The 72089-nt window shown below is 40.1% G+C and overlaps 1 protein-coding gene across 1 annotated transcript; it reads left to right on the forward strand.

Annotated features, from left to right (window-relative positions):
- The first annotated feature begins 7952 nt into the window (after positions 1-7952).
- On the forward strand, positions 7953-33629 carry LOC108717492 (40S ribosomal protein S14-like). The gene is made up of 3 exons (XM_041564139.1): positions 7953-8052; positions 32960-33004; positions 33190-33629. The coding sequence occupies exons 1-3, from the start codon at positions 7953-7955 to the stop codon at positions 33585-33587; spliced, it is 543 nt and encodes a 180-aa protein (XP_041420073.1). The 3' UTR covers positions 33588-33629.
- The last annotated feature ends 38460 nt before the right edge of the window (positions 33630-72089 follow it).

The raw sequence follows: 72089 nt of genomic DNA on the forward strand, positions 1-72089 counted from the left end.
TAAAAAATTGTTGCGCGTCAAAATTATTCGGACGCCCATTGACTTTAATGCATTTGTACAAAATAGGCGCGTGTATAAAAATGGTCGCGGGCGTCAAAATTGACGCGCGTCAAAATAATTTTGACGCCCATTGACTTCAATGCGTTTCCGGCAAAGCCAAATGGGACAATTTTGCCCATAACTACTGGGCTGCTGTTGAGAAGCTAAACTTAGGGGTCGTCGGAAAACATTAACGAGAAACTGAGGTTCACATGTTATTGAAGCTGGTTGTTATTTAATTATTATTTAATTCTGAGGCAGAATGCACTGGTTTCTGAACTGCCACGTACAGGGTCGGACTGGGGGGTTGGACTGCTGTCCAAGGCCCCCTCTGGCCCCCTCTGGCCCCCCGCCCCCCTACGGTGACGTGAAGGCGCCACTCGTCGCCACTCGAAAATACGAATATTGGGAAAGGGGGTCTGGCTCGGCAGGGCTCGGGGCTCACCGGCTTTTTCCGGTGTCCCGTCGGGCCAGTCCAACCCTGGCCATGTAATGTAAATCTGCATAAAATACTAATAAGCTTTGTACTATATATATATTCTAGGTATAAAGTATATTATGAGGCGGTCCCTAAGCTCAAGTAAGTGACAGCAGCACAGAGCATGTGCAATAAATCAGCAGAAAAGAAGATGGGGAGCTACTGGGGCATCTTTGGAGACACAGATCTTTACTGCTAAAGGGCTGTGGTTGCCTTGGGCTGATACAGAGGCACAAAACATAATGTGGAACATTTAAATGTCCGGTATGAGTGTAATTCAGTCTAATCTTGAGATTCTGGTGTACTGAGGATTATAACCTCTGCCTTGGTCGCCTGAAAAGAATTAAAGAGGATCCACAGCTTTTCAATTCTTGCTGTTTAGATCATTTCGCTGGGTTGGTCTGAGTGAATGGAACAATATAAAGGAGCATGGCCCACTATACAACATCAATTCATCCAGCCTAAGAGCCAATTGGTCGAATAATAGCTGTCAGCTAGAAAATTTCAGCTCATTTATGAACAATGCAAAAACAATACTCAAATTTAACTTGGGGATCCCATCTCCTCTGCCATGGAGCAGCACCAGACAAGGGGCAGTCAACAATAGGTCATCATACCCCCCATTATATCAAGAGGACTTCTCCTTCCAATAGACCTGTATAGACAGTACCATGCTGAAGTCCATGAATGACAACCCAGCATTTGCTTTAGACAAATTTGCAGTTAATAAAATACCAAACAGAAAAACAAAATGTGTAGAGGATATAAAACTAAAGAACATAAACATATGGACTGGCAAACGACAGCATCGAATCGTATCTTTATTCCTGAAACCAGTCAAAAAGTGGAGAAAAAAAAATGACATTCTTCAAAGAATCCAATTTTCTCCAGGGTCACCTCTGCATCAAGAACTCAATACCAACAAGGCCAAGTGCTTAAATTCTAATTTACCTTTCATCTTTTTTTCTCTTTTCCATCGAAGTCCTCCAATCAGGGTTGATCTCATCATAGCCAGGCTTAAACATAAAAATAATACAATAAGTCAAATGAAAGAAGCTGAAAAAAAATACTACTCCAACTATGATGAACATGTCATGATATTGGATATGAAATTGTGGCCTTTCAATGGAAATCTGCTGAAATAGACGTAATAACTAGAGCTTACATTACTGTATTTGCCTTTAAACAGACTGTAATATACAGAACTACAATAAAAAATGACTTTGCAGGAGCAAACCAGAAAATGTCTTTATATGTAATAAAATCAACAATAGACATCATTTCTGATTTTCAAGTTTTTTCGTGAAAATGTCCAATTTTCATTATTTTTTCCATGAAAATTTCAGATTTTCAAGTTTTTTTGTGCAAATGTCGAATTTCGCAATTTTTTCGTTAAACTTCACGATTTTTTCCGAATTTTTTCGCCATTTAGCAAATTTTCCAGATTTTTCGGGAAACGGAAGAAATTGCTCATCACTAGTTGCATGCATTTAAAGAAGAAGGAAAACTATTAACCCTGGGGACTGATGCCATAATTGCTTACATTAGATCATGGTCCAGTGCTTCTATTCGCTGAAAACTGCAACGGGCCAGGGTACCATTATAAGAGAACCACATCCCCATCTTCTTTTACTTCATTGGTCAGAAAAGCCAAACTTGGAGGCAAAAAGATGGCGTTTCACTCTGCACGTGAACACCCAGCCTCCAGCTGCAGAAAACATCCAAGAAGTAGAAGAAGCTTGCAACAATATGCTCCTAAATTAGTAGCCTAAAGTGGTGCAGTTTTCTGGCCTGGGGTATTATAATCACTGGCACCACCCAGTGATTACACCTTTCCTTCTCCTTTAAAAGAGAAGGAAGGCTACCGAGGTAGTTTATTGCCAATAGATTAGCCACAATAGTGCAAGCTATAACACTATATTTATTCTACAGTATACTTTACCATACCTGAGTAAACAGCTCTAGAAGCTCTCTGTTTGTTTAGGATAGCAGCTGCCATATTAGCTTGGTGTGACATCACTTCCTGCCTGAGTCTCTCCCTGCTCACTCATAGCCCTGGGCTAAGATTACAGCAGGGAGGGGAAGAGAGAAGCAAACTGAGCATGCTCAAGCCCTAGCCCTGGAGGTTTAAGCTGAAAACAGGAAGTCTGATACAGAAGCCCATGTGTACACAATAGAAGGAAAGAAATGCAGTTTTTCTTTTGACAGAGGACTCAAAGCAACATTATTTTTAGGGTTTACTGGTGTATTTATATAGATCTTTCTGATAAAGCTTACTTAGTTCAAACATTGCCTTCTCCTTTATTATTTATAAACTGTTTATTATGAACAGGTAAAAGAAAATGGCCCAAAGGGACTGAGCAACCTGCAAGACCAGAGAGGTTTAAATCAGGGTTAGGTTTCCTAGAACCCACCAGAGAACCTGACACCCTGGGCTCACTCTCGCAGCACTTAGATATAAATGGTGACAAATGGTATAGGGTTTTATATAGGCCCACTGTGGAAATAAGCATGTGTGTATAAAAACTGGCCCACTGGGGCTTTTGTCTACTGAGAGATCTTCTGATTGGCCGATCGAACCTTGAAACCGAAGGCCCTGTTTACATAAAAGAGACATACTCAGTGATGGTGCTCACTTCCAAAACATGACTTTGCAGGAGAATGCATCACTAGGCATGGTATTCAGTATATTAACTCATTTTGTAACCTTCCAGAGCTCTCTGGAGTAACAAACGATGGATGAGAGCAATATACATATTACAATAATGTGAATAAAGTGAGTGTACTATCTATATAATATTCATAAATGTGTCTCTACTTGCCTAAACGTGGCTTTGTGCTGATGTTACAGATGACAAATGAGCAAAAACAAAAAAAAGCCAGGCAAGTCATTATGGGTAATCAAAAAAATGAATGGGTTTGGAGTACACTCCACATTTATCTGATAAATCTCAGGACAGTAGCATAACCCAATAACGTCCCATTTATTTACAGACAGAGCCACGGGTCATCAATCTTTACGGAAGCCTATATTAATTTATGAAGAGACTCCAGAATGCATCATCTGCTGGATTTCCTCAAACAACTAAAAGCTTTCATCGAAAATATTAATCACACCGGAACAGACACAAGCTGAATAGGACTAAGTGAGGTCATTAAAATCATTTTAAAGGACAAGAAAATCCTCTGGAAAACAGATTCTTCATTCCACGCACTTGTGCCACAGACACGGGGAGAGGAGCCATCTCTGGGCTATAAGATTTCTATCATTGAGGCTGAAGGTGGAGGTAATTCCAACAAGTATAGCAGGCTTGCGCTTTATGAATCACACACAGACGTCAGTTTATCAAAGAGTGCCAGAAATCACAAAACCCCCATTTTTAAGAAAATTTAGAGTGCGACTGCATCAGATTCAGCAAAAATCGTGAACTTAATTGCACCGGTTTTAAAGGAATTGTTCAGTATTAAAACTGGGTACATAGATAGGCTGTGCAAAATAAAAAATGTTTCTAATAGTTAGCTAAAAATGTAATGTATAAAGGCTGGAGTGACTGGATATCTAACATAACATAACAGAACACTACTTCCTGCTTTGCAGCTCTCTAACTCTGTGTTAGTCAGTGACTTTAAGGGAGGCCACATGGGACATAACTGTTCAGTGAGTTTGTAATTGATGCAGATCACATTCAAAAGCAGCAGTTATGACCCATGTGCCCTCCTTCAAGTCACTAATTGGTTACTGCCTGATAACCAATCAGTGGAAACCAAGAGAGCTGAAAAGCAGGAAGTAGTGTTCTGGCTATTATGTTACACATCCAGTCACTCCAGCCTTTATACATTACATTTTTGGCTAACTAACTATAGTATAAACATTTTTTTTAATTTGCACAGCCTATTTATTTACCCAGTTTTTATTTTTATACTGAAGAATTCCTTTAAGCTGTGCATCTAAAAATATTTTGTACATTAAAGGGGACCCGTCACCCAAAAAAAATATTCAAAATCCTATATTAGTCAAGCAAATAAACTTTAATTACACTATATAAATTATTTGAATCATGTTTTCTTGAGTCTGGGAATTCATAATTATAGCAAGCAGGGAGGAGCCATTTTGTGGACACCGTTATTAAGACAAGTCTTGTATCATCTCAGAATCTTGTTTGTGCACCAGAACGGGGGACCTGATGTCCATCCCCATGCCCTGGTTACACAATTAAATAGTGAAGAGAACAGGGGAATGTGGGGAGAGCAGTGACATGTAGGAAGTGCTGAATGGAAAGTGAAAGTAATTGCTTAAAGCATAGAGGAGGGGTAGGCAATATTTGATTGACTGCTGAGAATTTTAAATGAGATTAAAACAGCTATTAATGCTTAAATAAAAAAATAAATTGGATTTCATGTTTAATTTGAAAAGGACTGTTATTATACAGATTTTTGTGTCTTGGTGACAGGTCCCCTTTAATGATGGATATATGCAGCTTGTATATATATGGCCATCCAGACATCCAGTCACTCCAGCCTTTATACATTACATTTTTGACTAACTAACTATATTAGAAACATTTTTATTTTGCACAGCCTATCTATTAACCCAGTTTTTATTTTTAAACTCAACTCAGTTCCTTTAAGTCCCAGAATCCTTTCAGGGGGAAGGAGACTTTACATCACTCTGTGAGTCTAAAGGTCCCTATACAGGGGTTGATATAAACTGCCAACAGATTAAGTTGCCATCTTATTAGGCAGTGTATGGGGCCCTCCAATGGGCTTCCCAATCAGTATCTGGTTGAAAAACGGACAGATGCTGATTGGGCAGGTTTAAAACTCCTGTTGGATCGTGGACAGCATTGGTTCATTGATGCGGCTGTCGATCCAACCACCACTAGGGACCACAATCGGATCGGGCCGATAAAGCCCACCTCAAGGTGGACATATTGGGGAGAGATCCGCTCATTTGTTGGCCTCGCCAAAGAGCAGATCTCAGTATGTAGGGCCGCCTTAAGGGGTAGTAAAACTGTCCCTGCACAAACAGATTATCATGATTTTCTTTCAATCTGTGTAATCAGGTATGACTGTGCTTAAAAAAACTGTTCACATAGTGGCAGATTTACTAAAGGGTGAAGTGGCCATAACTAGCGAAAATTCTCCAGAAATCCCATCCGCAGGGACATCACCAATTTACGAACAGAACAATCCGCTAGTGAAAGCGATTGTCACTAGCGCAGTTTTGTGCCCTATCACCAGGTGAATTTTCGCTTAGCCGTTACTCCACAAATTCACTAAAAGTGCAAGTTTTACAGAACGTTACCTCTATCACCATAGTTTCCTATGCCAGCTTGACCTGGTGAACTGATCAGATGAAGCTATATCCTCCATAATCTCATGTCAGTGACATTATATCCTATATGCTGAAAAGTCATAAAAGTTCTAAAAAATGCTGGTGTTATTTCATATTTTAAAGTGGGATTGCCATCAAAAGTCCTAACTATTAAAGATTTTGCATTCATTTTTTCAACCAATTTGAGGGGCATGTTTTTAGGGTCATTTGTTTTAGGGTGGGCTCATGTCTAGGACATTAGAGGATCTCTTTTGTCTTTATTTTGTTTCCTTGGACATGTGTAATAATAAGTAGGGATGTCGCAGACTGTTCGCCGGCGAACTTGTTCGCGCGAACATCGGGTGTTCGCGCTCGCCGAATGTTCGCGAACGTCGCGCGACGTTCGCCATTTTGGGTTCGCCTTACCTGGCGCTTTTTTTTGCCCTCTCACCCCAGACCAGCAGATACATGGCAGCCAATCAGGAAGCTCTCCCTCCTGGACCACCCCCACACCCCCTGGACCACTCCCCTTCCATATATAAACTGAAGCCCTGCAGCGTTTTTTCATTCTGCCTGTGTGTGCTTGGAAGAGCTAGTGTAGGGAGAGAGCTGTTTAGTGATTTGAGGGACAGTTGATAGTAAGTTTGCTGGCTAGTAATCTACTTGATACTGCTCTGTATTGGAGGGACAGAAGTCTGCAGGGATTTGAGGGACATTTTAGGTTAGGTAGCTTTGCTGGCTAGTAATCTACCTTCTACTGCAGTGCTCTGTATGTAGCTGCTGTGGGCACTGCTTCTGATCTCTCATCTGCTGACTGCTGTAATAACCCAATAGTCCTTGTAAGGACTGCTTTTATTTTCTTTTTTGTTTTTTTACTTTGCTAGTTGCTACTATAAGAGCCCAGTGCTATTAGTCTAGCAGTGTTGGGGAGTGGGACTGGTGTGCTACTGTGCTGCTCCTAGTAGTTCAGCAGCACCAACCCGAGAATTTTTTTTTTTTTAATATACATATAATTTTTTTTTTATTTTACTTATCTTACTGTTCTTTAACGTGTACAGTGCTGTTTGCTGTTCTTCATAGTAGTGCACCAATAGTAGTGCACTTGCAGGCATTATTTGCCCAGTGTGTTCTTCAAACAACGGCCATCTAGCTGTGTGAGCTTTTTCCGTATACGTTGACCTTGCAGGCATTGTTTCAATTTGTTTGCCCAGTGTGTTCTTCATTTTCAAACAACGGCCATCTAGCTGTGTGAGCTTTTTCACATTCTGTCTAAATATCAATAATAATACCGTCTCCAGAAACACCACCTGAGTGACGTAGTGTGATTTCTGCCCTTTACAGCACAAAACGCAGCGCTGTGTCAACAATGGATTTTTTAGAAACATATTTGCCCTTGATCCCCCTCTGGCATGCCACTGTCCAGGTCGTTGCACCCTTTAAACAACTTTAAAATCATTTTTCTGGCCAGAAATGTCTTTTCTAGCATTTAAAATTCGCCTTCCCATTGAAGTCTATGGGGTTCGCGACGTTCGCGAACCGTTCGCATTTTTGACGCAAGTTCGCGAATATGTTCGCGAACTTTTTTTCCGACGTTCGCTACATCCCTAATAATAAGTGGTCACTTCAAGCATTTGCACCAACATCTCTAATAAAGACATATTTATGACCTATATGTACCCCCCTATTCAAATTGACCTAAGCGTAAGAGTACTAACAAAGTTTCGCTAGGCAGAAATGAGCGCTAGCGAAAGATCACTATAAAATGCTTGCACAGACGAATTAACACTAGCGAAACTTCCCCAGCGTTCGGCTGCTGAGACGCAACTTTGTTTCTTAGTGAATTAGCATAGAGGTAATGAATTTGCACCTGATGAAGTGACGTGAAGTGTGGTGGATCGTTCGCTGGCAAAAACTCGCCTTTCAGTGAATTTGCCCCATAGTGTTTATGAACATTTTTACATAAGCCAAAATGAATGAGGGAGTAAATAAAGATATAAATCTCTCATGTGCTATTTGTTCTGCTAAAGGCAGGCTGCTATCAGTTACAACTAAATTATACCATGTATCACCCTGATGCCTTTAAATCTCACGCCGCAGCGCAATGACATCCTGATGCCGGCAATGTTGCACACATACAACCAGGAAGTGCGCGCCGACATGAGCGGCCGAACAGGGAAACACCATGCTGTGGGCATCCCTGCCAGCCCACTAGATTACCAGGGTGAGTGCTCTTTACAATTCAATTCATTTTCACCTAAATAATTCATATGCCTTGGTTTCTCTGTGGCCAACCCAAGATTACAAGACTTATCAGGCAGAAATCCTGAAATGAGCACATACTCCTGCTGCACAACCAATTCAGATAAAAATGAGATCTATGAATTAAAAACAAAAGTCCTCACGTGTTTCGTATCTAGAGATAATTAATTAGGCAGAACTCTTAATTTCTTTCTGCCTATAAAAATCTAGAATTTATTGGTCAGCAGAACACACTTGTCTGCCCATTGCTTCTCGCTTGTGCGTGCTTCTATAGCTGTATAAATAATAAATAGGCATATGCCAGGCAGGTTAACCATACTGCTTCCATTATTTGCTGTTTGCTTTGTCGGTTTCTATACATTTCACTACTAAATATTTGTCACAATGTACAAATATCAGTTTGTACATCATGAAACCAGAAGTCCTGGGTTGCCTTGGCAACAAGCAATAACTTCATAATTGATACAGTACATTTTCTTTAAAGACAGATTTTTTTTATTTTTATTAAAACCATAAAAATAAAAGGTCTTTCAATGCCAATTTGATTAGAAAATACATGTATGGGATGATTTCCTTTACCATGTAATAATAAAACAGCAACTTGTACTTGATCCCAACTAAGATATCATTAATCCTTATTGGAAGCAGAACCAGCCTGTTGGGGGTTAATGAACATAAATTGAATCCAACTGCAAGCCAAAAAATGTATGAAATGGAATAAAAACAAGAATACCCTTAAAATATTCATCTAAAATAAACATTTATTCTAAAGTTGCAGATACATGTTTCCTAATAATACAACTAATGATGCATGGTTCACACATGAGGAAATTCAAAAGAGACTAGAATATGTTAAGATAAATAAAGGTCCGGGGCCAGATGGTATTCATCCCAGGGTACTTAGTGAACTTAGCTCTGTGATTGCCAAAACTTTTTACTTAATTTTTCATGGTGCATAGAGACTGGCGAATTGGTAATGTGGTGCCTCTATTCAAAAAGGGATCCCGTTCTCAGCCTCAAAACTATAGGCCAGTTAGTCTGACGTCAGTGGTAGGAAAGCTTTTCGAAGGGTTAATAAAGGATAAGACTTCTTAGCAAATAACAATACTATGAGTTTGTGCCAGCATGGTTTTATGTGTAATAGATCTTGCCAGACTAACTTAATTTCTTTTTATGAGAAAGTAAACAGGGACCTCGATTCTGGGATGGGATTTAACTATGTAACTATGTAACTATGTATTGGGACCTGTTATCCAGAAGGCTGGGGACCTGGGGTTTTCCGGATAATGGATCTTTCCATAATTTGGATCTTCATAACTTAAGTCTACTAGAAAATCATGTAAACGTTAAATAAACCCAATAGGCTGGTTTTGTGTCCCTATAAGGATTAATTATATCTTAGTTGGGATCAAGTACAATGTACTGTTGTATTATTACAGAGAAAAAGGAAATAGTTTTAAAAAATTTACATTATTTATATAAAATGGATTCTATGGGAGACAAACTTTCCGTAATTCAGAGCTTTCTGGATAACGGGTTTCCGGATAACGGATCCCATACCTGTACCTAACAAAAAAATATAATAAAATGAATTAATAAGAACAGCTTCTAGTAACTAATAGTCAGGCTTTGGAGAGGAAAGTGATTTGATTTATTTATAACAGAGGTGCATTTCCAATGTATCCTTTAATTAAACATGTGCATTGATCAACCTTTTATAATGAACTCTTTTAAGATTATAAAAGTACACAATACAATGCTGCCTGCCAACCAAGAACTTCATTTACAGGGTCCAGCTCTAACTAAAAATAATACAAAATGGTTTTGGAGAAAAGTAGGATAAGTAACTGGGTCAGTTCTGATGGGAAAAGAGCATCTTTTGGCCCAGATTTTTAGCCTGTTGGAGATGCTGGGAATAGCAGTCCAACAAGTGCTACAGTTTTGCAGGTTGTACATCCCTGGTGCAGATCAGAGATGTCACTGTGCTTTCAGTGTGCCATGTACTGTGCTTAAAGGAGAAGGAAAGTTTGAAACTACAGTAAGTAAGCTTTATTAAAAAGGTCTATATATAAATACACCAGTAAACCCTCAAAGTAATGCTGCTCTGAGTCCTCTGTCGAAATAAACACAGCATTTCTTTCCTTCTATTGTGTACTCATGGGCTTCTGTATCAGACTTCCTGTTTTGAGCTTAAACCTCCAGGGCTAGGGCTTGAGCATGCTCAGTTTGCTCCTCTCTCCCCTCCCTCCTCCCCTCCCTGCAGTAATCTGAGCCCAGTGCTATGAGTGTGCAGGGAGAGCAGAGCCGGGCCACACCGTGCAGGCGCCCTAGGCAACCTGTCCTGCTGTGGCGCCGACTGAGCGTGCACATGCGCGTGTTTATCGCTGGCGCGCATGCGCACACGCGCAAATCGGCATGCGCACATGCGCAGAAAGGCCAAACACTGTGCAGGAAGACAGGGAGTGATGGGACCGGACATGGAGTAGGCGACAGAGCAGGTACGTGCCTGTCGCCCCCCCCCCCAGCTTTGCGCCCTAGGCACGTGCCTACTCTGCCTACCCCTAGTTCCGGCCCTGAGGGAGAGACTCAGGCAGGATGTTACTGTATGTCACACCAAGCTAATATGGCGCTGTTATCCTAAACAAACAGAGATGGTGTCTAGAGCTGTTTACTCAGGTATGGTAAAGCATTCTACAGAATAAATAGTGTTATAGCTTGCACTATTGTGGCTAATCTATTGGCAATAAACTGTCTTGGTAGCTTTCCTTCTCCTTTAAAGGCTCAGAGAAAATATAATATGGAAACAATGCTCTCCTGAGCCCTTTTGCAATTTACATTGAGGTTTTTTTAAATTAGCTTTTTATTTTTTTTTAAGAGAAAGAGGCTTCATAAGACTACATTTTCTCTAGCATCTCCTGCAACAGAAGCTGATGGCAAAAAAAGTAGTAAAGGGTTTAGTTCAACATGCATAAGTCCCCCTCTCCTGCTGTCATGTCATTGCACTGGATTCTAGAGGGCAGGAGCAGCACCTCCAAGTCCATCACAAAGATGCATCGCAGTCAAGCAAGAGGCAGGCAGATTAGTAATTACATATATTTAAAATACCCATCCAACAGTGAAAAGCTTTTCTTGTACAAAACTAGAAATAAAGAGAGAAAAGGAAGAGACAGTTCAAAATGCAATATACTGTAGATCATTGTGTCTGCACACAAACAGAGGTGTGCACACATAGATAACTTGGCTACTGACAGGTGGCCGAAAGTCCTTCCATATTCATTTCCTTAGATCAGTGATCCCCAACATGTTGCTCACGAATCCCTTGGATGATGCTCACAGTGGCCTCAAAGAAATTGCTTATTTTTCAATTCCAGGGTGGAGGCAAGTTGTAGTTGCATAAAACCAGCTGTACTGCCAAACAGAACCTCTGTATGAATACCTGGTGGTCTAGTGGGACGGGGGAACTGTCACTTCCGGGTTCTAGTGGCACGCAGCTAATTTCGGCTTTCTTCAGTGCACCTTGTGACATCAACGCGGTTGGATCGAAATTTAAATATTTAAAGGCACACATGCACTATTCCACTTGCCCAGCGTAAAAGTCTATTCCTATAGTTCCTGGATGCGCTTCTCGTAATCTGTTCTTGTTAGAATACCTGCGAGGAGTAAGTTGCAGTAATCAAGGTGGGAGATGATAAAAGACTGAATAAGTGTTTTGGTTGATTCAGAACTGAGATATGGTCGTATTCGGGCAATGTTGCGCAGTTGAATACGACAAGATTTTGCAAGTGTTTGGATGTGTGGTGAAAAAGACAGAGTGGGTTGAAAGGTGGTGTTGTTTACTGTGAGTGATATCTGAGGGACAGGGGAAGATCTTGGAGGAAATATTATGAGTTCTGTTTTTGAAAGGTTCAGTTTCAGGCGGCGCTGTGACATCCAGGAGAAGACAGCAGAGAGACAGTCTGTAACTTGGGAAAGGACAGAAGGAGAGAGGTCAGGAGTAAACAAGACAAGTAGAGTTGGGTGTCATCAACATATAGGTGATACTGAAACAACTGAATAAGTTTTCCTAGCAAAGTAATATAGAGTGAGAACAGCAGGGGGCCTAGAACAGAACCTTGAGGAACTCCAACAGAGGAACGGTCAGACAGATAAGATGTGAACCATGAAAGAGCAATGTCAAGAATGAGTATAGAATGTCTAGGAGGAGTGGGTGTCAAAGGCTGCAGAGAGAGATCTAGAAGGATGAGTATGGAATAGTGACCTTTAGACTTTGCCAGTAGAAGATCATTGGTTATTTTGGTGAGTGCAGTTTCACTTGAGTGTGTTTGGCAGAAGTCAGACTGCAAGGGGTCAAGAAGGGAGTTGTGAGTGAGATGCCGGATCAGGCTTTGTAAACAAGCCTTTCCAGTAATTTGTATGTGAATGGAAGACGGGAAAACGGACAATAGTTAGCAGGAGAGCTGGGATCAAGGGAAGGTTTTTTGAGGATAGGAGTGATTAGAGCTTATGTGTATAAGGATGGAAAAGTACCAGTAGAAAGTGAAAGTAAGGTAAGTGCAGGAGAGAGTGTATCAGAGATTGGATAAAGGAGGGGAGAGAGTATGGGGTCAAGGGAGCAGGTTGTGGGGTTTGAGCAGACTAGAAGTTTGTTAACTTCATCTAGTGTTGCGGGGGTGAAGGAGAACAAAGTGGATGTGTATGCTCAGTCTAATGAGATCGATTTTTTCATTAAGGAAATTAGAAAAATCGTGGGCAGTTACATTAATGAAGTCCCAATCAAATCTGGACATGTATGGTCAGTTGTAAGGTATGGTTCTGTTATTGTCTATAACGTATTTTCAAGGTTAATATTGCTAACACAAGGAATATAAGAGCACCTTGACATGTGAGTGTAGCCAAATGGGAATTAACAGAAAAAGTATGTCCTATTAAAAGCTGTGACCTCTTTCTTCATTATTTAGTTAAGAAAAATGCAAATGAAGATAAACATTATGTATAATAACAAGGCCAAGTATTACCTTTGAATTTTTAAATGTAGGCCGCGTACCGGGGCCTGCGGGGGGGGATCGAGGAGTCCCGTGTGGCCTTCATGTCAAAATCTTAATTTCTGGCTCAGTAGAATTTTTCAAAACCATTACATATTGTCTTTTATGTAAATTGCTTCTAGGCTCTTTTATTCAATTGAGCAGGGAGTATTTGGAAAAGGATTAAATTTAGATTAGACGATGGAATAATTATAACAGCACAGCGGTTTCGGATTTTGTTCTTCTTTTTCCCAGCTCCAGTAGCACGTGGCAAGGTTCTGTTTTGAAAGGTTACCTATTACCCTAAGAGCAATATATATATATATATATATATATATATATATATATATATATATATATATATATATATATATATATATCTATATATATATATATATATATCTATATATACTTAGACATCAAAAAAGAAGGACGGCACTCCGGTACATGGAATATGCTTTTATTCCAGGTTCATACAAGGATCCAACGCCCTACGCATTTCGGGAATCACTCCCTTAATCATAGGCCTATGAACCTGGAATAAAAGCATATTCCATGTCTTTCTTTTTTGATGTCTAAGTGAGTTTCAGCAGTGGACGCTGCGGACGGAGCACCCGACTGGAGCAGCAAATAGGGAGTGTGTGAACTTGGAGCGGTCCCCCTTTGTGAAGTCAAGTGTATATATATATATATATATATATATATATATATATATATATATATATATATATATATATATATATATATATATATATATATATATATATATATATATATATATATATATATATATATATATATATATATATAATATACCAAAAAATGACCAGCAACACCAGGATTTCAGTGAAAAAGAAATGTATTCATATGTGCATATTTAGCCAACGTGACGTTTCGGTCCTCTCAGGGACCTTTCTCAAGGCAACTATGCCTCCCATTACAACAAGTTTATATAGCCAATAGTGAACAAACAATTAAGGAAGTGACATCACCCTATTAAAGTGATCAGTGCAGTTTTAAGAACATTAAAAGCTTATGATATGATATACAAAAATTCCCACATATCATTAATAAGGGTGATTAAGATACAGTTATAATATTATATAAAATGTTAGAATACATAAAAAGCTCTAAATAACAGTTATTTGTTGTGAGTCCTGTGTATATAAAGTGCAGAGTGCAAAGTGCAAAAAGAATTTAAAATATTATAAATATTATAAACATCTGTATCTAGTCTGTCATGGCTCGAGACCCCTCAGTGAATTATGTTCATATTAATTTGATTTAGTTTACTTTTCTTTTATATTTTTATATTTTTATATTTTTATATTTCACTATATGTCTCCAATCCAACTGATCCATAATATATGATTATATGAACATGTCCACGGAGTATATAAGCCATACTGATCAATTACTATAGTCTATCTACTTATCCTGTGGCTACAAAACAATTTAACTGCAATGCCGTATTTAGGCCCCTTGGAGCCACGCAGTCCAGTTCATATGTCCAGAATGCCTCCCTCTGGAGCAACATACGGTCTGTGTTCCCTCCTCTTGGGGTATCCTGGATACAGTCGATAGGCATACATTTAAAAGAAGAGGCAGGATGTTTAGCTTGTAGCCAGTGTTGGGCTACTGGCACCCTTATTAATGATATGTGGGAATTTTTGTATATCATATCATAAGCTTTTAATGTTCTTAAAACTGCACTGATCACTTTAATAGGGTGATGTCACTTCCTTAATTGTTTGTTCACTATTGGCTATATAAACTTGTTGTAATGGGAGGCATAGTTGCCTTGAGAAAGGTCCCTGAGAGGACCGAAACGTCACGTTGGCTAAATATGCACATATGAATACATTTCTTTTTCACTGAAATCCTGGTGTTGCTGGTCATTTTTTGGTCTACATAAAATCCCTTACCGGGCACCCAGGTATAGAATCAGGAAGCGGTGTGCCACCCTACCGACTATATATATATATATATATATATATATATATATATATATATATATATATATACATGTTAAGAATCAATAACGAGAGATCCGACCGCTCCAGCTCCCCGATACTCCCCTCGTCCAGGTGCTCAGTCGACAGTGTCCCCACTGTAAGTACAACACACACTCCACAGACAGACGGCACTTCTGGGAAAATTTATTTGGAATAGCTGCTGTTTTCGCCTAACGCGTTTCGGGACTACGTCCCTTAGTCATAGGCTCTTATATATATATATGTTACCTGTTATCCAGAATGCTTGAGACTAGGGGTTTTGCGGATAACAGATCTTTCTGTAATTTGGATCTTCATACCTTAAGTCTACCAGAAAATCATTTAAACAATAAATAAACCCAATAGGCTTGGTTCCAATAAGGATTAATTATATCTTAGTTGGGATCAAGTACAAGCTACTGTTTTATTATTACACAGAAAAAGGAAATCATTTTTAAAAATTTGGATTATTTGATTAAAATGGAGTCTATGAGAGATGGCCTTTCTGTAATTCTGAGCTTTCTGGATAACTGGTTTCCGGATACCTGTATTCAGCATTGTAATACACATCCTATGTTGTTCTGCAGTGAAAAACCCGAGTTCTGCATGGTAACCCAGCCTCATTCTGAACAGAAACAATCATGCTTCATATCCTTCCATAAAGCCTAGATAATAGCATTATGTCTGTGTGCAGCGTGCCTGAATAATAATCGCACCTTCATTTGCGCTTGGGGACAATAATATGCTTGATTTACTCCAATCCAATAAGACTAAACATTTTAGCTAACGTCTCACTATTTGATCGTTCCATTTAAAGTTGTATTTTAGGTTGGTAACTTTTTATTCAAAGCAGATTTTAAAATATATTGATGCAACTGTTCAATTACTAGGAGGGTAGGGCCCCTTAACTGCTAGATACTAAGGGGTAAATTTACCTCTGAAAATCCGCCAACGTTGGCTTCCGCACATCGCAACACTTCGCCAGGCGTAAATTCGGCTGGACAACGCTAATTCACGAAGATCCGAAGTTGCGCACAGGGTACCGAACGCTTGCAAAGTTGCGCTACCGATAATACAATCAGCAGTTCGAACTTACGCTAGCATTGGCTAATTTGCATACGGCGTGCAGTTAAAGTACAAGGATGTATATGTTGCAGCAAATACATTAAACGACACAAGTCCAGGGAACCTTAATAAAAGAAAATAAAGTTGTTATATTGCCCTAAACATGAGCCCACTGTATAGTTTAGGTGCCATATGTAATGAAATGTAGGGGGGGAAGCCGGGTACCCCAAAAAAATGTACGCTCTTTTGCAGCCTATCAGAGTCTATCTCCTTCTCTAGCGAAATTACGCCAGCGAAGTGCCGAAATGACATCACCCTAGCGAATTTTCACCAGCTTTAGCCACTTCCCCCTTTAGTAAATTTCCCCCTAAATAATGTTCACTCCCCAGACCTTCAGCAAGAAGAGAAATCCATTGATCACCGTTAAAGGGGTTGTTCACCTTCTAACACTTTTTACAGTTTGGTTGGTTTCAGATAGATCGACAGAAATAAAGACTTTTTCCAATTACTTTCTGTTTTCTATGTGGGACTGTTTTTCTAATATTGAAATGTAAAGTCAAATTTTTCACCTTCTAAAGCAGCTCTGGGAAGGGGGGGGTCGCCGACCCTCTAACCTTTTCTAAATTGATACATTTATTTGACACTTTTTTGTTTTTATTCCTGCTGACCTGAATTCCTGAGTTTCATTAAAGGCCGCTGTTTGAATTGATACAATAACTAAGTGGCACCTGAATTACTGACTTGCCAGATTCAAACACTAGAAACAGGGAGATTAAACTTTCAACTTAGATATTGGGAAAAAAAAAAAAAATTGAACTGAAAAAAGTGTTTGGAAGGTGAACAACCCCTTTATTAGAATGGGCTGGCATTAAAATGATTCACTGTCATGAAGTTGATGCTCAAAAATGGCTTATTGTACCAAAGTACCTTCTTATAGAGCATTGCACCAGCATCTTATGGCTGCTCCCAGGTATCCCTTGTACAGCTCAGTTATATTCCAAGGGGCAGATTGACTAAAGGGCGAATTGTCGCCAGCAACCGCTTCACACACATTGCACCACTTCGCCAGGCGCAAATTCGCTACAACTACGCTAATTCATTAATATGCAAAGTTGCTCCCTGGGCATTTCAGTGCGAAGATGCTCTAGCGTTCGTTTGTACCTAATTCGCTAGTGATCTTGCGCTTAGGCCAATTTGCTTACGGCGGGTAATTTAAAGTTGTAAGGATGAAGTTACCACTTTTTCTTACAAATGTCCAGGGAATCTTAATAAAGACAAGAGAGTTAATATAATGTTCTACACATGAGCCCACTGTAAAATTAATGTTCCATATTTTATAAAATGTCTGGAGAAAAAATGGTTACCCAAAAATGTTTAAGTCAGGACTTTTGCAGACAATTCCGCTTCAAAAAATGAAAAGTCGCCAGCATTTTTTGAACTTTAATGCATTTTCGGCAAACAGGATATGATGTAAGTGACAGAAGATTGAGGAAGATCTAGTTGCTTTATAGCCTGGTCTGAGCTGGCGAAGTCAACTCTGGCGAAAGAGCTAACGTTCAGTAAAATCCGCACTTTACTGAATTTGTGGAGTAACAACCAGGCGACTTTTCGCTCTGGAGATATAGTGCGAACGAACGCTAGCGATGGTCTCTTTCACTAGTGAATTGATGTTAGTGAATTGGCAATGTCCCTGTGATTTCTGGTGAAAAGTCCCTAGCGTTAGCCACTTCGCCCTTTAGTAAATCTGTCCCCAAGAATCAAAATAAGAGATCTGCAAGTGAGGAAGCAGTCAAAATATGGTGGTGAGTCATTCTGTAAGAATACTAGACTGTAGACTGATTCATATTTTCAGAAATCAAAGTGCTGGCCCTGGGTAAAAGGTGAGCATGCCCCATTGGAGATTTCCCATCTTTATATAATTCAAGAAAGCCATATTTTAGTATATTAGGAACACTGGGGCATGAAAAACAAGACTGTTGCTGAGCTTGCAGATAAGACTGGATCAGAGACAGCTCAGAAAAAGGTCCGGATTTGTGGTGAGGCCACAAAGGCCAGGGCCTAGGGCGGCAAGTTGTTAGGGGTCGGCATGCCGCTCAGCCGCTTGCTAAAGAGCACTGGGGACGCCCAGTGCTCTGGTGCACCTACGATCCATAGAGCGGTGCAGGAGGCAACGCTAGGACCGCGCGGCCTAGGGGTGCCCGCCGGTGAGATCCGGCGCTGCTCAGAAACGTCTACATGCAGAATTTGTGCAAAAGGCAGTTATTTTGTTATATTGTCTTTGTACTGGAATCAGTTATTTGAGTGAGATCTAATTAATCTGCTAGAAAAGGAAGCCCCCCTATAAGATATATTGGATCTAACTGTCAATGAATATCTGACTAAAGGTGGCCATACACGGGCCGATAAAAGCTGCCGACAGACCGTGTCGGCAGCTTATTGGCCCGTGTATGGGTCCCCACGACGGGCTTCACCGATCGAGATCTGGCCGAAAGTCGGCCAGATCTCGATTGAATGGGACGGAAAATCCCGTTGGATCGCGGCCGCATCTATTCGTTGATACGGACCCGCGATCCGCCCGCTCGTTTGGGCATCGTTAGGATCTGATCGTTGGGCCCTAGGGCCCATGATCGGATCAGCCGATATTGCCCACCTCAAGGTGGGCATATCGGAGGGAGATCCGCTCGTTTGGCGACATCGCCAAACGAGCGGATCTCTCCATGTATGGCCACCTTTACTGCTGCATGAAGACAGAATGAAGAGAAACAGATGCTGAGAGAGGGATAGTGAAGATAAACTTGATTATTTCAGAAACAGTACAGAATATTTAATTGATTGTATTTAGAAAGTTTCTTATTTCAGTATGATGAAGCTTATATAAAATTTTCAACTTCACAATAGTTCCCCTTTAATTATGTAAATCCCCTAAAACTAGTGATTGGCAAATTTCTCCCGTTTCGATTTGCAGAAAAATTCACGAATTTCCTGCAAAATTAGCGAAATTCGCAAAACGGCGAAAAATTTGTGTGAAAATCATAAAATTGGAAAGTTTCACAAAAAAATCATGAAATTCGGACATTTTAACAAAAAAATCGCGAAAATCTGACATTTTCACGAAAAATCATGAAAATTGGAATTTGACGCTTGCGTCGAAGCTGACGCTGGTGTTAAAAGTCAATGGCCGTCCAAATAGTGGTGACGCTGATTTCAATGCAAGTGACTTTTCAGACGTGCGTCAAAAATTTTGATGCCAGGGAAATTTCGAAGATTCGTAAATTTATCGGCCGGCGATGAAACGTGGAATTTTGCTGCAAATTCGTGCCAGGCATATTTATTTGCCCATCACTACCTATAACCTGTTCTGTTCCACGTCGGTGAGATAATCTGAAATTCATAATTCTCCATAATCCTTTTCTCTTCTGCGCCTGTAGAACAAGAAAATGAGTTACAAAGATGTCCAAAATTAAAAGCAATTTCATCTCCTATAATCCTTTAATTTAGGATTGATAAATCAACCACTTAAATTATATTTCCCAAGACACAAAGTAAAGCCCCTTAGGGTCAGGCCAAACTGGGCGTTTTGGGGAGATTTGTCGCCTCGTTGTTGCGGCGACCAATCTCCCCAAACGTCTTCCCTGACTCTGCGCCGGCTAAAATGAAAAAATCCCGCCGCTAATCACACGCGGCCATTCGTTTTCTGAAGTCACCCGAAGTGTGAGGCAACTTCGAGGGACTTCAGAAAACGAACCACTGGGTTATTTTCATTTTAGCCGGCGCAGAGTCAGGGAAGGCGTTTGGGGAGAATGGTCGCCGCAAAAACGAGGCGATTAGTCGCCAGGCGACCAAATCTCCCTAAAACGCCCAGTGTGGACTTACCCTTAAGGCAGTTCTAGAGTTGACTAACAATTACCATGAACGATACTAACCCAAAGGTTTCAGAATGCTTCACCGCACGTAAATTCTAATTTAAAGTCTGTTATATTTACTTTTCATTACTTTTAATTGAAATGAGAGATGTATTTGGAAGCTATGTTCTAATGAGTGGGAGACAGGAATGCAATTTTCTCCTGATTATGGTTTGTTAATGAACACTTCTCATTTCCCAGACTGGAAGTGGTGTCCTCTTAGGCTTATAATAAAAGAAAAAATATGCCTTAATTGTAAGCAAAGTATATCTATGATAAATGTAAATTAAGAGGATATGGCTTAAGCAGTGGAGTAACTAGATGTTATTGGACCCCACAGCAAAGTCATTTTATAGCCCCCCAAATATGCAGAGGTTGTACTGTTTTACCAATAAATATTAAAATGGCTCATTAATTAGGGCTTCACAGGGCCCCCTATAACTCTTGGGCCCCCCTGCAGACGCCCCTGAGCTTAAGCTTAAAGCAGAACTAAACCCTAAAAATGAATAGGGCTTAAAATGCCATATTTTATATAGTGAACTTATTGCACCAGCCTAAAGTTTCAGCTTGTCAATAGCAGCAATGATCCAGGACTTCAAACTTGTCACAGGGGGTCACCATCTTGGAAAGTGTCTGTGACACTCACATGCTCAGTGGGCTCTGATTGGCTGTTGAGAAGCTAAGCTTAGGGGTCGTCACTAATTATCCAGCAGAAAATGAGCTTCCCTGGCTGTAATATAAGCTGATGTTACAGGTTTGCTGATTATTAAATTCTGATGCTAATTGCACTGGTTTCTGTGCTGCCATGTAGTAATTATGTGTATTAATTACTAATCAGCCTTATATTGTGACATTTCTATTCTATGTGTACTGTATATTGTGAGTGGGTCCCTAAGCTCAGTAAGTGACAGCAGCACAGAGCATGTGCAGTGAATCAGCAGAAAAGAAGATGGGGAGCTACTGGGGCATCTTTGGAGACACAGATCTTTACTGCTAAAAGGGCTGTGGTTGCCTTGGGCTGAAGCCCAAAACATAATGTACATTTCTAGCCTACTTCTTAAATGAAGGTTTAGTTCCCCATTGATGTTCTAGGAGAACGTTATTCTTGGCATTCATATTTGCATTTATATGTGTGGAGCTCAGCTCGGGAAGATGTACCTCTTCTGCCAAGCCTAAGCTCCCTTATAAAAGTCTTTCATCCTCATGATGAACACAAGAGTTTATTAAGGGGCAGATTTATCAAGGGTCGAATTTCAAATTTGAAAAACTTTGAGATTTGAATTCAAAAAGACCAACCAAAGTTAAATCGAAGGGGATTTTTTTGGCTGAATAGGTCAGTTTTCAATCGAATTCGTACGAAGTAGAGCATTCGATCATATTTGTTTTTCCCAATTTGACCAATAGACTCCAAATAGGTTCTACAAGGTCCCCCATAGGCTAAAACAGCAATTCGCCAAATTTTTAAAGAGACAGTCCATGATATATTTCAAAATTCGAATTCGAGGGAGCGGGGGTCTATGTAGAATAGAGGGTAGGGGTTTTTATAATTAAGGGTTTGGTTCTCCTTTAAGGTATTAAGATCCAAACTACAGGAAGATCCATTATCCGGAAAACCCCAGATTCCATTCATTCAGTATAACAGGTCCCATACCTGTACTTGGTGGGAACTCCTGAGGTCAATCTTCTCTAGTGGACCTCTGGTGCCTCACCCAATATCTTTAAGCCAACTTTAATTTGCCTTTATCCTTTCTGCAAACCGAAACTATCTGTGATTTTAAATTTAACAAATAAATTCTGTTCTATGTATAATTTCTCAGACAACTGTACGACTGCAGGGGTGAGAATTCTGTAATTTTACCTTCCTCCTTGTAGTGATACCAAATCACGGCCACAGCTGCAAAGCTGACACTTTAATATCCCAACCCCATCGCACCATATTAATTGAAGCATATTTGTGCGGTTCTTTCAGCCCTGGTCTTTCCCTGTAACGCATGTCCTTCACTGTTATTAATAAATAGATGCCAATCACTCCTTCCACAGAAATGATGAATTGGTTTGTGAGCTGACATTCAACTCTAGGCTGCGTGTGAAATCCATATCAGCAGGGCCCATAGACATTTCTCTCATTGGTTTTATTATACAAAAAGACGATCACTTTGAATTAAAAAAAAAAAGTCACATAAAGGAAACCAATTATGCCAACTTGTAAATAATGAATCAGCCCAGGTTTTACTCACTTCCAGGAATAGATGAGGGATGGGGAAAACAAACAAAATCCGATATTTATATTTGCTGCCTACACTTCCCATAATACAAGCTCACGGCCTCCGGAAATGCGCATGCCTAGCAACCAATTTTATTTACTGTAAACATGTTAAGCTGCTGCATTTAATATAATACTATACATAATTTAGTACCTTTAATTAACAGTAAAATTCATGGAAGGCAGTCTCCTATTACTTACAGCACCGATATCATCTTCGTAATTAGTGACCTGTTTGTAATGAGGGGAGCCAGACAGAACTCTCCAGGCTGTTATTCCGAATTCTGCTGCCTTAGACACCCCATCTTCAGGGCAGATTCACTAAAGGGCGAAGTGGCTAACGCTATCGACTTTTCGCCACCCGCAGGGATATCGCCAATTCACTAACAGGTGCAGGTGCCAATTCGCTAGTGAACAGGACATCGCTGGCCTTCATTCACACTGTATCGCCAGGCGACTTTTTGCTCTGGCGAACGATCGTTACTCCGCAAATTCACCAAAGTGCGGATTTTACCGAATGTTAATTCTTTAGCGAGATCTTCCTCAATCTTCTGTCACTTGCATCATATCCTTTGTGCGAAAAATGCATTAAAGTACAAAAAACGTTGGCGACTTTTCCTTTTTTTTAAGCGGGATTGGATGCTCCATTGACTTACTTTTTTGGGTAACCGGTTTTCTTCAGACATTTTATAACATATGGAACATTCATTCAGGTTCCCTGGACATGTGTAATAAAAAGTGGTAACTTCAAGCATTTGCACCAACATTTATAATAAAGACGTCCATACAACTTTAAATTACCCGCCGAATGCAAATTGACCTAAGCGCAAGATCACTAGCGAATTTTCGATCACTAGCGAATTTTCGGGTGGCAGAAATGAACACTAGCGCATCTTCGCTATGAAATGCTCGCACAGCCGCAGTAATGATAGTAAAAAGTCGCTAGCGTTTGAGACCCGGAACGAAACTTCGCATTTTAGTGAATTAGTGTATTCGTATCGCATTTGCACCTGGCAAAGTGGTGCGAGGGGTGTGAAGTTGACGCTGGCAAAAATTCACCCGTTAGTGAATCTGCCCCTTCATTTGTACTGATGTCTCCAACAAGGAGAAGCCTAGAGGCAAATTCACTATGCGCTGAAGCGCCTAACGCTAGCGTCAATTCGCTAGCGTTGGGCATTTTCGTTACTTCGCAAATTTACTAACGGACGCTGGCGTAACCTCACACCCTTACGCCTGGCGAATTTTTGCAACGGACATAACTACGCAAATTCACTAAGCGCGCATTGTACTGAACGCTACCTTTTACGCTAGACTTCCTTCGCCACCTCAGACAAGACGAAGCGCAATAGAGTAGATAGGGATTGCTTCAAAAAAAGTTAACATTTTTTCTAAGTCCCAAAAAACGCTGGTGTTTTTTCTATATTATGGGTGATAGGCTGAAAAAGATCAAAACTTTTTGGGGCTCCCCTCCCTCCCCCTACATTCCCTGACTCATGGCAACTTAACTATACAGTGGGCACATGTGTAGGGCAAAATAAAAATTTTATTTGATGTTTTGAAGGTTTCCCAGGCATTTGTAGTGATTCTACGTATTCCTCCATTGAAATTTGAATTTGGCGCCATATGCAAATTAACCATCGCTAGCGTAACTTCGCTTCGCTAAACGAATCAACGCTAGTGCAACTTTGCAACCTTACGCTACCCCTGGGCGCAACTTCGGATTTTAGTGAATTTGCGGAGCGCTGGCGAAACTACGCCTGGCGAAGTGCGGGGAAGTTACGTCTGGCGCAACTACGAATCTTAGTGAATGTCCCATCTAGAGAGTAGCAGAGACAGAAGTTGCCATTATTACTGGGCAGAAAAAAACTTGGGGTTTAGATTTTTGTGTCCAGAAGTGATGAATTTGCTTAATCCTTAAAGGTGAACTATTGGGAAAATAGGTCCTACTTGCAATTATAATCTATTATGGTCTGTGTTGGGGTTTGTACAATAATCAAAGCATTTCAGGTTTTTCCATCGATTCACAAAAAATCCTGACTTTTCCGGGCTTCAAATTCTAAAAATTCTGATTTCTTTTGCACAACAATCCAAAAAAGTCGCAGTTTTCATGCGACAATCCTAAAAGGTTGCGGTATTTGTCAATCCAATTTTTTGTGATTTTTAATGATAAATAATGGTAAATAGCAGAATTTCGTTTAGTCTAATTTTTTTTTTAATAAATCATAAAAATTTGTATTGAAGTAAATAACCCCCTAAGTGAAACAAATTCTCTTACAAAACCAAAAATCCCGGCTTATGACTTCCAGCCGTTATATGAGGTTACAAACTGACCATGAAATAGTTGGAGCCACAGCTTTCCTATTCCTAACAACCAATGCAGATGTTCACCCCAGTCAACTGGACACATTTTCAGTTCGGTCTAATACCAAATCCTCCACCATATTTGAACCCTGATATTCATATCCGGACGTGAACATTTTTTTTTTGTGTGAACAAGAAAATTGGTTGTTTTCTGTTGAGTCAGGGATCTAATTCAGAATAATTTGAATTAAAGGGGACCTGTCACTTTAAGGAATAATTCCAAATCCTATTTTCTAATGTTAGTCAAGCAAAATAAACTTCATTTGCACAAATAATAAAAATTATTTAAATCTTGTTTTTTTTTTTTTGGTCTTGGAATTCACAATTACATCAAGCAGTCAATGATGTCACGGTGGCGGAACGATGACATTGTGGGTGGGACAGTGATGTCGTATAGGCGGGTTGGTGGGCGGGGTTGTAACGTGGTGGTTGGTGATTGGCCAGTCGCCACGTTAGTTTTAGGAATCCAGCCCAGTTTTCCAGATTTGGAAAACCGGGCAGGCAGTTTTGACCCAGACAGCCCTCCCGAAAACCAGACAAATATGGATCTTTTAATAACAAAAAGAATGTGGGTTTCATGTTTAATTTTAAAAGGACTTTTAGTATACAGCATTTAATGTCTGTATACTTTAAGTTTGGGGGTACAGTTTTCTAAACCAGTGGCAGGTTCACAAAGCTAAATCCCTTTAGGGTCCCCTAATCTTTGCCAGTAAGATATCTGCCTTGTTTTCAAGGTGTTGTTGAACTAAAACTCCCAGAATTTTTTATCATATAATTAAGCTAAGCTCCCATTCAGCCTGTGTTCAGCAATGTAATGAAACCTACCTGTTACTTATAAGCAGAGTATCGTCCCACTTCTGTTGGGTTTCCAAAGGAGTTCTTTACTCTACTGACCTTTTTTTTTTTTTTTTGTTCTGTACATTTAGATTTATTAAAGGTCGAGGGATAGAGTTTTTTTTAATTCGAATGAACTCGAATGAACTCAAAACGCGAATAATATCTTATCTAAGAAAACATTACCCACCTGAAAACTTGAATCGAAATTTGACTAAACTTGAATCTAGGTTTTTCTCCGAAAAAAACTGAAATGTCAGGAAGGCTATTAACATCTTCAAATGGGTCACTGGACCTTTGCCATTGACTTCTACATGAATTCGGCAGGTTTTAGGTGGCGAATAGATAATTCGAGTTGTTCCCAGGGTCCAGGTATAATAAATCTCGAATTTAAATTTGGGTTTGGATTATTCCCAACTCGAATTAGTGAGTTTTGACCAAAAATCCAACTTGAAAATTTGAATTTACAATTAAAATTAGTGCGAAAATGAAAATTTAATATAAGCTTCAGCATACTGAAATAAGAATTTTTCTAAATATAATCAATTAAAAATCCTGTGCCGTTTCTGAAATAATCAAGATTATCTTCACTGTCCCTCTCTCAGCATCTATTTCTCTTCATTCTGTCTTCATTCAGCAGTTGGGTGTCAGATAATATTTGACAGTTAGATCCAATATATCTTATTGGGGGGCTCCTTTTGCCTAGAAGATGTATTAGAGCTCACTCTATTAAAATCATCAGATATCATGTCTCTCTACATGCAGAATTTGTGCAAAAGGCAGTTATTTTGTTAGATTTTGTTTGTACTGGAATCAGTAATTTGAGTGAGCTCTAATACATCTACTAGGAAAGGAAAACCCCCTATAAGATATATTGGATCTAACTGTCAATGAATATCTGACACCCAACTGCTGAATGAAGACAGAATGAAGAGAAATAGATGCTGAGAGAGGGATAGTGAAGATAAACTTGATTATTTCAGAAACAGTACAGAATATTTAATTGATTGTATTTAGAAAGTTTCTTATTTCAGTATGATGGAGTTTATATCAAATTTTCATTTTTGTGATAGTTCCCCTTTGATAAATCTGCCCCTTACAGAAATGTGCTTTGTATATTTCATCTGCTTCTCTGAAAGGAAGGCCAGGCTGACTGATGTGTCTATCAAACAGGACTAGTGTAGAATCAAGTTGCATTTGGAGAAAAGCTCCCCGTGCTCTACCATCTACTCTCACGCCGTACAAATCTGTCTTCCATCAAATAAAAAATCTTAACTTACTGCAGAGCGAGAGAAATGCGTGAGAAATGTTCCTGTATCGTAACAGGCGCCCGTGCCAATTGCATGAAATGTAATTACTCCAAATCACACTAATTGCTCTCTCATTTGTTAAAAAGCCGCTGCCAACTGGAGCCAACACAACCCAGCGCTAAATTTATCCAAAGCCCAAAGAATAGTTTGCCTGCAGCCGATGTTAGTGGAAAGATCATAAAGGCTTCTCTGTATGGCTGTAATTGCCAGTCTGCCAAATGCTCAAAACAGAGTGTGCCCACGTAATGCCAACCAGCGAGAGGAAATAGCAGGGAGCTTTTGTTTTAAACGTAAGGCCCAAACCTTCAGTTATTTATACAAATGCACATTAAGCGGGACGGGTAAAGGCAATGGATGTTTATTTTTTCTTCCAGCCAAATGATAAATCCTGATGACCCACAACAAACAGAGGATCACTGGCAATCTGTGGATTATGGCAAATGGGGCTGCTGTAAAATGCCATCAGTGTCAGACTGGGACACCAGGGGCCCACCCAAAAAACCTTAGACCAGGGGCCCACTCTCAGTACTAATATTTTTCTTCTCCTCACTCAACTTCTATTCTCCTAGTCTCTATTCTTTACATACTATAATCTATTAATCTATTTAGCCTCTTTGTTCTCATAGAAATAGGGAATGGCCATGAAATAGGCCAAACATTTAGCAGCACAAGGGCCCCCTGACACCTGGGCCCACCGGGAGTTTTCCTGGTATCCCTGTGGGCCAGTCCGACACTGGATGCCATAGACCAGTTATCCCCAACCAGTAGCTCGTGAGCAACATGTTGCTCTCCAACCCCTTGGATGTTGCTCCCAGCGGTCTCAAAGCAGGTGCTTATTTTTGAATTCCAGGCTTGGAGGCAAGTTTTGGCTGCATAAAAAAAACAGGTTTACTGCCAAACGGAGCCTCAATGTAGGTTGATAATCCTAAATGGCCAATCACAGCCCTTATTTGGCACCCAGGAACTTTTTTCATGCTAGTGTTGGTCCCCAACTCTTTTTACTTCTGAATGTTGCTCATGGGTTCTAAATGTTGGGGATCCCTGCCATAGACAGTCACTATTTCTTGGGTTGGTGGGAGGCTGTTTAGGCCTCTCTGTACTTGTAATGCCAGGGCTAATTTGAATCCCAGTCCAGACCTGACTGACTTTACTGCATTGATAGCATAAGAGCGGGGTAGAGTTGCACAGTACAGGTACGGGAATCGTTATCCCAAAACCAGTTATCCAGAAAGCTCCAAATTACAGAAAGGCCGTCTACCATAGACTCCAAATTTTTGAAAATGATTTCCTTTTTCTCTGTAATAATAAAACAGTAGCTTGTACTTGATCCCAACTAAGATATAATTAATCCTATTTGGAAGCAAAACCAGCCTATTGGGTTTATTTAATGTTTAAATGATTTTCTAGCAGACTTTGTAGATATTTTATTCAAATCCAATTACTCACGGTGGGCGAGAATCTTATATCCCTGGAGGACTATAGTAGGATAAATCCGACAGACTTAAGGTATGAAGATCCAAATTACAGAGCCGTTATCCAGCATTCTGGATAACAGGACCCATACCTGTATCTGGCTGTAGAGTTTTACAAGCCATAGTAGCTATAGGGTACATTAATGACTCCCCTGCACTGGTAGCAAGATATAGGGGTATATTTATCAAAGAGTGAAGTTAGAGATCTCCACAGTCCTCTAGAGTGAAATTCCGGCACTCTCCATTAATTTCTATGGGATTTTTAGAAGAGCATTTATCAATGGGTGAAAGTGAAAGTTCATCCTTTGATAAATACGCCTTTCAAAATTCCATCGAAATTAATGGAGAGTGGCGGAATTTCATTTCAGGGGGCAGATTCACTAACCTGTGAAAAGTCGCTAGCAACCGCTTCACACCCATCGCTATACTTCACCGGGTGAAAATTCGCCAATTCACTACTGGGCGCCGAACGCTGGCGTCTTTTCGCTAGCGGTGCTTCGGTAATGCAAGCATTTTAAAGCAAAGATATGCAAGCGTTCATTTCTGCCTAGCAAAATTTCGCTAGGGATCTTGCACTCAGGTCAATTTGCATAGGGCGGGAAATTTAATGTTGTATGAACGTCTTTATGTTAAATGTTGGTGCAAATACTTACAAATTACACTTTTTAAAACACATGTCCAGGGAACCTTAATAAAGACAAGTTATTCTAATTCCCTACACATAAGTCCGCTGTAAAATTAATGTTCCAGATGTTGTAAAATGTATGGGGAAAACCGGTTATCCAAAAAAAGTTTGTTAGGTCTTTTGCAGCCAATCAGGATAACAGATCCCATACCTGTACTAGGGTATTCCATATCTTTCTGAATCTATCTACATTTGTCCTGCTGCAAACAACTCACCAATGATGTGACTGATAGCAGAAGCAGTTGGTCGTGCGCATTGTTGCACTCAGATATGTCATTTATTTCACAGGTGGGACCCCAACATTCCATTGTCATGAGCCGTGCTGCCCATATACCCTGCCAGGCTGAGCTTTTTGGCGACTCAGATTGTAATAAGGGATCCCATACCGGTTTAATTAATCCATACTGGAAGCAAAATCAGCCTATTGGGTTTATTTAATGTTTACATGATTTTCTAGTAGACTTAAGGTATGAAGATCCAAATTATAGAAAGATCCATTATCTGGAAACCCCCAGGTCCCAAGCATTCTGGTTATCAGATCCCATACCTGTACATTGAGGTCGTAGGCAGTCTCCAAGGGGTACAAAGTAAGACACAAGGATATGACCGTTTACAGCATACAGTAATTTGCTACAATATCCACATCCAGGCAAGTCACATGGATTCTAATGGCAAAGCCCCTACATGTCCCCTAGACTATGTCACATTGTCCCCACACAAGGCCTAGGAGTAGGGTTGCCATCTTTTAGTTCTGGCCCTACCGGCTGGTGATGGATGGGGGCGGGCCAGAGAAGGGCAGGATAATGTGGTTTTGGGGCGGGGTTGTGACATTTTGGGCAGGGTTGTGAAGTTACAGAGGAGGAGTCACTAAGTTTCAAAGCTGGTTTGACCAGGAACTACAGCCCTTGGATTAGGTGAGTAGAGGATCTGAGAGGGGTGGATATGAGGAGGTAACAATAGGGATTACAAATTTCCTGGCTAATGCATTGCTGGTAAATTTGTAATACCATCCCCGGCTTGGCTGGTGTTTTACTGTCTAGGCCAGGGAAATACCGGCCAGTTGGCAACCCTACCTAGGAAGACCCACTGAACCCCAGTAAAATTGGAGGATAAGGACCACCTTGAAGGTCAGGGCAGGATTTACATAGCGGGCACCCCTAGACCCGTTGATGTTCGTCGCCTCCCTCCCTTTTATTCGCGCAAATTTTCATCATCGGGACCGGATTAATGAAGACTGGAGTACGGGACATTTAAAAAACTATTTTATCTCCTGTCCATCCCCGGTGTTTGTGAACACTGGGGATACTAGGCTAGGCTAGGGTTGCCATCTTTTGTCCCATGGAACTCCAGCCACGATATAACAGTCCGTGATGGAACGGGGAGGGGTCATGACATCAGGGGCAGTGCAATGACATGGCGATTGGCCAATTGCCATGTTAATCATAGGAAATCCTGCCTCGTTTTTCCTAATTTGGAAAACCGGGTAGGCAGTTTTGTCCTGGACACCCTTTCAAAAGTTCAATCTATCTGGGTCAAACCCTACCTTAGGCCCGGGCCTTGTGACCTTTCCACAAATCCAGGCCTGCTGAAGGTAAGTGAGCTGTCATTATCATACGATGGATAGGGCTGCTGTCTCTGCTGAGTTGCAAATCTACGAAGAATTAGCAAGGCAAAAAAAAAGAAAAAAGACTAATTTCCGTGGAAGAAATAGAAGAACATCCTAGAATATCCTGTTGGCTTCCATGACATAACAAATGACTTGTGCTTCGCTTATGCACTTTATTCCGGGTGAGGCACTCAAGGTGAATATTATCACAGATACCTATCAGGCTGAAAAGCTGCTCTCATAATTTTATCTGCCATTGGAATAAAAAAAAAAGCAAAAAAGCTTGAAAAATCAGTCTGGGGAGTTTGGCGTAATCTGAGCAAACTGCGCCCCCAAGTGGCGTAATGGCGGCACTTTATTCCTGCTGCAGATCTGACGTCTGTTTTCCCTTAGCTGCCAGAGGGCCCGACAAAGCTTTGCCACAGCCATTTTTATCACAGTTAAATACTGTAAACTACATTCGTTTTCCCTCACACTGAATACAAATAGTCTAAATAGGAGAAAACAGAAATGTGCAGTAATTTGTCAGTACAGAATAGCAGAACCTTCCCAGCTATTTAATCCTGCTCTCATAGGGGCAAATTCACTAAGATTCGTAGTTGCGCCAGCGTCCGTTTCGCCGCACTTCGCCAGGCGTATTTTCGCCAGCGCTACGCAAATTCACTAAAATCCGAAGTTGCGCTCAGGGGAAGCGTAAGGTTGCGAAGTTGTACTAGCGTTAATTCTCCAAGCAATGCGAAGTTACGCTAACGATGGTTAATTTGCATACGGCGCCAAATTGAAGTTACAATGGAGGTATATGTAGCAGCACTACACAAGCCTGGGAAACCTTCAAAACATCAAATAAATGTTTTATTTTGCCCTACACATGTGCCCACTGTATAGTTAAGTTGCCATGAGTTAGGAAATGTAGGGGGAAAGGAGGGGAGCCCCAAAAATTTTTTCGATCTTTTTCAGCCTATCACCCATAAAAAAAGAAAAAACGCCAGCGTTTTTTGGGACTTAGAAAATTTTTAAACTTTTTTTGAAGCAATCCCTATCTACTCTATTGCGCTTCGCCTGGTCTGAGGTGGCGAAGGAAGTCTAGCGTAAAAGGTAGCGCTCAGAAAAATGCGCGTGTCAGTGAATTTGCGTAGTTACGTCCGTTGTGCAAATTAGTCAGGCGTAAGGGTGCGAAGTAACACTAGCGAATTTACGTGTGTCCGTTAGTGAATCGGCGGATTAATGAAAATGCGCTACGCTAGCGAATTAACGCTAGCGATAGGCGCTTCGTCCTTTAGTGAATTTGCCCCATAATGTTCATAATAAATCACCCGAGGGGTGAACACAATAAGGCACACGTGCGCTGGCCGAGGCAGCTATGAAGGGGTTAAAAGTCAAAGATCTTAAATGACAAAGGCATCTTAAAGGGTTAGCCACTTAGAACTACTGCTGAATTAAATACTGAAGCATTCCGTTCTGTGAAGATCAAGTGCTGGGAGAAGGAAATATTCGTATATAGACCTAAGAATTTCAGTGCCGGTGATGTAGAATAAATGATGCTGGGATAAGTATTCTTGGAAAGATGCCACTGATTCCAATGAGCTGGGTTCCCTTTAGATCTGTGCTATGGTACAAGATCCAGCCTGCGGCACTGAAAGCACACCTCCCAAGTGTCCCGTTTTTCATGGGACTGTCCCGATTTTGACAGTTCAACTTGTATTATTAGTGAAATATCCTGACTTTCTCTTTGATCTCCTGCACTGAACAGCCAGAAAAAGATACAATGTTTCTAAAATGTAATTGGCCCAGAATGCATGGCAGGTGCACTTAGATACATTTGTTACAATTTAATATAAGCAAAGAAACAATTGTATCTATTTAAGATAAAGCAAGTCTCTTGTGGAAATGGTGACTTTCAGCTTAAAGGATAAGTACAATTTTAAACAAGTGAATGTAAAATTGATGAGAGTGATATTATTAGAACTTCCTCTGCTTAGGAAAGATTTGAGAAAGGATTCTAATTTTTTCCTAAGCAGAAGAACATCAGAGCAGTCTCTTTCTTTCTCCTGACAACTTCCTTGACTACTTGGTGGTCAGACTGGTCAGAAACTGACCAGCAGGTGGCGCTGTTGTAGCAAAATTCATTCATATTAACAACACATGTATCTAATATCTTGGAAAATAAGAAGAAAATAAATAATGAATGTAAATTACAAAAGTGCTTAGAATAGCACTCTTATCAATTTTAAATTCACTTATTTCAAAGATTTACTTATCCTTTAACGGCCAATTCTCCTTCATTAGCAAAATGGTAATAACACATGAAAACCACAGAAATGTGTTCAAACTTTCATAACCTGCCCCTTTCCTGTAGCGGCTCCACCAGAAGAGACAGAAGTAGAAATGGCTCCACGTAAGGGTAAGGTAAAGAAGGAAGAGCAGGTCATCAGCTTGGGGCCAGGCCCAGACTGGCAATCTGTGGGTTCTGGCAAATGCCAGATGGGCTGCTGTATGGTTCCATAGAAGGTTACTAAATAGTGGGCTGGTAGGGGGCTGTTTGGGCCTCTTTGTACTTGGAATGGCAGGGCCTATTTTGACTCCCAGTCCAGGCCTGCTTGGGGCCTCAAGTGACTGAAGGCGAAAATGTGTTTGGAGTTTGCCACATCTTTTCCTCCTTCAATGAAACCTTTGTCCATGTGACTGACCTGTCAGTCAAAAAAAACAGTTGCCGTGTAACCGGTGGCATGAAGGTGAAGGCCGACAGAGATGAGTCCTCTCCATATGCTGCTATGTTGGCTGCACAAGATGTTGCCCAGAGTTGCAAGGAGTTGGGCATCACAGCTACTGGTGGAAACAGGACCAAAACACCAGGACCTGGTGCCCAGTCTGCTCTCAGAGCTCTGGCTCGTTCATGCATGAAAATTGATCGCATTGAGGATGTGACCCCCATCCCTTCAGACAGTACCCGCAGAAAGGGCAGTCGCCGTGGTCGTCGTCTGTAGATTCTACCTTTCGTCTTTCGGTTGTTAATAGAATTTCAGACCGAAAAAAAAAAAAACTTTCATAACCTGCCAAGTTTTGTAAAATAGACATGGTAATTGGGGGTGACCAAATGAAACTCACCATGCAGAGTAGCTATTTCTATTTCCAAAATGTTGGGAGGTAGGCTGCTGCTGCTGCTGAATTTAATACTGAAGCATTCCATTCTGTGGACAAGATCAAGTGCTGGGAGAAAGAAATATTTTGGGGTTGTATATAGAACTAAAACTCTCAGTGCCAGTGATGTAGAATAAACAATGCTGCCATAAAAGTACTCTTACACGGATGCCAGTGATTCCAGTGAGCTGGGTTCACTTTTGATCTGCGCTATTGTGCAAGAGTGAACCTGTGACACTGAAAGGCTTATAAAATATATGAGGTAGGGGTCTCCAAATTAGTAGAGTATTAACTCACCACATTTAGGAAGTGGTCCAGGTGCACCGCCCTGAGTCCTCAGCATCGGCAGCAGACAAGCGAAAATTCTTTGAGTGAATTATTTGCAGTGTAACCAGTGTAATTTAGAAATAAAAACAACATCATTCCAAGGTCCCTATGATCTTGACACATAGTGAATTAGCAGTAAACACGTGGCATCATGCAGGGTTGGCAGAACCCCAGGCGAAATCCTAGTGGCCCCTCACCCTTATGGACTCCACTGCCTCAGACCCACTATAAACCTTCTTTTAAAGCTGTTCCCCTCTGCACAGGAACCCCTCCTCAACCACACACATGTAACTTGGTAACAGTCAGGACCAGATTTGCTTGCAGTGATCATTCTCCTGCTCAGCGATGGATAACAGATAAAAAGCGGCCAAGCCTTCCCGCTGTGTAACTCTGGATTTGCAGGTAGGTGGATGGGGGCTTCTAGATTCACTGCTTTGGATGGGCATTTCCATTGAACTGATACATGGGTAGACCTTTTATTCTAACCTAATGAACTGACGCTATTATTTAAGAGACTGAACTCCGCAGATGCCCCAAGCTGACAATGTCTATCTCCCAGATGCCCATGCCAACATCATCATCATCATCATAGTCCCTATTACTCAAGAAGCATGAGCAAGTCAAGCAGTATCAGGGCACTGCTCCAAGCAAACATATGCCCGAAACCCACTGCTTTGTGCACCTTTATACTCTAAATCATTATCCTTTGCATTTACTAGCCACTAACTGTCATAATTCCTTTATTTTGGCAGTTAAATGATAAATTTACATTTGAATAAGGGCTTATACCTGGACACTCCGGGAATTCATAATCCAGCTACCGTACCTCTGTAGAGACGTGGGGATCTCCAGTGCTCAAACAATCACATTACAGAATTAGAGAGGGTACAGAGAAGGGCAACTAAGCTGGTAAAGGGAAAATCTTAGCTATGAGGAAAGACTGGCCAAATTGGAGATGTTCACGCTGGAGAAGAGGCCCTTAAGGGGTGATATGATAACTATGTATAAATATATAAGGGGATCATATAATAATCTCTCTAATGCTTTATTTACCAGTAGGTCTTTCCAGCTGACACAAGGTCACCCATTCCGATTAGAAGAAAAGAGGTTCCGCCTAAATATTGGGAAGGGGTTTGTTACAGTGAGAGCTGTGAAGATGTGGAATTGTCTCCCTGAATCAGTGGTACAGGCTGATACATTAGATAGCTTTAAGATTGGGTTGGATGGTGTTTAGTGATGGGCGACTAAATTCGCAGCAGATTTCCTCCCTGATCCAAAAACCACGACACGTCAACATTATTCTGACACCCTTCGACTTTAATGCTGGCAATTCATCCAGGGACTGGTCCCATTGCCATTTTGGAATTTTTTCCCCCTCTGAGGCAAATTGGAGAGGCTTCAAATGTTTTTTTTTTTTTTTGCCTTCCTCTGGATCAACTGGCAGTTGGGAAGGTTAAAATAGAGTTAAAAGGTAGAACTTGATGGATGTGTGTCTTTTTTCAACCTAACTTACTATGTTACTAATGGCAGTCAAAACTTCGATAACCAAAGCGGCCCACCATTATTCATGCAAATTCACTTGCCATACATGCTGAATCCCTTTTTATTATGCTGTTACAAGAACACAAGTATTTGACCTATTACCTGTCTATCGCCTCTTGCATTTAATCCCATAAAATGGCATTTTATTTCTATCTCGCAGGCAGCCATTTACAACCACGGATCACGTCTTGAACTGAACCTCAGCTCTTTACTATTATTAGCCTGTTGTTTTTCTTTGAGGAGTATTGCAAAGTATTGAGCTCATTTGTCTCGAGCGTTATTCTGCTCAGCTGCCGAACAGATTGCCTGTAATAGCTCATTAATAAAGGCTAATAATCAGGGCATGAAATGCATTCCCTCCTGCCCATATCCAGAATGTGGCTACGTGGGAGGCCGATGTAGGAATGACGGCGAGTCAACACAGCGGCTCTCCGGGAGATCTACTTAAGGGTCGGCTCTCAATTAAAGACTACATTTTCAACTGAAACATATTTAACAAGTGTAACATATTTATTAATACTCATCTAAGCTTTTTGTAATACAGTCACAGAAAGGTCTGGATCACTCATGTCACGTACAGGACATTCAGATTGCAGAAAAAGCCCAAATATAGGGATTAAAAATGATTTCCCTTTTTCTGTGTAATAATAAAACAGTCGCTTGTACTTGATCCACACTAAGATATAATTGATCCTTATTGGAAGCAGAACCAGCCTATTGGGTTTATTTCATGTTTATGTGACTTTCTAGTAGGCTTAAGGAATGCAGATCCAAATTATGGAAAGATCCATAATCCAGAAAACCCAGGTTACGAGCATTCTGGATAACAGGTCCCATACCTATACTGAATTTACTGTACCAGCCCAGAGGTTTAGCAACCCTATAAGAGTAATGTTCCAGGCCTTCAAAGTTGTCCACAGGAGCTCTAACAAACAAGGGAAAGTTGTGCTCACCACTATTTTTTAAAACCATTAGGCGGGGGTGCAATGAGGCTGTGACCACAAAATACATATAGTCAAATACAAGAGTCCTCTGCACTCAACCCATTATCAATATATTTAAGACAGCGACATTTTGTGCATACTGCTACTAAAAAATGCCTTACCCTTTAAACAAAACAGGGATTGTTTGTCCATATATTGCAATATATTTAAGCTGGCCAACTACGTCCCAGCTTAAATATATTGCAATATATGGACAAACAATCCCTGTTTTGTTTAAAGGGTAAGGCATTTTTTAGTAGCAGTATGCACAAATGTCGCTGTCTTAAATATATTGATAATGGGTTGAGTGCAGAGGACTCTTGTATTTGACTATATGTATTTTGTGGTCACAGCCTCATTGCACCCCCGCCTAATGGTTTTAAAAAATAGTGGTGAGCACAACTTTCCCTTGTTTGTTATAGTTTATACAGGAGCAGTGACCAGCTCTATGTTGTAGCTCCCACCCTTCCCAGCTATAGTCAGGTGATCCCACTGGGTGTCTAATAAAAGGGCAGCCAAGTATGGAGGTTTACTTTGAAAGCAGCAAGTTAAGTTGCAGGTAATACCTAGTCCCTTTGTAAAATGTATAATGAAGCAATAGAATTCTTAATGAATCAGATAAAATTGAGCATAGGACTGGCCAGATATGGGATGACTTTGACGTAGTTGGCCAGCTTAAATATATTGCAATATATGGACAAACAATCCCTGTTTTGTTTAAAGGGTAAGGCATTTTTTAGTAGCAGTATGCACAAAATGTCGCTGTCTTAAATATATTGATAATGGGTTGAGTGCAGAGGACTCTTGTATTTGTCCACAGGAGCTCCCCATCTTGGATCTTCTTAGGCCATCTTTTGAGTGTCAGTGACACTGCACATGCTCAGTGAGCTCTGGGCTGCTGATGAGAGGCTTAGGGGTTGTTGGAAATGATCAATCAGACAATTAGGGTTTATCTGTCATAGAAGCTGATGCTACCGAGCTGATTATTAAATTCTGATGCAGAATGCACTGGTTTCTGAACAAGAATGCAATGTGAATCTGAATTAATCAATAAGTAGTCTTTAAAGGGGAAACTATTGCGAAAATGAAAATGTAATATAAGCTTCGTCATACTGAAATAAGATTTTCTAAATACAATCAGTTAAAAATTCTGTACTGTTTCTGAAATAATCAAGTTTATATTCACTATTCCTCTCTCAGCATCTGTTTCTCTTCATTCTGTCTTCTTGCAGGAGTTGGGTGTCAGATATTCCTTGACAGTTAGATCCCATTTATCTTATAGGGGGGGCTCCTTTCCTAGTAGATGTATTAGAGCTCACTCAAATAACTGATTCCAGTTCAAGCAAATCTATTAAAATAACTTTCTTCTGCACAATTCTGCATGTAGAGAGACATGATGTCTGGTGATTTTAATAGTGTGAGCTCTAATACATCTTCTAGGCAAAAGGAGCTCGCCTATAAGATAAATTGGATCTAACTGTCAATGAATATCTGACTCCCAACTCCTGAATGAAGACAGAATGAGGAGAAAACTTGATTTTTCAGAAGCGGTACAGAATTTTTAATTGATTGTATTTAGAAAACTTCTTATTTCAGTATACTGAAGCTTATATTACATTTTCAGGTATTTTGTGAGTAGGTCCCTAAGCTCAGTAAGTGACAGCAGCACAGAGCATGTACAGTGAATCAGCAGAAAAGAAGATGGGGAGCTACTGGGGCATCTTTGGAGATACAGATCTTTACTGCTAAAGAATTGTGACTATCATGAGCTGGTAGAGAAGGCCAAAACACAAAGTAAAGCATTACTAGTTAACTTCTTTGTTGATCTTTAGTGATTCTTTAACTAAAACAAAACTTAAAAACCCATCTAGTGAAGATTCTTGGAAACTTTCAGTATGTTTCAATTAGGGATGCACCGAATCCTTCATGAAAGTTTTGGCCGAATACCGAATCAAACCTGAATCCAAATTTGCATATGCAAATTAGGGGTGGGAAAGTGGAAAAAATTTACTTCCTTGTTTTGCGACAAAAAGTCACGTGATTTCCCTCGCAGCCGCTAATTTGCATATGCAAATTAGGATTCGGATTTGGTTCGGCCTGCCAGAAGGATTCGGCTAAATCCAAATCCTGCTGAAAAAGGCCAAATCCTGGACAAATCCCGAGCCGAATCCTGGATTCAGTGCATCCCTAGTTTCTACCGAGGTACAGGATAATGTTCTGCTAATCATTAGAGGAGTTAAGGTGGCCATACATTATAAGATCTGCTCGTTTGGGTAGGTCGCCAAATGAGCTGATCTTTCCTCATTTTGCTCGCCAATAGCAGGGTGATTTCAAGTTAATCCAAACGTTAAATCCTACGGCCGAACAATTGGATTACAGCGAAGAAATTGAGCGCTTATGGGATGAGGACCACATCAACTAGATGATGTGGTCCTCGATCGTCAGAAAAATCAAACCTCCCTGATCGATATCTTAGCCAGATATTGATCAGGAAGATTTGTCGGAAACCCCATAGACTGGCAGATAAGATGCCAAATCGGTCTAAAGGACCTCTATGGGAAGCTTTAATCTGCCCGTGTATGGCCACCTTTACTATACTGCTATTTTGCACATTACTGTAATAAAACTAAAGTTGACATCCAGCTAAAGAAAAGCCAAAGGGTTCTTCATCCTACTCCTTTATACCGATTAACATGGATAGTGTCTATAAGAAGGTTGAAGGATATGAAGGATAATAGTCTGTTATAGGAACAGGGAAAGTAAACAATAGGCTTCATTGACTTTTAGAAGGGCAACGATAATACTGTGATCTGGAATGCTCAGGACCTGGGGTTTTGCAAATAAGAGGTCTTTCCATAATATAGATCTTTATATACAGTAGACATAGGATCTGTTATGCTTAGGGATGCACCGAATCCAGGATTCGGTTGGGGATTCAGCCAGGATTTGGCCTTTTTCAGCAGGATTCAGATTTGGCCGAATGCTTCTGCTCGGCCGAACCGAATCCGAATTTTCATATGCAAATTAGGGACAGGGAGGGAAATCGCATGACTTTTTGTCACAAAACAAGGAACCAAAAAATGTTTTCCATTTCCCACCTATGCAAATTAGGGTTCGCATTTGGCCGAATCTTTCGCGAAGGAATCCAAAATAGTGCATCCATATGCTGAACCCCATTATCCAGAAAGCTCTGAATTATGGGAAGGCCATCTCCCATAAACTCAATTATAATGAAATAATTCACATTTTTAGTAATGATTACTTTTCTCTCTATAACAATAAAACAGTATATTGTACTCGATCGTAACTAAGATAAAATAACAAATAACATGGAGGCAAAACAATCTTATCGGGTAATTTAATGTTTAAATGATTTTCAGTAGGCTTCAGCTATGGAGATCCAAATTATGGAAGGATCCCTTATCCATGGTGTGGCCATGGAGCAGTAGATTCCATCAAGCCCAAATATATTTATATGATCAAAATTATAGGCAGGCTGTCCAGATGGGAATCTATAGTACAGATATAGGACCTGTAATCCAGAATCCTCGGGACCTGGGGCGTTTCCGGATAATGGATCTTTGTATATTCGTACCTTAAGGGGCAGATTTATCAAGGGTCGAATTTCGAATTGAAAAAACTTTGAAATTCAAATTCAAAAAGACAAACTGAAATTAAGTCAAAAGTTTTTTTGGGTCGAATAGGTCAGTTTTCGATCAAATAGGTCTGTATTCGGTTGAAGCATCTGTATCGAAGGAATAGCGCATTAGTTCGAATTCGATTCAACATTTTTCCCAAAATTTTTCAAAGTCCACCAATTGACTCCAGATAGGTTCTAGGAGGTCTAGATGGCGAATGGTCGAAGTTGAATGATACATTTCAATATTCGAATTTTTGAATTTTTTGCAAATTCAAATAGAATTTGGACTATTCCCTAGTCGAATTACACGAAAGTAGCTCGAAATTCAAATTTTTTCAATTTAAAAATTCACCTCGACCTTTGATAAATCTGCCCCTAAGTCTATTATAAAGCGATTTAAACATTTAGGGGCAGATTTACTAAGGTCCAAGTGAATTTTCGAAGTTTAAAAAGTTCGAACTTCTAAGTAATTATTTGGATACTTCGACCATCGAATAGGCTACTACGACTAAGTAAAATCTTTCGAATATTCGATAATCGAAGTACTGTCTCTGTAAAAAAAACTTCGACTTCAATATTTCGCCAAATTAAACCTGGCGCAGTGCTATGTTAACCTATGGGGACCTTCTAGACCATTTTTCTTATTCTTCACACATCAAAGTAAAATCGTTCGATCGTACGCTAAAATCCTTCGAATCGTTTGATTCGAACGATTAAATTGTTCAATCGAACAATTTTACTTCGATAGTACGATGGCCAAATTCGGTGAAAAATACTTCGATATTCGAAGTGAGAGCATTTCAATTTGAGGGTCGAATTTCGAAGTATTTATCACTTTGAAATTCGACCCTTGATAAATCTGCCCCTAAATAAACCCAATAGGCTGGTTTTGCTTCCAATAAGGATTAATTATATCTTAGTTGGGATCAAGTACAAGCTTCTGTTTTATTATTACAGAGAAAAAGGAAATAATTTTTAAACATTTGGATTATTTGATTACAATGGAGTCTATAGGAGAAAGCCAATCCATAATTTGGAGCTCTCTGCATAACCGGTTTCCGCATAATGGATCCCATAACTGGATTCTGACTTGAGACCAGATAAAAATTATCTACAGCAGCTCATTGGCTGATAATATAAATAATTGAGCTTCACCAACAATTCTACCCGCAGTGCCAACTTCTTTTCTTTTGGTTGTTTGCAGTTTAGGGTTTCTGTTTTGCCTTTAAAGCAGCACCACTCCATTAGCGCTACAGATATATCATTTAAATGTTTACTTATCAGGATAAATGAAATTCACTGACAGCTGGAATAGAGCTGCCATATTAAGTTAAGGTTGAAAAAACGTCTCTCAGGGCTGAAGTAAAAATCATTATGGCAGCACACTGTTCCAAACAGGGAATGAAGAAAAGCTGGTTGTGTCGGAGGCTGAAAAGAGAAGCAAGAGAGTCTATTAGGATTAATGGTGCTATTGCCTCAAAAGTACCTAAAGCTCTTGAGCGAGCAGAAGGTTATTTGTGATGATTAAAGATTTCCACATACCCAACCCAATACCAAGAGAAGAAAATAAGAGAAAAATAAAACTATTTAACGGAGCCGTACAAAGCAGGTACTCGTTGGAATTTTATCACCAGAGAAATATGGGACATACATTATAAGGTTTTCCTTCATTTATATTATCAAAGGGAGATGGGTTGTGCTTGGCACTGCTGAAGGCTTGCATTAAAGAGAAAGTGGTTCGCAGTTTTAGCGGGTTATTTATCAAGCGCCGAATTTATCTCAATTCAGACCAAATCTGCACGGGGTTTTAAGGCGTATTTATTAATACACTTTCCCGAAAATTTTGTTTGCGGGAAAAAATCTGGAATAAACGTGAAAAGTACGGATTTTAGAGATTTTGTTCGAATTTTTCACATGCTTTGTGCCCGATAACTCGGAAAACTTCAGTATTGCGGAAAACTTCTCCCATTGACTTATATGGAACCTCGATAGGTCTGATTCTGACTTTTCCATCCTTGGGGTTTAATAAATTCGAAAAAAAAACTGTGATTATTAATACTTTGTCTGTCAATCTGTTTAAATAGATCCCTGGCCACTTGTGGGATATGTGATATTTGGACATAATGATACTATGGATGCTTGACATATTGTTTGCTTTCTCCTAGTTATGAGAGATTAGATACATGTTTTTTGCCTTGTTATCCTAAGAATTATACATTTTTAATGTTGCTGTTCTTTACTCTGCTGCTATATCTTCTAAGGCACTATTTAATCATATATATATTCTGTCTTCTGGCAAAAGGCTACCTGTATATGTTTAAATTATACACTAACAGGGTATATGCTGCTGATTGGACTCTTTCCTTAATTCATATGACTTTTTCTGGTGCACGTGTGTCTCCAACACATTATTTTGCACGTGTGTCTCCAACCTATTTTAAAACAGTTATGTTCTTGATAAAGGTCTTAGATTTATATATATATATATATACATATATATATTGTGGACAGCACTCCGCTTGGAAACAATACCTGGGTGCACGGTAAAGGAAATATATATAATATATATATATATATATATATATATATATATAATATATATTATATATATATATATATATATATATAGAAAGACAGGGCTGGTCCTATCAAATGTGGGGCCCAATTGGGACCATGTTGGCAGGGCCCTAGACAAAGTGTTGCTGGCTACTGACACACCAAGTATTTAGGAAAATAAGGGCATACAGGCACAAAATAGAAAGGAAAGGGGCAGACAAGGTAAGAGAGTGAGAGGGATGAAATAGGGGCACATAATAGGGGCACACAGGGTAAGAGAGAGAGGGAGGAAATAGGAGAGTGGACTGGGCCAATTAGTTTGGGGCAGGCTGGGCCGATTCAGCTTGGGAGCAGGCTTGGTTGGATTGGGGGCAGGCAGGGCCTATCAAGGTTGGAGAAAAGCTGGGCCTATTAGAGTTGGGGGCAGGCTAGACCTATGGAGTTGGGGGATAGGCTGGCTTATCAGAGTTGGGGGTGGGCTGGACCTATGGATTTGGGGATGGGCTGGACTCTCAAAGTTGGGGGCAGGCCAGGCAGCATCATGTGCTGGGGGAAATATTATCTGTGCTGCCCTGTGGTGCGGGGCCCCCAGAGGTGCGGGGCCCAATTGGGCCTAATTGGTCCAATTGGCCTAAGGCCGGCCCTGTAGAAAGAAATACCAGCAACACCAGGATTTTGCAAGTAGTTGAAATAAGTGTTATTGCATATGTATCCGACATGACGTTTCGGTCTCCATTGGGACCTTTCTCAAGGTAAAACATGTGCCTAACAATTCACCAAATATATACCCCTCCCCTCATTAATTCATACAGGAAGTGGAGTATGCAGTGCAGTTTTGGACTCCAGTCATTAAGAGGGATATAAATGAGCTGGAGAGAGTGCAGAGACTAAGTGAAACTAAATTGGTTAGAGGGATGGAAGACTTCAATTATGAGGGTAGACTGTCAAGGTTGGGGTTGTTTTCTCTGGAAAAAAGGCGCTTGCGAGGGGACATGATTACACTTTACAAGTACATTAGAGGACATTATAGACAAATGGCAGGGGACCTTTTTACCCATAAAGTGGATCACCGTACCAGAGGCCTCCCCTTTAGACTAGAAGAAAAGAACTTTCATTTGAAGCAACGTAGGGGGTTCTTCAAAGTCAGGACAGTGAGGTTGGGGAATGCACTGCCGGGTGATGTTGTGATGCTGATTCAGTTAATGACTATAAGAATGGCTTGGGTGATTTCTTGGACAGACGTAATATCAAAGGCTATTGTGATACTAAGCTCTATAGTTAGTATAGATATGGGTATATAGAATTTTAATTAAAAGTAGGGAGGGGTGTGTGTATGGATGCTGGGTTTTCATTTGGAGGGGTTGAACTTGATGGACTTTGTCTTTTTTCAACCCAATTTAACTATGTAACTATGTAACTATGTAATGAGCACAAGAACTAGACAGAAGAGGCACCTGCCTAGAGTGCAAAGATGGATGGTGCAGTGAAGATGCCTCTTGTCTGGACTCTCTAGTCTCCATGCAGGCTGGTGGCAAGGTGGCTGTCCAGGGTTGCCGAGGGAATCCAGTTGGCTTGGTCTTCCTCTGATGAGCACCAATATAAAGCTAAATTTCACCCTTCTCCTAAACCTGTCAGTCTTCAGGTCCAGAACTTCCCACTCCAAGTCACTTATACTAAGCTTGACTACTCAGATCAGAATGGCATACACAAAGGTGCTCAAGGTGGAAGAGCAACAATCTTGGTCCCATACACACAAGACAACATTGTACATACCCATAAAAAAACAACAAAACACAAATCAGATCAGACCAAATTTGACCGAAATAGAAGCGTTATCACTCACCGTAGAGAAAAATAAAATCCAGCGCAGAACTTGCTTAGATGAGAGTGAAAGCTAACCAGTACTGGAGCAGGATTTATTGTAGGAGTGTGCTTACAATAAGCCATCCATGTTTTGTGGCACTTAAAGGAAAACTATACCCCAGAACAATGTAGCTCACGATAAAAAATATATTGAATAAAACAGCTCATGTGTAAAACCCTGCTTCATGTAAATAAACCATTTTCATAATAATATACTTTTTTAGTATTATGCGCCATTGGGTAATCATAAATAGAAAATTGACATTTTAAAAAATAAGGGCCGCCACCTTGGATCGTAGGATTCACAGTGCACACACACAAACCAAACATGTTAGGTCACATGAGCCAATTAACAGACAGAGTTCTGTCTTTTGCTTCCTCACTTCTTCCTGTTACAGTTACATAGTAACATAGTAACATAGTAAGTAAGGTTGAAAAAAGACACATGTCCATCGAGTTCAACCTTTTTTTTTTTTTTTTAATTAACTACCTATCTGACAGTTGATCCAGAGGAAGGCAAAAAAAAACCATCTGAAGCCTCTCCAATTTGCCTCAGAGGGGGAAAAATTCCTTCCTGACTCCAAAATGGCAATCGGACTAGTCCCTGGATCAACTTGGACTATGAGCTATTTCCCATAACCCTGTATTCCCTCACTTGCTAAACACCATCCAACCCCTTCTTATACCTATCTAATGTATCAGCCTGTACCACTGATTCAGGGAGACAATTCCACATCTTCACAGCTCTCACTGTAACAAACCCCTTCCCAATATTTAGGTGGAACCTCTTTTCTTCTAATCGGAATGGGTGACCTTGTGTCAGCTGGAAAGACCTACTGGTAAATAAAGCATTAAAGAGATTATTATATGATCCCCTTATATATTTATACATAGTCATCATATCACCCCTTAAGCGCCTCTTCTCCAGCGTGAACATCTCCAATTTGGCCAGTCTTTCCTCATAGCTAAGATTTTCCATACATTTTACCAGCTTAGTTGCCCTTCTCTGTACCCTCTCTAATATAATAATGTCCTGTTTGAGTGATGGAGACCAAAACTGTACGGCATATTCTAGATGGGGCCTTACCAGTGCTCTATACAGTGGAAGAATGACCCCCTCCTCCAGTGACTCTATGCCCCATTTAATACAGCTCAAGACCTTATTTGCCCTTGATGCTGCTGACTGGCATTGCTTGCTACAGCCAAGTTTATCATCTACAAGGACTCCAAGGTCCTTTTCCATAATGGATTTGCCTAGTGCAGTCCCATTAAGGGTATAAGTGGATATTTTTACATCCCAGGTGCATGACTTTACATTTATCAACATTGAATCTCATTTGCCACTTAGCTGCCCAGATTGCCAGTTTGTCAAGATCATGTTACAAGGATGCCACATCCTGGATGGAATTAATTGGGCTGGATAATTTTGTGTCATCTGCAAACACTGATACATTACTTACAACACCCTCCCCTAAGTCATTAATGAACAAGTTAAATAAAAGTGGACCCAATACTGAGCCCTGGGGGACCCCACTAAGAACCTTACTCCAAGTAGAGCATGTCTCATTAAAAACCACCCTCTGTACCCGATCCTGTAGCCAGTTTCCTATCCATGTGCAAACGACTTCATTAAGCCCAACAGACCTTAGTTTAGAAAGCAGTCGTTTGTGGGGCACAGTATCAAACGCTTTGGCAAAATCCAGATTGATCACATCTACTGTCCCCCCACAGTCCAGAATCTTACTTACGACATCATAAAATGCAATCAAATTCGTCTGACATGACCTATCCTTCATAAAGCCATGCTGATTGTTGCTCATAATGCCATTCATTAGGACAAAATTTTGAATGTGATCCCTTAACAAGCCTTCAAATAATTTGCCCACCACAGATGTCAAGTTTACTGGCCTATAATTGCCAGGCTGAGATCGTAATCCCTTTTTAAATATTGGAATAACATCATCTTTTCTCCAATCCATAGGCACCATACCAGATGACAGTGAATCTGAGAAAATCAGAAATAAGGGCTGGTCTAAAACTGAACTAAGCTCTCTTAGAACCCGGGGATGTATGCCATCAGGCCCTGGAGCTTTGTTTACATTAATTTGTATTAAAGCTTTTTGAATCATATCCTGAGTCAGCGACTGACTAGATTGAACTGAACCATTCGTGCAGTTATTAAGTGAGCCTGTGAACCCAGACTCCTCTATTGTATACACTGAAGAAAAGAACTGATTTAACACATTTGCCTTTTCTGTATCTGTTACAACCATACTGGTACCATTATTTAATGGAGCAACACTCTCAACCTGCATCTTTTTACTATTAATATATTTAAAAAACTTTTTAGGGTTAGTTTTCACCTCCACCGCAATTAACTCTTCATTTCTTTTCTTAGCCTTCCGGATTGCTGATTTACAACATTTATTACAGTGTTTATATTCATTAAATGCAGCTTTTGTCCCTACAGATTTGTAGTTTTTAAATGCCTTTCTCTTCTTTCCCATTAACTTCTTTACTTCTGTATTAAGCCACACAGGATGATTCTTAGAGCTTATACGTTTAGTCCTTAAGGGAATAAATTGAGAACAGTAATGATTTAATATCATTTTAAAGGACAACCATTTCTGTTCTGTGTTTTTAGCTGAAAACCTAATGCCCCAATCAATGCTCTGTAGGGCAGCCCTCAAGGCACTAAAATTAGCTTTTGCAAAATTCATGGTTTTTGTTGCCCCAGTATATTTTTGTTTTTTGCACCAGACATTAAAAGATATAACATTATGGTCACTATTACCCAGGGGTTCAATGACTTGCACATTTGCTATAAGTTCTGGCTCATTTGAGATCACTAAATCAAGAATAGCATTTTTTCTGGTAGGCTCCTCAACAACCTGTGCTAAAAAATTGTCGTGCAATAAGTTTATAAACTTGTTCCCATTAACTGATCTAGCAGTACCGTTGCTCCAGTCAATATCTGGGTAATTAAAATCCCCCATTATCATTACTTTACCTAAACTAGCAGCCTTTTCTATTTGCATTAGGTGCTTTGTCTCTTCCTCCTCACTTACATTAGGGGGTCTATAGCATATGCCTACAATTAATTTGCTGGATTCTTTACAATTGGTGAAGAACTCCATCCATACGACTTCTACCCCCTCATTTTCTAACATAACCTCCTCCTTTATATGAGCTTTTAAATCCTGCCTAACATACAGACATACCCCTCCTCCTTTTCTATTGCCTCTGTCCCTCCGAAACAAAGTATAGCAACTGATATTTACTGCCCAGTCATGTGACTCATTCAGCCATGTTTCGGCCACACCAATCACATCATATTTTCCTTCCATCACCAGCAGCTCCAGCTCTCCCATTTTACTAGTCAGACTTCTTGCATTTGTAAACATACATTTAATACTGGCACCATATTGAACATATGACATGTGGTCCTCCCTATCCTTAACAGTATCCCCAGCCAAATCTCCTCCCCCATTTTCCCATTCTTGCCCACTATCTCATCTAACCTGTCTACCACTGAATCTTTTACTGAACCCTCCCCCCCACACCTAGTTTAAAATCTCCTCCAACCCTCTAGCCATCTTCTCTCCCAAAAAAGCTGCCCCATCATCATTGAGGTGCAGCCCATCCCTAGCAAAGAGCCTGTAGCCGACTGAAAAATCAGCCCAGTTCTCCAAAAACCCAAAACCCTCCTCCCTACACCAATCTTTCAGCCACGCATTAATCTCCCTACGCTCCCGCTGTCTCCTTAGCATTGCTCGTGGCTCAGGTAATATCTCTGAGAAAATTACCTTGGAAGTCCTCGCCCTCAGCTTTGAACCTAGTTTTTTAAAATCATTTTTGAGGACTTCACCACCTCCTCTAACTTTGTCATTGGTACCTATGTGTACCAAGACCGCTGGGTCTTCCCCAGCCCCTCCCAATAATCTGTCCACTCGTTCCACCACATGCCGAACCCTAGCACCAGGCAAGCAGCAGACTGTTCGGCATGTAGGGGCCTTGCGACAGATTACCCTATCCACCTTTCTAATAATTGAATCCCCTATAACTAGAACCTGCCTTTCCTTCCTTGCACTCCCCCCCACCACCCGTATTAGAGCCACTGCCTCCTGGAGTGCTCCGAGAGTCAGCCTGCTCCATACACGCCAGTTCTGAGTTTTCTTCCCCAGCATCTTCAGCCAAAACGGCGAATTTGCTGTTTTGGACAAACTGTGGACCAGCCCCCCTACTCTTCTGTCCCCTACTTCCCCTCTTGACTGTCACAAACCTTCCTCCCTCATTAGCCGCCACTGCCCCTTCTCCTCCCCCCACTCCACTAGCCCCTGCCAGTGGTTGCTCTGCGAGCCTCCTGTCATTCCCCTCGTTTGCCGCTGCTCTCAGTGCTGCAAGTTCACCCCTTAGAGTCTGCAGCTCAGATTCCAAGATGAAAACTCACCGACATCTCTCACATGTAAATACTGCATGGAACTGCTGCTCCAACACCACATACATGTGACAAGACACACACTGAGTAATACCAGCAAACCCACTCATATTTACACTGGGTACTTACAGTCTCCCAAATGTACAGTTAGAGCTGCAGTATTTCTGGTCAGGTGATCTCTGAGGCAGCACACAGACCATCACTAAATGGTGGTTCAAAGCAAGAGATGTAAAAGGGCAGCTTTTACTTAAATATATATTCCAGTTTGGTAAGATTCTTTAATATGCCAGTTTAATATGATATAAACTATATTTGGTGCTTAAATATTCATTTTGGGGGTATCGTTTTCCTTTAATCATAGGCATAAAGAATATTGTAAGCACGTTCCTGCAATAAATTCTATGTTTTAATTTACAGGCCTGCTCATGGGTTCTGTGAGTGTCTACTGCTATACAGACCCTTATCACCCATCTTGCCATATTATATACATGTGTGCGGCCAATTTGCTAACAAGCCATTATCTGCTATAGAGAAGCACTTAAACTAATACTAAATCGTCTGCACTTGCTTGGTACATTAACTTAGCTCCTGTGACACCAAGTGCTATTGATTGAGTAGAATTGTGATCTTATCTGTTAAAGGCTACATAAACCCTGTTACCTCCCTGCACAGTGCTAACATTCTCAGCTGTAAAGGACTTAAAGCACTTTACTGTAATGGGATGCTGTCAACTGCAAAAGATAGATTTTATATACACCCGAAATTAAAGTGAAAGATTTGGCTGATTACTTTTTTGCATGGAAACACTATCATTGTATTTAGTAACTCTCCCCTTTTTCATTCTCACAAAATGTTAAATTTCAAAATTTAAAGTATAAGTAAACCCTAAAAATTAATATGGCTAAAAAAAGCTATATTTTATATAGTGAACTTATTGCACGAGGCTAAAGTTTTAGCTTGTCAATAGCAGCAATGATCCAGGACTTCAAACTTGTCACAGGGGGTCACCATCTTGGAAAGTGTCTGTGACACTCACATGCTCAGTGGGCTCTGATTGGCTGTTGAGAAGCTAAGCTTAGGGCTCGTCACTAATTATCCAGCAGAATATGAGCTTCCCCTGTAATATAAGCTGATGCTACAGGTTTGCTGATTATTAAATTCTGATGCTAATTGCACTGGTTTCTGTGCTGCCATGTAGTAATTATCTGTATTAATTACTAATCAGCCTTATATTGTGACATTTCTATTCTATGTGTACTGTATATAGTACAGTGCGTCTGTGTGAGTACAGCCACATTGAAAATAATTCATCGCGTCTACTCCTGCGCTCCCCTGCGGCTGAACCCATAAAACCAGAATGCAGGCGAGCAGCTTCAAATGCCCGTGAGTAAGGGCCCTAAAGCAAATCACATTTTCCAGCTCTACTGTGTCACTAAATCACTTACATTGATGTCAGGCCAAAACAAACAGTATCCTTTTTAGTACCAAGCAATTAGTCTCTACTTACCTTGATCCTCTGTTTTCGGTGTTTACAATGTCATGATGCCAATCCAAAATGACATTCTTTTCTATCTCTGTGACGGGCATTTGCATGGCAAATTATAACATATTAAGAAGCAGGAGAATGACACAGCCACCACTAATTAAGAATTGAATTGCTTTCATCATGTGACTGCGTCTTACTGTATACACTTGAATTCATTTTCTACAGAAGGTGACTGATCTGGATTTTTATTCTCCGCCCGCTAAAGCCACTTTTTTTTTAATCCGGTGGGGAATAACATTTCTTTCACTGCAGATTATATTTTGTCAGAAAATCATCCACATATTCTAGATCCAGTAACCCAGATTATAATAAAAAAAAAAGACTGTCATGGAAATGCCTAAATTCACTAAAGGAATAAGGAACCCTAGTTCATCTAAATTATCCTTCTTTATAATACCTATTGACTAAATTTTTTATCTATTTATATATTTATATACACAGGTATGGGATCAGTTATCCAGAAACCCGTTATCCAGAAAGTTCTGAATTACATAAAGTCCATCTCCCATAGACTCAGTTTTATCCAAATAATCTAAATTTCCTTTTTCTCTGTGATAATAAAACAGTAGCTTGTACTTGATCCCAAATAAGAAATAATTAATCCTTATTGGAAGCAAAACCAGCCTGTTGGGTTTATTTAATGTTTACATGATTTTCTAGTAGACTTAAGGTATGAAGATCCAAATTACAGAAAGATCCATAACAAGTTCCATACCTGTGTATATATTATATATATATATATATATATAATATATATATATATATATATATATATATATATATATACCTATATATATATATATATATATATATATATATATATATATATATATATATATATATATATATATATATATATATATATATATACACACACAGGTGCACTCCGTTTCCTGTGTAAATGCCCGGGTGCCAGCAAACATGTAATGGTATATCTGCAGGAATAGCGACACTTACGGGACTCATCTGAAGAACAAATGTGATACTTTATTGGAGACTCAACGTTTCGATCCCCCACAGGGATCTTCGTCAGGAGAATACAGAACAAACAACCAGAGACCACATGGGCCCGCAGAATTTAAACCCTCAACCGTTTCTGCAGCACCGGATTCGCTGGGCGGGCGCCCCTAGGCCGTGCGCTCCGCGCGGTCCTAGCGCCCGCCCACACTACCACATGCTGGCGCAAAATCGGCTGGACGGCATGCCGCCTCCAAAAATGTGCCGCCCTAGGCCCGGGCCTATGTGGCCTCGCCACAAATGCGGGCCTGCATTTCTGTGCTCTAAGTCCATTGCTAGGCAACCCTAATTAGCAAGGAATGTGCAGCAGCATATCTATTAGGAGAGGAAGGTGGGACAGTACGTTGGAAGAAAGTGGAAAAGATAAAGCTTACACGATCCCTTAATAGGGACCGGGTGAAGGAGAAAGCCCTTACCATGCCAAATAAAAATTACCTCTCCAGGTCGTTACCCAGAGTCCGTATGCCGGGCCGTTGCTAGGCAACCGGCATACGCTATTATTCGGCATAAGAGACAGAAGCGGCTTACATATGGAGTGTGATTTCCGCGGCATTGCCGAACTTTCTCACGCTGGATGTTTCCAGCTTCTTAGTCACGACTCCTCGATTCCTTATCAAACCCATGCCACTCGTCTCAGCCTACGTTAAAGCGGAAAATATTATTAGCAGGGTACTTCATTCCAAAACCACATAAGTCTGCATGGGGGTATATTTTTAGCGAACGCCCTTGGGTTTATTGACCAGGTAATAATTGGCATATCTGGTAGGTGCAAGAAGAACAAGGTGAAACCAAAAAAAATAAAAAGGCACACACATATATATATATATATAGTGAATAAAGTACCCCCTATTGTAAAATATAAGGATATTATAAGTTACCGAGGAGTTTCATGACCATATAAAAATACGAGGCTGAAGGCTTTTTATACAGGTCATGGAAATCCGAGTTATGGGGGTACTTTATTTATTATAATACACAAATTTCAGTGAGTTATGTGACAGATATTACATCAGAACTCACCGTATATAACTGATGACATCAGAACTCACCGTTTATAAGGATATAATTTGACTCACTGAAATGTGTGTATTATAATAAATAAAGTACCCCCAGTTGCAAAATATGAGGATATTAGAAGTTACCTCGGAGCTCCATGACCTGTATAAAAACACTCGGCCTTCAGCCTCGTGTTTTTATATGGTCATAAAACTCTTTGGTGACTTATAAAAGCCTCATATTTTACAAGAGGGGGTACTCACTTTATAAATAAATAAATATATACTTCATTAGTGTACATATCTCCAGTTCTACAGAAATGCAGCATCTTTGATCAGCCTAATTTCATGCAGATGTGAGAAACCTCTATCAGCCGTTTTCTAAAAAGACTAACTAACGATCAGCTGAGACAACCTAATTACTTCTGGCACAACTAATGAATACAGCTACATCTGACAATATTAGACTAATTGCTGCAGATACTGAAGAATTCTGTTCCAGAGACAAAATCTATAGGAGGGGAATGATTTTCTCACACTCACCTGTACGCTGCACTGTAAACTACCAATGAGATGCCATGGGAGTAATGACAGGAGAAGTTAAAGCTGTGATTCTCCTGGTAACTCTGATTGGCTTTAACACAGCGTAAAGACAAATTCATTATGTGTGTGTAAGTACAGTGTAAGTCTGCATTGCACTGTAGCATAAAAACAGCTACAGGTATGGGACCTGTTATCCAGGAATGCTAGGGACCTGGGTTTTTATGGATAAGGGATCTTTCTGTAATTTAGAAAAAAACGTTATGCTTTTTTTCCGTTCAGTCGCAGGGGAGCGCAGGAGTAGACGCAGTCAATTATTGTGAAGGGGGCTGTACTCACAGACGCATGTAAGCGCCAAACGCAGGTTGGGATGCAGCATGTTGCATTTCACCTGCATTCAGCACAGGTGAAATGCAGGTTCGGTGTCCAATCATATAAGGTATAATTATATCTTAGTTCAGATAAAGTACAAGCTACTGTTTTATTATTATAGAGAAAAAGGAAATCATTTTAAAACATTTGAATTATTTGATTTTAATGAATCCTATGGGAGATGGACTTTCCGTAATCCAGAGCTTTATTGATAACAGGTTTCCCGATAACGGATCCCATACCTGTAGTAGCATTAGACTTTCCATCACTAGGATGATGTTCATTCATAATGCAGACAAACACTAGAACAATTTATCAGTGGATCGGACAAGACTTAGCATTCCCAACTCCACAACCAAAAGATCCTTCAGAGTGGCAAACCCTTGAAGCATATCAATTTATATATAAGAAATCCAAGAAGATCGCAGGTCTTACAGATTCTCAGATATTGTTACTGAGGTGAGACCAGTAGTGCTGTTAGCAGAGAAACACTATGGGGCACATTTATCTAGGGTCGAATATCGAGGGTTAATTAACCCTCGATATTCGACCGTCAAAGTAAAATCCTTCGACTTCGATAGTCGAAGGATTTTGCGCTATTCCTACGATCGAACGATCAAAGGAATAATCGTTCGAATCGAACGATTCGAAGGATTTTAATCCATCGATCGAATGATATTCCTTCGATCAGGAAGTTGTTAGGAAGCCTATGGGGACTTTCCCCATAGGCTAACATTGGCCTCGGTAGGTTTTAGGTGGCGAACTAGAAGGTCGAAGAATTTTTTAAAGAGACAGTACTTCGACTATCGAATGGTCGAATAGTCGAACGATTTTTAGTTGAATAGTTAGATTCGAAGCCGAAGGTGTCGAAGTAGCCCATTCGATGGTCGAAGTAGCCATATTCGACCATTCGAAATTCGAACTTTTTTTCCTCTATTCCTTCACTCGAACTAAGTAAATGGGCCCCTATGTCTCTCTGCAAGGTTTTTGTAATTGATGATCCGGGACTGGTCTTACTGGGAACCCGCAAGAATAATGTGGGACGGATTCCCAAATCCGTAGGCAAATGTTTTCAAGATGCCCTAGGCCCTATTTAGTACACCTGATGCTGAGCAGCAGGGCTGAATGTGTGTGAGACAAACTACTGGAGTGCTCAGCTTCAGGAGAGAAAGAAAAACATTTATTTTGTGTTAGCCAGGAGGCTGGATATTTCTGTTAAACTGCTGTTTTTCGGTTACTTTCCCCCTGCGAGGGGAAATTTCTGCAGCCGCTGGAAAATAAACGCTGAATCCCTTAAACCGTTCCTGGTGTGTGAAGTCGCCTCATTTGCAGCCTACCAGCGAACCCCCACTATATATATTATATATATATAAATATATATTTGATCAGGCTTTGTTAGTCACTAGAAGTACACTTACATCATGATAGTATTTTTATAGTAACAATTTATGGGTTGAATTAAATATAAGAGCAATTAAAAATCTGTTCGTTAGATAACCATACAAGTGAGACATAGCGATTTTGGGAATTTATGAGATGAATTTGCTGCACTGAATAATGTAAAGCAGAGGGTGATTTTTTATTGTTTGTTACATATAACACGGGATATGTTTAATATTCACACACACACTATAGTTTTGCGGTCCCTGACATTCTGCACAAAAAGGAAAATGAGGAATGAGTGTGCCTACATAAGAAAAAGGCCTTAGATCTATAACAGATGCAGTCACATCCACATCCAGAATATACAATATAGTAGATATACTGCGGTGGGACACACAGGGGGGTCAAAACTGAATTTAGTTATCCCCCACACATAAGCAGGGCTTTGATTTAGTGATTTAGGTAACGGCTGCAGTGGCCTTTAAACCGTACATTGAGAGGGAGTTTTTAAACTTGACATAATTAATATAAACGATGGAAAGAGCTCCAGAACAGGCCCGTCAACCCAGCTCATTCTTTTGCTGTTTTTGCAACAAAGTTTAACACTGTGATAAGGAAGTAAAAGGTGATTACAAAAGTAACACATTGAAACAGAGTTGCATAATAACGTGATTTTAGCAGCGAATGGTTGTATTGTTTAATACATAGAGATTATTTACAAAAGCTATTTATATATGTGCTATGCATGTTTTAAGTGAGATTTAAGTAGCAATTACGTTTCTGTGATGTTGTTAATACGTCAGATCCCATTTGTCTAGTTTCCCACCAACTCGTGTATTTAGGGCATTTTTACAAACAATTAGACACTTTGAGAAAGGCCTCAGAGGAGGCCGAAACGTTAGTCTCCCATTTTACAATAAAATGTTTTATTTTTTATCTAAGACCTGAGAGTGTGGATTGCTCTTGCTGGTTATAAATACATGAAAGCAGCAAGTAAGTTGCAAGTAAAACTTAGTCCCTTTGTAAAATGTATAATGAAGCAATAGAATTCTTAATGAATCAGATGAAAATTAAGCGTAGGACTGGCCAGATATGGGATGACTTTGACGTATTTGGCCAGCTTAAATATATTGCAATATATGGACAAACAATCCCTGTGTTGTTTAAAGGGTAAGGCATTTTTCAGTAGCAGTATGCACAAAATGTCTCTGTCTTAAATATATTGATAATGGGTTGAGTGCTGAGGACTCTTGTATTTGTCTATATATATATATATATATATATATATATATATATATATATATATATATATATATATATATATATATATATATATATATATATATATACACACACATGTCCTCCAGCTGATGCTCCATATCCAACTGTATTGTACATTCTGGGCTGGCAGGTAAAGGCGTTAGAGAGGAACCCTATTTCACCTGTTTACGGTAAGTTTAAATGGATTCTGTCAAGATTTTTATGATGTAGTTTTTAATTCTAAATGACACTGTTTACACTGCAAATAATTCACTCTACCATATAAAATTTCATTCCTGAATCAATAAGTGTATTTATTTACGGTAGAACTGCATGGGCGATTTAACCTGGCGTCAAGTCGGATGCGCCGGAAATAAGGTAAGAAAGAAATGTCAGATGAAGTTGCAGTGTGCATCCGACAATCACGCTGCAACTACGTCCGACATTCCTACAACTAACCTCTGCCAAAAGCCAATTCAGTTTTAGAAACTTTGTATTGTTTTCTGCCTGTTCAGTGCAGGCAGGGGTCCTTCGCCAATGAGGCGAGTTGAGGCTGTTGCCTCAGGCGGCAGTGCCCCACTAGGTACCAGGGGCAGCAAAAATGCTGCTTCTGGTACTTTAAGAGCGAATTTCCGGGGGAGGGGGGGCAGCAGCAACTGCTGCTGCCTCAGACGGCGGAGGGGCCAGGATCGCCCCTGAGTGCAGGAGATCAAAAAGAAAGTCGGGATAGTTCAGCAACAATCCAGGACTGCAGGCTGAGCTGTCAAAAAAAAAAAAACAGGACAGTTGATCGATCGAACGATTATTCCTTCGATCATTCGATCGAAGTATTTGTGCAAAATCCTTCGACTTCGATATTCGGAGTCAAAGGATTTTCATTCCCCAGTCGAACATCGACCCTTGATGAATTTGCCCCCAAATCTGCTCGTGTGGACTAACCCTTCAGATGGCCATAGACTCAAAGATCTGATCGTACAAACTGAGGATTCGTACGATTTTCGGACCGTGTGTGGAGAGTCCCGTCATTTTTCGTGCGGCAGAGATCGGTCGTTTGGTCGATCGGACAGGTTAAAAGATTTCTGTCGGCTGCCGATAATATCTCTGCGTGTATTGCCGATTGTACGATTTTCAGTGGGAGACTGTCACCAGCTTTTGTCGGACATAGATATCGTACGATTGCTGTCAGAACATTGGCTGATCTGTTCTTTTACTACTTTATTTGATCTGAATGGTTAGTGGCAGGTCGGGAGATGGGGGAAGACCGATCGTTCGATGATTCATACAATCGGATCTTTGCGTCTATGGCCAGTTTAAGATCTACCAGGCAGCTGTTATCTTGTGTTAGGGAGCTGCTATCTGGTTACCTTCACATTGTTCTGTTGTTTGGCTGCTGGGGGGGGGAGAAAGGAGGGGGTGATATCACTCCAACTTGCAGTACAGCAGTAAAGAGTGACTGAAGTTTATCAGAGCACAAGTCACATGACTGGGGACATCCGGGGAACTGACAATATGTCTAACCCCATGTCAGATTTCAAAATTAAACATCAAAAACAGAATTTCAGTGCAGAATTCTGCTGGAGCAGCACTATTAACTGATGCGTTTTGAAAAAAACATGTTTTCCCATGACAGTATCCCTTAAGCCTGACTACAGACATCTGCCTTCTGGTAACTAATTGTAATATTATCAGCAATTAGTTTCTTAGATTTAAACACTAACAGTGAAAGCAGATGGCAATATAAATAAGGAACAAACAGACATAAGGAGGATATTGTGGTGCAGACAAACAGAATTCCCCAGAACCCGATGCATAGCAGGAGCTTAGCCATTTTATACTAGATTGTGTTATAGCCCTTACAATGAAACAATACAATTGAAAAAGCCCAGCTGGAGTAAACTATCACCAGTATAACATGCCTTTACTCTAGGGGTGGGGGATTTGTCTTTATTGTCTGTTATTTCCTTTCTTTATTATCTGGTTTATTATCATGCTGTTCGATATAGGCCTCTCCCTGTTATGGCATTAAAAGCAAGAAAACTAATTGATCCAACCCTTGATATTAATGTACTGTAAGAGACAAAAGGGAGAATTTAATTAAACTTAATAAAATCTGCTTCCTAATCAGAGACAAGTCTCTAACATAGCCTCTATTAGGAATTGAGAAAAACACATTATATATATATATTTAGCAACACAGGGGTAAAGGTGGCCATACACTGAAAGATCCATTCGTTTCGAGATTTCGCCAAATGAGCGGATCTCTCCCCACCTTGGGCAATATTGGGCTGATCCGATCGTGGACCCTAGGGCCCAACGATCGGATCATAACGAAGGGTAAATGGTCGGTATGATCTCGAACCGCATCAACGCACAAATGCGTCCAAGATCCAACGGGATTTTTAACACTGCCCGATCCACACCTGCCCGACTTTCAGCCAGATATTGATTGGGAAGCCCATCGGAAGGCCCCATACATGGGCAAATAAGCTGCCTGTCGGTCTGTCGGCAGCTTTTATCAGTCCATGTATGGCCAGCTTAAAGGACAAGGAAAGGCAAAAAAATAAAATTCCATTTTTACTTTCTTTAATGAAAAAGAAACCTATCTCCAATATACTTTATTTAAAAAATGTCTACCATTTTTATAAGAAACCTGACTGTATGCAGTGAAATTGTCCCTTCATTTACTGCTGTGGATAGGAATTGTCAGACGGTCCCTAACTGCTGAGCAGGGAAACAATCATACTTATGAACAGCAGGGGGAGCCTTACTTCCCAGCCATGCAGAACTCAAGCAGCTTTGTTTATGACGATCCCTAAGCAGCCCAGACCACACTGAGCATGTGCAGGGTCAGGGTCAGGAAAACTGTTTAACAAAGTTACAAGATGGTGACCCCCTGTGGCCATCTTTGAAAGCATAAATTATTTGTTTGATTAGGCTTGTGGTGCAGTAAGTTCATGCTTATGTACCACTGCAGAAAATCAGAAATTCATCATTTTTCATTTGTCTTTTACAGGTATAATAGAAACCCGTTATCCAGAAAGCTGCAAATTACGGAATGGCCGTCTCTCATAGACTCCATTTTATCCAAATAATACATATTTTTAAAAATGATTTCCTTTTTCTCTGAAATAATAAAACAGTACCTTGTACATGATCCCAACTAAGATAATTGATCCTTATTGGAAGCAAAACCAGCCTATTGGGTTTATTTAATGTTTATATAATTCTAGTAGACTTAAAGTGATACTGACATCAAAGAATATTAATACATTAAAAGTAACCTATGGGTCATGCTGATAGTTCTGATTTTGTAAGTAATTGCTACTTGAAGTTCCAAAGGGCTCTTACTGATGAGCGGTTGTAGCTGCGCTCCCCTGCATCGGTTTTTCTGCGTTCCAATGGGGCTGTACTCACACAGGCGTGTGTAGGCTGTTGAGACGCAACATGCTGCATTTTTCCTGTGTGAGTACAGCCCCATTGGAAAAAACGTAATGCGTCTATTCCTGCGCTCCCCTGCGGCTGAACGCAGAAAAACGGAACGCAGGGGAGCGCAGCTTCAACCGCTCGTCAGAAGAGCCCTAAACCTGACCGTTTTGCTGACTGTCTCTTCTCAGCCTGTCAGAGTTTCTAATGCTAACGGACTCCTTGCTGCACAAATATGGCAGCCCCCTCATATAGGAATATGGGGGTAAGAAAGGTAACATAAAAGCAACACACAAATACTTTTATGGCAAAATTCTAAATAGCATTCAAAAACAAATAATATAACGAATACAAAAAAGGTTATTTTCTGGTGTCAGTATGTCTTTAAGGTATGAAGATCCAAATTAGGGAAAGATCCGTTATCCGGAAACCCCAAGGTTCAGAGCATTCTGGATAACAGGTCCCATACCTATACAAGGTAGGAAATGAAAGCCAGTATATGATTGATTGCCATGGGTAATTTCACTGGTGCAATTTAAAAGTGTCATTAGTAAGTTAGCCCTACAAAGATTAAAAGAATAAAGAGTGGATCCTTTTGTTGGGTTTTAGCTTTACCCTGAAGTTCAAGCTGTTAGCGTTTGGCTCTGGGGTTATAATGGCCACTAGCACAATATGCTTCCTGACTTTTTCTACTCCTAGCAGGTCCTTATAAAATATTATGTATAGAAAAGAGTAGTGGGTAGCACCTTCCATTGACTGAAATGAGAGAACAGAAAAAGTGGTGTGCAGAGTCTACTGACGTGTAAATGAATCCATAAAGAGAAAGAGCATGACCCAAAGTTTTGTACCCTCCCCCACTATGTCATTCGAAATTCTCAAAATGTATTTATGATTAAACTTAACCTTTAATCATAATTGTTAAAAACAGTATATCGAAAATTCTTCAATGCAAAGGAAATTAGGAGAGAAAAGCTGTCCCGACTCACAGGTCATCATCTTATAGACGGGATATAAAAGGTCAGATTGCAACTGGATAAATGATTTCATTTAGTGCAATCATGACCTATGACCCGTGCTCTTTATTTTTTTGGATCCCTATAAAATATTACTCAGAAATCTGAGCTCCTCTTGATGTCCTAGAGATGTGCATGTTCCCCCCTAAACCATCTCGGTCGAGCAACGCAGCCAAGTTGTAATCATTCACAATACCAGAGAGTACTGCACTATTAATATTCTTTATTTATCATTTATTTAAATAGTAAAATATATTGCTCAGCACTTTACAGTAATACAGGTATGGGACCTGTTATCCAGAATACTTGTGACCTGGAGTTTTCCGGATAACGAATCTTTCGGTAATTTGGATTGTTCCGTACCTTAAGTCTACTAGAAAATCATGTAAACATTAAATAAACCCAATAGGCTGGTTTTGCTTCCAATAAGGATTAATCGTATCTTAGTTGGGATCAAAGACAAGGTATTGTTTTATTATTACAGAGAAAAGGAAATACAGGTATAGGATCCCTTATCCAGAAACCCAATATCCAGAAAGCTCCGAATTACGGAATGGACTCCATTTTATCCAAATAATCCAAATTTTTAAAAATGATTTCCTTTTTTCTCTGTAATAATAAAACATGATTTTCTAGTAGACTTAAGGCATGAAGATCCAAATTATGGAAAGATCTATTATCTGGAAAACCCCAGGTCCCGAGCATTCTGGATAACAGGTCCCATACCTGTACATTTTAAATTCTGGATTATTTGGATAAAATGGAGTCTACGGGAGATGGCATTTCCGTAATTCAGAGCTTTCTGGTGTTAGGGAGCTGTTATTTGGTTACCTTTCCATTGTTCTGTTGTTAGGCTGCTGGGGTGGGGGAGGGGTCATATCACTCCAACTTGCAGTACAGCAGTAAAGAGAGACTGAAGTTTATCATAGCACAAGTCACATGACTGGAGGCACCTGGGAAACTGACAATATGTTGAGCCCCAAGTCAGATTTCAAAATGGAATATAAAAAAATTTGTTTGCTCTTTTGAAAAACAGATTTCAGTGCAGTACTCTGCTGGCGCAGTTTTATTTACTGATGCATTTTGAAAAAACACATATTCCCATGACAGTATCCCTTTAAGGGGGGCACAATGTTGTAGGTGAAATCTGCCGAGATTTATCTGCATCGGTTGCAAGTCAGAAATGCCTTCAGTAAAAAGAAGGGTCAGATGGCGCAATGTGAGGTGCAATACGTACAGGACTCCCCAACAGAGTCACCAAAAGAATGAGGAACGTTCCAAAAAAGGTGAAGAATAGTGATGGGCAAATAATTCTGCCAGGTGCAAATTTATGGCAAATTTCACACTTCCGGTGTCAAAAAAATTTGGACGCACATCGAAAAGTTGCTCGCGCCAAAACAGTCTCAAGTTAACACCGGCGTCAAAATTGACACGGGCATCAAAATTTTTTCGCCAAAGCAAAATGGGAGAAATTCGTCCCTCACTAGTGAGGAATGATCACTCAAGGAAGAATTCAATCCATTTTATTTCATCAAACAAAATATCACAAAAGCATTGGCCCTACGGTCTTCATCAGGGACAAAATATCCAGAAAAGAAAAAGGCCTTCAGTGACAGCATTCAGCTCAAGAGCAGCAAACTGTATGGAGAAAAGCCCCGCTCACACATCTGGGATCATTGGTTCCCACTTAATAGTAACTTCCAAATGTGTCAGTATTACTATAGGGCTCCACAGACAACAACAGCGCCTTATATCCCTTATAGAGAGTTTCCTGACTTACCGTTGAAAGCAAAGCAAAAGTTTAAAGATGTTCTGTGCCCACAATACGCTGCGATGCTCTAATATTTATAAAAGGAAGATGTAACTACTCATAAGTAGAGAAGGCTTTTACTTTCCTGTAATCATACATCCATCCTAGACCATCCAAAAAAATCAATCTGGCTCGCAATGTTCTGTCTGTGCCTCTGTTCTGAGTCATTTGAAGGGTCAGTTTTACACGATATCACAATATCTCTGACGACGGCTCTAAAAAGCCGCAGAAACATTGTTCTTTGTTATACCTTCAAACACTTCTTGTATATGAAAGAAAAGTGAGTTATTTTTGATGGAGACCAAGAGAAACAAAGGCAAATACTTTTATCTTCTGTGTCTCATGCAGCAAGTGCAATTCTGCGCTGTATTTTTTTTACAGAGGACAAAAAGATCATTAGCTACGGCCTGTTTTATCTCCATGTAATAACTGCCCTTGATGTTGGATTGTTCTCTCTACCTGCTGGACATAAGTACTGTACACTGGCAAAGCTGCTATAGTAAATAAAAGAGATGCCGGTGGGTAGTGATGGATGAATTTTATTTGTCAGACGTGAATTCAAATTCAAAATTTGCAATACGCAAATTTCGCAAAACGGGATAGATTCGCCCATCACTACCGGTGGTATGAAAAAGAGTTCGCTGTCCATGAGATCAAATAGTCTGACGTTGCCAGTGCTTTTGGCATAAGCCACCAAAGTATAGTCGTGACTATACGAGCCACCCGTCTCCATTAAGGATTGGGATCTTTGGGAACTGCAAAGAGAATGGAAACATTAAAGGGATACTGTCATGGGAAAACATGTTTTTTCCATACACATCAGTTAATAGTGCTGCTCCAGCAGAATTCTGCACTGAAATCCGTTTCTCTAAAGAGTAAACAGATTTTTATATATTTAATTTTGAAATCTGACATGGGGCTAGACATATTGTCAGTTTCCCAGCTGCCCCAGTCATGTGACTTGTGCTCTGATAAACTTCAGTCACTCTTTACTGCTGTACTGCAAGTTAGAGTGATATCACCCCTCCCCCCCCAGCAGCCAAGCAACAGAACAATGGGAGGGTAACCAGATAACAGCTCCCTAACACAAGATAACAGCTGCCTGGTAGATCTCAGAACAACACTCAATAGTAAAATCCAGGTCCCACTGAGACACATTCAGTTACATTGAGTAGGAGAAACAACAGCCTGCCAGAAAGCAGTTCCATCCTAAAGTGCTGATTCTTTCTAAAAGCACATGACCAGGCAAAACGACCTGAGATGCACCTACACACCAATATTATAACTTAAAAAATACACTTGCTGGTTCAGGAATGAAATTTTATAATGTAGAGTGAATTATTTGCAGTGTAAACAGTTTCATTTAGAAATAAAAACTACATCGTAAAATTCATGACAGAATCCCTTTAAAGGAACAGTTCAGTGTGAAGATAAAAACGGTGTAAATAGATAGGCTGTGTAAAATAAAAAATGTTTCTAATATAGTTACTTAGCAAAAAATGTAATGTATAAAGGCCGGAGTGACTGAATGTCTAACATAATAGCCAGAACACTACTTCCTGCTTTTCAGCTCTATAACTCTGAGCTAGTCAGCGACTTGAAGGGGGGCCACATGGTCAGCGCCGGATTTGTTTGCCGGCCGCCCCTAGGCCACGCGGTCCGACCAGGCGGCCGCGCGGTCCTAGCGCCCACCTACACTTTCCCTTCCCAGCGCGCCTGTGAAAAAGCGCTGGCGCAGCTGGTGTAATTGAATGGGGACGCACACGACCCCATAATGCGGCTGGGCGGCATGCCGCCCCTATTTTTTGCCGCCCTAGGCCCGGGCCTATGTGGCCTCGCCACAAATCCGGGCCTGCACATGGTACAAATCTGCTTAGTGAGTTTGCAATTGATCCTCAGCATTCAGCTCAGATTCAAAAGCAACAGATATGAGCCATGTGGCCCCCCCTCAAGTCTCTGGTAACCAGGGTAACCAGTCAGTGGAAACCAAGAGAGCTGAAAAGCAGGAAGTAGTGTTCTGGCTATTATGTTAGACATCCAGTCACTCCAGCCTTTATACATTACATTTTTGGTTAACTAACTATATTAGAAACATTTTTTTATTTGCACTGCCTGTCTATTTACATAGTTTTTATTTTTACACTGAACAATTCCTTTAAGCAACTTTCGAAACTCAGGAGTTTGTACAGGTATGGGGGCCTTTTATTCAGAATGCTCGGAAAACTGGGATCTTTCTGTGGTTTGGATCTGTATACCTGCTAAAAAAAATCCTTTGAACATTGAATAAACCTAAAAGGATTGTTTTGTTTCCAATAAAGATTCATAGTATCTTACTTGGAATCAAGTACAAAGACTCTGCTTTTTTATTACAGAGAAAAAGGAAATATGATTTAAAATTTTGAATTATTTGATTAAAATGGAGTCTGGGGAAGATGACCTTCCCGTAATTTAGAGCTGGGTTTCCGCAAAAATGTGTAATCTATAAATTCTGGATGTGTAATATAATAGCCAGAACATTACTTCCTGCTTTTCAGCTCTCTTGGTTTCCACTGATTGGTTACCAGGCAGTAACCAATCAGAGACTTGAGGGGGGCCACGCGGGTCATATCTGTTGCTTTTGAATCTGAGCTGAATGCTGAGGATCAATTGCAAACTCACTGAACAGTTATGTCCCATGTGGCCCCCCTTATAGTCACTGACTAACTCAGAATTAGAGAGCTGAAAAGCAGGAAGTAGAGTTCTGGCTATTATGTTACACATCCAGTCACTCCAGCCTTTAGATATTACATTTGTGGCTAACTTTCTATATTATATACATTTATTATTTTGCACAGCACCCAGTTTTTATTTTTACACTGAACTTGTTCCTTTAAGCCAGAAAGCATTCAAGTTTCCTATTCTCCTTCTCAAAACATTTTCTGCATAATATCCCAACTGATCCCATTCCGAAGGCTTTAGTGCTGCTGCAACATATTTATACATTTCAATTAGTCCTGTTTGCCGCTTTAGCTTCTTGTTCACCTACTTGAATCCTATTTGAAACCAGGAATTGAGGACAGCCTGCACCTCTAATCGCTCACCTTGACATTTTCCAATCACCGAGCCAAAGTCATCTTTAGCCGACCTGAAAATTTGTAGGGAATAAAATATTAAAATAGAAACAGCACTTTGAATAGAAAGAAAAGAGCGATTGATTCTAAACAACACACCGTACAACTGAGGCTTATAACCATTGGAGGCCTGTGTGTTACAGCAATGGATCCGAGCATGAAAACACTTAAAATGAAAGCTGAGTTTGCCTTTTTCTTCTTGGTTTGGAATCCAATATTATGGGGCAGATTTATCAAAGGTCGAAAGTGAATTTTCGAATGAAAAAAATTCAAATTTTGAGCTATTTTTTGTGTACTTCGAAATAGTCCAAATTCTAATCAAATTTTAGCCTATGAGGGACCTCCTAGAACCTATTTGGAGTCAATTGGTGGACTTTGAAAAATCAGTTTTTTGGGGGGAAAAGTTTGAATCGAATTCGATCGAATGCGATATTCCCTCGATTCTTGCCATTCAAATTCGGCCAAATACGGACCTATTTGATTGAAAACGGACCAATTCGACCAAAAAAAAAAACCTTTGACTTAATTTCCGTAGGCCTTTTTGAATTCGAATTTTGACGTTTTTTCAATTTGAAATTCGACCCTTGATAAATATGCCCTCTAAATATACAACCTCAAAATCCCTACTATAAATGCATGAAAAAGCCAGCCTAGGGAGTGTAGATCATGAAGTATCTGCAAACAATATAATAACTTCCTGGAAAAACAGGGATTATTCAAGTAGCTTGCTGCTATCTTACACAGTACAGGTATGGGATCTGTTATCCGGAAACCTGTTCTACAGAAAGCCCTGAATTATGGAAAGCCCATCTTCCATAGACTCCATTTTATCCAAATAATCCACATTTTTAAAAATGATTTCCTTTTTCTCTGTAATAATAAAACAGTAGCTTGTACTTGATGCCAACTAAGATATAATTAATCCTTATTGGAAGCAGAACCAGCCTATTTGGTTTGTTTAATGTTTCCGTGATTTTCTATTAGACTTAAGGTATGAAGATCCAAATTACAGAAAGATCTGTTATCCAGAAATCCCCAGGTCCTGAGCATTCTGGATAACAGGTCCCTTACCTGCACAAAGGGGATATTGCAAATCAAATAAACACAAACAGATGAATAAGAACTGTGTAAAGGGAAAGTAACACCAAAACTAGACTTATTCCATTTAGAGTGAGCTAAAAATACAACAGAGGAATAAGTCTGCACACATATGAATCAGGCAGGCTGCTGTATGTCTGCCATACCTTACACCAGTGATCCCCAACAAGTAGCTCACAAGCAAAATGCTCCCCAATCCCTTAGATGTTGCTCCTAGTGGCCTCAAAGCAGGTGCTTTTTTTTTCATTCCTGACTAGTTTTGGTTGCATAAAAACTAAGGGGGTTATTTATTAAACTCTGGTTTACCCCAGCTTTCAGCCTGTGCCCTTAGTGGAAGCCAGTGAAGCCTAAGTCTATGCACTTAGTCTCTACTTCTGGGTTATTAGTACCCAGAATCTTAAACATATTGTTGTACAAAATACCTTGCTTTTGGTTTTTTGATCACTCCCATTTCTGTGGCCACCCCCCCCTAATTACCATGTTCATTTTACAAAATTTGGCAGGTTATAAAAGTTTGAACACATTTCTAAGGTTTTTATGAGTTGTTTTGCTAATGAAGTTGAATTGCCCCAAAAAATGGGACAGTTGGGAGGTATGAAGATCTTACAACTTTTAGGGGCAGATTTATCAAAGGTCAAGGTGAATTTTCAAAAAATTCGAATTTCGAGCTACTTTTTGTGTACTTCGACTAGGGAATAGTCCAAATTCTATTAAGGGGAGATTTAGTCGCCTGGCTACTAATCGCAGCGACTTTTCTTCCCGAATGCCTCCCCTCACTCTGCGCCTGGATAAAATGAAAAGTCGCCGGCGCTAATCACACACGGCGATTCGTTTTCCGAAATCGCCCGAAGTTGCCTCACGAGGAAACTTCGGGCGACTTTGGAAAACAAATCGCCGCGTGTGATTAGCGCAGGCGATTTTTCATTTTATCCAGGCGCAGAGTGAGGGGAGGCATTCGGGGAAGATTGGTCGTGGAAAGTCGCGGCGATTAGTCGCCAGGCGACTAAATCTCCCCAAATCGCCCAGTGTGTCCCTACCCTTAAATTTGAAAAAAAATTCTAAAATTCTAAAATCAAAATTTATCATGTACTATCTCTTAACTTCTTCGACCATTCGCCACCTAAAACCTGCCGAATTGCTGTTTTAGCCTATGAGGGACCTCCTAGAACCTATTTGGAGTCAATTGGTGGAAAATCAAAGTTTTTTTTGGGAAAAACTTTGAATCGAATTCAATCAATTTCGCTATAACTTCGATTTGAACTATTCGAATTCGGCCAAATACGGACCTATTCGATCGAAAAATTGACCTATTCGACCAAAAAAAACTTTGACTTCATTTTGGTTGGTCGTTTTGAATTCAAAGTTTTTTCAATTCGAAATTCGACCCTTGATAAATATGCCCCTTATAGTTCTTTAATGCATTCAGGGTTTTAATGCCTGTCACAAACTGGTCAATATTTTATTGCACTTGGTGCTTTTTTTACAGTATGAATCAAATACTGTGTCCAGTAACCTTCTACCAGACTCTCGTTTGTTTTTCTGTTTACTGTTTTATATATTTGGAGTCACTAAATTCATAAAATGGGAAAAGGGCAAAGATTTTAGTGGCTTGGCTGTTCCTGGAATGAAAAATGCCAACGTTTATGTGACCGACCTGCAGAAATGATCAGATGTGCAATGGGGTAAACAATTTATTGATTTTCAAAATGCTCAGAGGCCAGTGTGTATGGTGCCAAGTTTCCCGGCTGCTAAAGCTGAAAAGTGTAACGGCTCCAATACAAATAAATGATGTTAAAAACCATTGCAGATTTATTTAGATGCTTCCCATCATGGCCACACTATACTGCTATTATATAGAGCACCTGGGGGAGTACAACACAATATGACACAATATGAGGAAGGGACAAGGGCAGTAGAGATGACCCTATATTCAAACCACAAATCAATATCGGTGTTGACACAACAACCATTATCTGTCCTACATAAAGGGGGTTATTTATCAAGGTCCGAATTATTTCTAACATAAAAATCCAATCAACTCTGACTGCCCAAATGGACCTTATTTATCATAGGAGAAGGAAAGCTACAGAGGCATTTTATTGTCAATAAATTATCCGCAATAGTGCAAGCTAGAATGCTATATTTATTCTGTAGAATGTTTTACCATACCTGAGTAAAAAGCTCTAGAAGCTCTCTGTTTGTTTTGGATAGCAGCTGCCATTTTAGCTTAGTGTGAGATCACTTCCTGCCTGAGTCTCTCCTTGCTCTATCATAGCTCTAGGCTCAGATTACAGCAGGGAGGGGAAAAGGGAGGGGTAGAGGAGCAAACTGAGCATGCTCAAGCCCAAGCCCAAGAGGTTTAAGCTGAAAACAGGAAGTCTGATACAGAAGCCCATGAGTACACAATAGAAGGAAAGAAATGCTGTGTTTCTTTTGACAGAGGACTCAGAGCAGCATTACTTTGAGGGTTTACTGGTTTATTTATATAGACCTTTCTGATAAAGCTTACTTAGTTTTAACATTTCCTTCTCATTTAAAAAAATTGGGTCTGACAAAAATCCGATAACTTCGGAGCTTTGCTCGAAAAGTACGAATGTGTCGTACTTTTCCGCAAATTTCCGACTTTCTGGCCCAAAATCCCTGAAATTATTGGATATCAATACGGACAGCAGTACAGACACTGGAACCTTCCCTACTGACTTATACAGGACCTTGAGAGCTTTGAGATGCCGGATTTTCAGAGTCTGACTTTTAAGACCATCAGACTTAAATTCCGAAAAACTTTAGTTTTTTTTAGTCCGAAAACCATGAATTATTCGAATTTCGGATATTCAGAGCATAATAAATAACCCCCAAAATATATCAGAAACAGGTATGGGATCCATTATCCGGAAACTAGTTATCCAGAAAGCTCCAAATTACAGAAGGGCCATCTCCCAGACTTGGCGGAAAAAAATGTTTTGAAAAAATTGGGTCAGACAAAAATCCGATAACTTCTGAGCTTTGCCTGAAAAGTACGAATGTGTCATACTTTCCGCAAAAACTATACATTTTCTGAGTTTTCTGACTTTTTGGTCCAAAATCCCTGAAATTATTGCATATCAACATGACAGCAGTGCAGACACTGGGACCTTCCCCATTGACTTATACAGGACCTTGAGATCTTTGAGATGCCGGATTTTCAGAGTCAGACTTTTGAAACCATCTTAAATTCCGAAAAATTCATAGGTTTTTTTTAGTCCGAAAACCACAAATTATTAGAATTTGGAATATTCGGAGCATAATAAATAACCCCCAAAATATATCAGAAACAGTTATGGGATCCGTTATCCGGAAACCAGTTAACCAAAAAGCTCAGAAGGGCCATCTCCCGGACTTCATTTTATCCAGATAATTAAAATTTTAAAAAATTATTTCCCTTTTCTCTGTAATAATAAAACAGTAGCTAAGACATAAGATATAATTAATCCTTATTGGAAGCAAAACCAGCCTATTTGGTTTATTTAGGGGCCGATTCACTAAATTCGAGTGAAGGATTCGAAGTAAAAAAACTTTGAATTCTAAGTATTTTTTGGGCTTCTTCGACCATCAAATGGGCTACTTCGACCTTCGACTACGACTTCGAATCGAAGGATTCGAACTAAAAATCGTTCGACTATTCGACCATTCGATAGTCGAAGTACTGTCTCTTTAAAAAAAACTTCGACCCCCTAGTTCGGCAGCTAAAAGCTACTGAAGTCAATGTTAGCCTATGGGGAAGGTCCCCATAGGCTTTCCTATTTTTTTTTGATCGAAGGATATTCCTTCGATCGTTGGATTAAAATCCTTCGAATCGTTCGATTCGAAGGATTTAATCGTTCGATCGAAGGAATAATCCTTTGATCGTACGATCTCAGAATTTGCGCTAAATCCTTCGACTTCGATATTCGAAGTCGAAGGATTTCAATTCCTAGTCGAATATCGAGGGTTAATTAACCCTCGATATTCAAGCCTTAATGAATCAGCCCCTTAGTGTTCACATGATTTTCTAGTAGACTTAAGGTATGAAGATCCAAATTACGGAAAGACCCATTATCTGGAAAATCCCAGGTCCTGAGCATTATGGATAACAGGTCCAATACCTGTATATGCAGCAAGGTGGAGAGGCATTTGTTATGATGTAACAAACAGAGTACATTTTAAAAACTGGGCCAACACAAGTTTCAGGCAGTGCATATTCTTTTTATTAAGCTTATATAAAGAGAAGAGAGAAGCAAAAAGCTTGTATATTTATACCTTGTATTCTCTTATCATCATCCCTCCCCAGTCATATGCTGCTAAAAGCATTTCTTTTTTACAGCTGTGCTTTGAACAAATCCCTGATAGCTCCAGAACTGAAAGAAGAATTCATCTGACATCTTTATATCTAGATTTAGAGTGGGCATTGTATCCCCTGATAATGATGTACTAAAAAGTTTTATGACAGCAGTATTTCAGCATTACAAATAAAGGCAGCGTTTGTAAATTACTTTTATTCCGACACTTCGGTCGGTAAGTGCGAGCTCGGAGCCATTCATTTATCTAATTATTAGTGGAAGGTATTCAACTAATGGCACTAAATTTAGATCACTTAAAACTGTGTGCGAGATTTAGCTTTGCCTATTGTACACTGAGATGTGCCGTGACATTACGCACTGAACAATGGAGCCCTTATAGGAATAAATAAGCAACAGATCGGCTTTTCCCTATTGTGGAGTGCATTAAAGAACTGCTTTGCATGTGGTCTTCACTTAGGAAAGTTGAACTTCAACCTCTTATGGTAAAGCCCATTACAGGTCTCCTGGTTGGGTTAGAGTTCAGGATAATTCATTAGGAACTAAAAGACAGCAGAGAAGGCACAGTAAAAGTTAATCTGCTTAAACAAAGAACCAGGCCAAAAAATTTACTTCATGTATGAGGAAAGTGGGTGACTCTGAAACTTTCTATCAATCTTCAAGATCAGAACAACCTGGAAATCCCTGTAAGCTGCCAAGCAGCACTCGCATCTGGCCAAACACCAGTAGACAACTGAAAAAATATCCTGCTTCTAGTTAACAGTTTGGTCATCTTAAAATATTCTGCATAAGGAGGACGTACTAAATTATGTAAAGATATGTAAATGCCTGGAGTGTGGCACGTTGTTTTGGTCCTGGACATGGAATGCTGTGGAGCACTGCTTGATCTGCACACAGACGTTCTGTTGGGTACCTCCAGCAAGTTACTGAGGCAACAGGAGGGTGAGTCGCTAAAGGTTTTATTTTTTTGTTTGGACCTTTTGCAAACAACCCATGTCCTATAGACTTTTGGAATAATAATAGTTAACTCATTCTCTACTGGCAGTCACCAGAGAGCTGCAGCAAAAACGAATACATCTCAGAGTTAAAGGAGTCATTTAATTATAGGGACCTCTCGAC

Source organism: Xenopus laevis, chromosome 5S (genome assembly GCF_017654675.1).
Source record: "Xenopus laevis strain J_2021 chromosome 5S, Xenopus_laevis_v10.1, whole genome shotgun sequence".
Taxonomy (NCBI): domain Eukaryota; kingdom Metazoa; phylum Chordata; class Amphibia; order Anura; family Pipidae; genus Xenopus; species Xenopus laevis.

Bases quoted from the DNA above. Each gene is read 5' to 3' on its own strand.
- LOC108717492 (XM_041564139.1), top strand. From the start codon at position 7,953: ATGTTGCACACATACAACCAGGAAGTGCGCGCCGACATGAGCGGCCGA. The intron at 8,053-32,959 runs GTGAGTGCTCTT...CCTTTCCTGTAG, and splicing joins CAGCCCACTAGATTACCAGG to CGGCTCCACCAGAAGAGACA. The intron at 33,005-33,189 runs GTAAGGTAAAGA...TTTGACTCCCAG, and splicing joins AGAAATGGCTCCACGTAAGG to TCCAGGCCTGCTTGGGGCCT.